This window comes from Rhinolophus sinicus, chromosome 4, assembly GCF_057876585.1.
Source record: "Rhinolophus sinicus isolate RSI-liver-muscle chromosome 4, RSI-T2T, whole genome shotgun sequence".
NCBI classification, from domain to species: Eukaryota; Metazoa; Chordata; class Mammalia; order Chiroptera; family Rhinolophidae; genus Rhinolophus; species Rhinolophus sinicus.
Genome location: NC_142504.1, coordinates 110,888,070 through 110,960,158, shown reverse-complemented (window position 1 = coordinate 110,960,158; position 72,089 = coordinate 110,888,070).

The window sequence follows — 72,089 nt, the reverse complement described above, 5'->3', positions numbered from 1 at the left end:
CTGGGTATGTGTTCATTAAGCTATGTCTAACAGTTACTTGTTTATAGGCAAATCATGCCTAGAAATGTTATAATTTGTATAATGAATAAAGTTAAAATAATTAAAAAAAAATATTTAGAGATCCAGAAATGTTTCCCTGCTTAAGGTAATACCCCTTCAAGTGGAAAATCAATAGTATTAGTTTGAGATCTGAAATTTCTATTGATAAAAGTACAGAAAGTAACCTTGTAAGAAAAAGAAAAGAATCCTCTCCACAAATTTCTCTGTTATCTGGACTATATAAGCAGGTCACTTTGAATTAAATGTGTATGAGAAAGTAATACTAAAAAAAGATGTCATTATTTTCAGAATGATCTTTGATCCTTAATCTAATAATTTAAGATTTGCTGTGGTAATTTAACAAACGGGTTGACTTTTCTAATTCATGTACAGTTATTGTTTATGCAAAAATGGTTTCTTAACTGAGAAAAGCAAATCCAGCCTCACTCTCTGAGTTATCAACATTTCAGGACTTAAGGAAAAATCACTAAGGTCTATGTAGTATCTTGTTTGTTGTCACATGTTCTGAGGTTTCTGAACTGAGACCGGAAACAGGTGTAGAGAGCAGTACATTGTTCCTTCTGTCCTGATCAAACAGACTTCTAATATACACGAATAATCAGAAAAATAATATTAACAAATGTATCTAAAGGATAGCAGGCATGTGGGTGAGATGCAAAAGACAGAGAGGTTGCAACACGTGCAGCAGGAAAAGTGCAGGGGCCTGAATCCAAACAGATTGGGCGTGTCTATTCTTCCTGCTCGTGTGCAGCCCCAACACATCCGTGCCATGACGGGATCAAAAATGGAAGAAAATCTGATAGAGTCTGATAGAGACAATTAAAGAAATAGAGAGCGACTGAGAAAGAGTCTGGTGACATAAAAGTGTGTCTTTGAAAGGCAAGGGTACAATCAGGCTCAGTGGAAGATGGCTTAAAATGAGGAGCCCCTAGAGTGATGGGGGCAGTTAAGCTCTGCCCCATAACTTTAAGGATAAGACCAAGGTGTTTTTGCCTTTTCTCGAGGGAAGCACAGCGATGCTTCCTGGAATTAGAAAATGATAACGCCTCCCTAGAAATTGTGATCTTCCATGAAATCATGTAAAGGATGGACATGGTGAACATGGTGTTTTCTTACCTTATAGTTGCCAATTCCAAAAGTCACCTGAAAATACTTGGGATTACCATGTCCAAAGATATTGTCAACCTAAAATTACTAGAAATCGCTTGAATGAAATTCCATCCAGTTAAAAATAATGAACTTCTTTAAGAATCATAGCGAATCCTATCAACAGGGTAACCTAAATAAAATGATCCTATGTTCCTTTTCTGGGGTAATCATGCAAGCATGACAGAATGGGAATTAGGGGAGCATGATGAGTTTTGATTGATGCAAACGTGACTATTTCCAACAAACTTTCTATATCAGTGTCACTAGGGTCTGCATTTATTTTCTGTAAAAGTTAAAACGTCTGCAGAGGATAAATATCTGAAAACCACTTGTTAATACATTTAAAAATATCTAAACACAATTTAATTGAAACAAATTACATTAGTTAAAGTTTTTAGTAAATAAAAGTATCTTTTGGGAGTGGTCCTTTTGGAATTGAGAAAATGGTCTAAAAATAACTGACCTTCAATATTCTCTCCCCATACTCTTAGGTATTTTCCTAGTTTAGTTTTTTTTTTCCCCAACATCCAATGTTAATGAGCATGAGTATTGTAGGATGATTTTTTTTTCAAGATACGTAGAAGCCTATATCTTCGTTCTAGATGATAAAATTGAAGTTAGTAGGACACTTCTGAATGGCTTCATTCTCTGGTACAGATTGTGTATTTCTATTGTCAACGTCTAAAGAAATGTTTCCCTGTTTAAATAGCAAAACAAATCTATAAAATGTATTGTATGGCAGACAATCCGTTCAATCTTTTCCTATCCTTACAGTACTGGAGCAGTTAAGCAAATAAATAGGATTTTAAAGAACACAATAACTAGACTTTGTGTAGTAGGGTTCTCCAGAGACACAGAACCAATAGGCTGGATATATAGAAAGAGATTTATTATAAGGGATTTGCTCACACAATTATGGAGGCTGAGAAGTCCTACCATCTGCCTTCTCCACGTTAGAGACCCAGAAAAGCCTGCAGTATAATTCAGTCCAAATCTGAAAGGCTGCAAACCAGGAGCCTCAAGGACAATAGAAGATCCATATCCCAGCTCAAGTAGTCAGGGAAGAAAAAGGGCAAATTCCTCTTATACTTAGATCTTTGATCCATTTTGAGTTAATTTTTGTGTATGGTGACAAACAACCATACACAAAAATCTAGTTTCATCTTTTTTTAGTTTCATCCTGTTTTATGTGGCTTTCCAATTTTCCAAGCACTATATATTGAACAGGATTTCTTTTCTCCATTGTATGTTTCTGGCTCTTTTATTGATAAGTATTTGTCCATATACATATTGATTTATTTCTGGGTTCTCAATTCTGTTTCATTAATCTGTGTGTCTGTTTTTCTGCCAATACTATGCTGTTTTGATTATTGTTACTTTATAGTACAATTTGAAGTCAGGGAGTGATACCAGCTTTGTTCTTTATTCTCAAGATCCCTTTGGCTAGTCAGGATCTTTTGTGGTTCCATACAAATCTGAAAAAAAATTTCCATTTTGTTTTTTTAATGACATTGGGGTTTTGCTAGAGATTGCATTAAATCTGTATATTGCTTTGGGTAAAAGGCTATTTTAATTATTGATTCTTCCCATCCATGAACACTGAATTTCTTTTCCTTTTAATTAAAAAATGGGCAGAGGACCTGAACAGATACTTCTGCCAAGAAAACATACAAACGGCCAACAGATACATGAAAAAAGTCTCAACTTTACCAGCTATTATGGGAATCATAATAAGTCAAAACCACAATGGGACACCACCTCATACTTGTCAGAATGACTATTATCAACAGGACAAGTAATAACAAGTGTTGGGGAGGCTGTGGAGAAAAAAGGAACCCTCATACACTGCTGGTGGGAGTGTAAATTGGTACAGTCACTATGGAAAATAATAGGAGGTTCCTCAAAAAATTAAGAATAGACTTACCATACTATTTAGCAATCCCTCTTTTGAGCATCTACCCCCCAAATTTAAAAACATTCATTTGTAACGATACATGTACCCCTATATTCACTGCAGCACTATTCACTGTAGCCAAGACACGGGACCAACCAAAGTGTCCTTCGATAAACGATTGGATAAAGAAGGTATGCTACATATATACAATGGAATACTACTCAGCCATAAGAAAAGATGAAATACTACCATTTGTCACAACATGGATAGGTCTTGAGACTATCATGCTAAGCTAAATAAGTCAGATGACAGAAGAAGTCAAGAACCATATGATTTCATTCATATGTGGGATGTAAAACTGAAAACAAACAAGACAAACAAAAGCTCATTGACACAGACAACAGTTTAGTGGTTACCAGAGCGTAAGGGGTGAAAAGCCATAGAAATGGGTACAGGAGGTCAAATATATGGTGACAGAAGAACTGACTTTGGATGGTGAACACATAATGTGATATACAGATGATGCATTATAGGAACATTCACTTGAAAATTAGATATCTATATTAACCAATGTCATCCCAATAAATTCAATATAGTAATAATAATAATAAAAACCTTCATCTTAGTAGGATACTTTTAAAGACTGTGCAAATTATAAACGGTACCCTCTTGTGGACCCCAAGAAAAAAGATTCACTTGATGTGAACCTCAAGCAGGAATTTATCTGCTGAGATGGATTCCCATGCAGATGATCAACTGAGGGCCCAAATTTTATGAATAGTAAGAGTCTAGCGGCCGCTTGCTGACTGGGGCTCCTTATGTACTGGCTTCCCACATGATACACAGGTTTCATCTTTCTACCAGTGGACTGAGACCTGCATTGTTCAATAAGAACTACACAATTTGGACTTCACAATTTGGAATCCTTATTTGCCTAAAATTGTGAATTTGGGCGGAAACTTTCTCTACAAGAGACGGCCTCCCCTTTGCCTCAGCGGAACACAATTTAGGTTGCTCCCTGAAACTGTGTCTCCCAGGCCGGAACTCCTCTGGCTCTAATGAATGCTTTTTATTCTTCATTACATCCTAAAATTCATTTTGGTTTACACTCTGCTAGATCAATGAAAGAGGTAGCTGGGCATGGTGAGCGAGAACCATAAATAACCTCCATCCACTTGCTCATGTTCTAGAAAACACCTAAGCTCCATAAACTGTTTTGGGCAAGGGGAACAGATGGGAGACCAAAGGGAATTCTTAAGGTTAAAATAATAATAGATGACTTTCAATATATGAAAGATAAGCTTGCATTTGAAGAAATTCATCCATGAGAGTAAATAGGGCCTCTTTGAAGAATGCACGTGACAAGTTCCTTCACACTAACACACAGCTTCTTTGCTCAGGTATCAGATCCATCTGATTTACACACAACCACATGCATGTACATGCATGTACACACACGTGCATATATAACAGAAATATTCAGCCATAGGGACCTAAATTGAGTCCTGATACTTAGTCCCAGAGCAAACTATACGATCTTCTGCATTTTGTTATCACACCTGTAAAACGCAACATTAGGAAATATCTTACATGGTTGTGGTGAAATTAAGTGAAATACTGGATAGAAAATGCTGACTAAGCACTATGAAATAATGTAAGGAAGATTTATAGTAGGAGACTAGCAAATATTAAAGCATATTAAATGAATTCTCCTTTTGCTGCCATTTTTATTGACGTATAAGAGAGGCTAATTTGTCTCACTCTTTAGTGCCTCTCTACACTCAGAAATCTGGATCCAGAGAAAGAAAAAAATACAAAATTTTTCAGCAGTGATATATTCTTAATTTTTTAAATTCAGTTTATGAAGAAGAAATGTTGACATATTGCATATATATACATAATGTATATATGTATTTATATATAATATTCATAAACATCATGTAAATTGCTTTGTATGAGTCCACAAACCTCCAAATCTTAATTATTTCATGGACATTTTTGTGACAAGTAGAACATAAAGAAAGAATTTTTTGTGAATTAAAAAGTATGCCCTGCATTATTATCACAATAAAAGACTCATTTTCGCTGTAAAGTTATTTAGTTTCTGAGAGGATTACAGAAGAAAGAAATTTAAAGAATCTGTAAAACATGGTTCAACTTCTGAAACTTTTGATGCTGAGCTATTATTTTCACTTAAACTAAGAGATAACAGAGGACATTTCGATATGATATACATAGACTTCAACATTCTAATGAACCTGAAATTATTCTCATTGCTTCAATGTCATCTGTCAGACTGGTTGCAGGAAAATGGAGAGATCGATTGCTTCAAGTTTATCACTCTGGCAAACCTTTGTGTTTCAAAGGAAACAACACAGAGAAACAGAAATTACTTAATGTAGTATTAACATAATATAATGCTTTATTTTATCGACTACTTTTAATTACACGTAGACCAATGTCCTAAAAGACCAGGAGAGCCATTGGTACAAGATATTTGACTTAATTTCTTTGTTGACTGCTATTTTTGTCATTAACTTTGTTTTATGTCAAAAATCCATAATCTTGTGCCCAATTAAACCTTATTATTTCCATGGTAGCATTTCCACAGCTGTTTGCAAAGGTTATTCTTAATATCAGTATGTATTTCTAAGGCAAATATTTAAAAATAGAAGACATAAATTCATGCCACAGAATAATTTAGCATTTCCTAGCCATGCCATAAAATTATTTGTACTGAATACATAAAACAATTTTTTCACAATGCAATATGGGATAAACATATTTCTAATAAAATATTGAAAATCCAAACCCATATATAGCAAGGAAAAATAACTTTTAAAAAAAATCCCTCAAACCACACATGTAACATTTTAAAACTTCTGAAATTTGAATACATCTTTAAAACACATATCTAGGTCTTTTGGTGGTAATGTCTCCTCCTCCCCCCAAAAAGCTAATATATAATCGATAAATGACATGATCAGAAACACAATTATTACACAAACTGAGGGGTGTCATTTTAGTAGTGTCCATTATGACACCCCCGGATGGATATCAGAATTCCGGGGGTACCCTTACCTATAATATCCCAAGAGACTAGCCTGAACCCTAACTTTGCATGCTACGGAGATTTCGGATAACCAGGGTTTATTCACAGAACAGATGGGAAGTAAGTTTAGGAGTTAATATTTTCATAACCGTCAAGGCGACAAGTTGTTCTTCCTGCTTTACCTGCCCTGATTTGCTGATTTGGGCTTTTTGTCTCAGTTGCTACTTTTCTTGTTCCCTCAAGCCATCTCTTTTTCAAGTCCCCCAAGATTTAATTGTGTATAATATATTGAAATTTATGAGTATAATTGGAGTGTAATCTTATTCCATACAAGACACAATTTCAAATTTAATGTAACCTCTAAACTTGACTTGCTATTTTTTGATACATAGTGTTTCTCTCTCTTGTTCCTCAATATTTTCTAGAATGTTGGCATACTTGTGGGTGCATAGTATCTTCCTTCTTCTGTTTGTTACCGGGCTCCTCATACTCGCTTTCTCTTATACTTTCCCCAGTATTTAAGATTACTCTGACATTAATTTATCCTTAATCATGCCCTCCCGACACATAATTCAGGCAGGATGAAAAAGCACATTCCTATATACTGTCTACCTAAGAAACTCTTTAAGTTCAAAGACACAAATAGGCTGAAGACAAAGAGATGGAAAAATAGATACCATGCAAATAGGACACTTTGGACTCAAAGAGCTAGATTAATATTACACGAAATAGACTGTAGGGCAAGAAATATAACTAGAAACAAAGATATATTTCATAATGATAAAAGAGCCTAGGTGCTAGACAAATCCATACATTATAAATGTATATGCATTTTTAATAGAGCTTTAAAATATATGAAGCTAATACTGATCTAATTAAAAGGAGACTTATACAATTTCACAGTAATGCTCAGACATTTCGATATGCCAATCTGAATAATTGAAAAAAAAGATAGAAAATCAGTAATTTTATAGGCACTTATTGAACTGGCACTTATTTAACACTTTATCCAACTATAGCCAAGTGCACGCTCTTTTCACATAAACATTGAGCAGTCTACAAGATAGAACTTATGCTAGGCCATAAACAAAGCTCAATGAGTGTTGAAAGGATTGAAATCATACAGAGTATATATTGCCTAATCACAAGGGAATTTAATTAGGTATCGATGCATAAATACATTTAGGAAATCCTCAAATATTTGAAAAGTAAATATGGAATACACATATATTCAAATAGCCTATGGGTCAAAGAAAAAAATCTCAAGGAAAATTAGAAAATATCATGATTAAGTTCCATGTATTTGAACTTCTGTGACGCGGCCAGAGCAGTTGAGGAAATTTTATAGTTTTAGATGTTAATCATAGAAAGGAAGTAAGAAGAGCCCTTTTCAAGATGGAAAGCCAGAATCTACAATGAAAATATAATACATATCCATATACCAATTAATATAATATACATATACCAATTAACAAAGCCGCCACTTTTATTAATAAAAGCTACAAAAAAATGCAAGTAAAATAGATAGAAAGCCCCTACTAACAAGATATTTTAATACAACATTCTCAGTGCAAGACAGATCACGTGGACAGACAATAAATAAGGAGACATAAGATTTAAACACACAATCAATAAGGTTGATCTCACTTGTTTATTGTATATGAAATACTCTACTTGCTTATAGAGAATGTACATTCTTATCAAGGGCCTATAAAATATTCAAAAATAGAGATATATGCCTCACATGAGATTCAACAGATATCTGGAAACCTTTCAAATAAAGTCTATGTACAGCCAAGAAAAGAGTATAATAGTTCCAATGAAGTAAACAGGCACAGGCTTTTGCTTTTCCTGAAATACCCTCCTCTCTCCTCTCCAACCAAAAGCAGCTGAATGGATAAGGAAGAAAGAGTAAAAAAGCAATCATGCCTCTACTCCCCACTGGCAAGTTTTTCAAGTTACAAATTAAACCTTAGCTAAAGGCAGGTTAAAGGAATTCATTGAAATAGTAAACTAAAGTTAGATTGAGATAGTTTTCTTTATTTTTTAAGCTATTCTTCTTAAATAAATATTGGAATTTTATAGAATATGCATGAAGTAATTTCTAAAAATTTAAGACACAGGAGAAATAAATTTCTAGTAACGTCTTTGAAAACAGTGGAGGAAAAAGAGAAATTTAATTTATATATCTCACTGAGTTTAGAATGTTTCACGCATTTTTACACATTAAAGTATTTCATGCAAGGAGGTAGGAAGATGAGTTTACTTTTAGTCAGAAAACTCCTAGCTGCATCTTCGCAAATGGTGGTAACGTAAGAGTTGAGAATGAAAACTAATTAGGCGTCTACGGCTACAGCACATATATACTAGAGACGATTGAGATGGGAACCAAATAATCAAAGGAATGTATGAAAAGAGGACAGACATTTAAGAAGAAAAGTTGACTACAAATTGAAAATGTTCACAATAAATGAGAAATTTGTAGAAGTCCCTTGTGATTTAGGTGACTGGGTGCTAGCTGGTACAACTAGTTTTGTACATGTTAGTTCAAGATAACCAACCAGGTCTCATCAAATAGGAGATATTAAGGGTTTGAATACACATGTCTGGATGCTGAGGAAAATGTAGAGTAAACATAAAGGTGAAGCACTCACTATTTCATAGATCATAATTAATATTCAGGGCCTTGATTAATTCATACAGGGATAGTGTATGGAAGTAGAAGAAAAGAGGTCCAGGGAGAAACTCAAATTGTACTGTGCGTGTTCAATGCTCCTAAAATTTCCTCCATAATGTATCAGCATACTGTTCCACACATTAATTACTATTTTGTTTTCTCCTTTTGGTGTTTATTCTGGCAGCATCTTTTTTAACCTCTGAAGTTACTTTAAATAACTTTTGCACATTTGAAATGAAATCTGTTTTCCATATAATATTTGTTTGCTTTTTTTTTAAAGTAGCTCAAGCTTTACTCTTTCAAACTATAATAAAATGTTAACTTTTGTACTTTTTTCCTTCCTCTTCTCTAGAAAATATAGGTACTTATCTTGGGACCTAGTAAAATACACACTGGCCAAGGTATTCACATTTTGAGAAGCAAGAAGACAATGTAGCAGCCAAACCATTTTTCATGGAATAATTTATTAGGGTTATGATTATCCAAACTTAAGAGTGTCTAATCGAGTCTTTTGTCTTATGTTGTATTGAGAAGTCCAGTAACAAATTTTATACATCATAGAGAAAACAAAAAACTTTTAATCCTCAGTTTGTTTGTTTGTTTTTTTCCTTGGGTGGAGCGTGACAAAGTGGTGCTGTGGGGGTGGGGGCAGTGTAAAACATTTAGGGGAGATTTTTCAACACAGATAAAATGTGTGCTAATTTTTGATAGGTGTACAGTTGTCCCTGCAGATGTTAAATATGACTGGGAGTGAGAGAATACAAGCATCCTAGAAAGAAGTCACTCTTGATTCCCGCTGGCAGTACTTACAACGATTCAGAGACAATGATCTCTGGAGTATTAGAGACTAAGACATACTTGTGTTAATATACTTATTCCAGCAAAGCTAAAGGGAACAGTCGGGTGAGGCACCTGGGCTGTCCACACTTCATGGTTCCATGGATTATTTATAACCTGAACTATTTCCATGATCTCCCAAAGTTGTGGATTATCAGAATTTAGAAGGCAGAATACTGCCCCCCCAGTTCTGTTCATAAAGTTCTCCATGAATTCAACTTCTTCCAACAAACAGGGAGAAATGCAGATGGAGGTGCGGGGTCTGCCTTGTCTTTGTTCCCTTTATTTCTTCAAGACCAAATTGCAATTGCAATATATAGTAAATAGATAGACAAACAGACAGAGTATATATATATATATATATATATATATATATATATATATATATATATGTATATATATACACACACACATATATATATACACACACACATATATATGTATATATATACATATATACACACACACATATATATATATAATTTTCTTTCTCTCTCTTTCTTTCTCTTTCTTTCTTTCTTTCTTTCTTTCTTTCTTTCTTTCTTTCTTTCTTTCTTTCTTTCTTTCTTTCTTTCATTAGTCTATCGATCGATCTATCCTCTATCTAGCCACACACTACAGACCATCCTTTGACTTTAGTTTCTCTTTTCAATATCTTCTCTTTCTAATAATCACCAACAGAGACAGCAAACACCAGTAAGCTACAACGAATCAAGTCACTAAGCATCAGTCAAAACCCAAAAGACCTGGGAAATGGTAGGAAGACAGAGCAGGGAATGAAGCTGAGGCACGTGTCAGGAGCTGTGTTTGAGAAGCATGGAGCTTGTTCTCAATCCTGCAAGCTGTTGAAAACTCCTAAGTAGATTTGCATGTTATTAATTTCATTTTGTGGGAAGTTCGATGATATATTAAGAATGTGATTGGAAAAAAAAAACTATTTCTCTTTTTTTAAAATTAAAGTTATTGGGGTGACAATGGTTAATAAGTTACACAGATTTCAGATGTACTATTCTATAATACATTATTTATATATATCACATTGTGTGCTGACCACCCAGAGTCAGTTCTCATTCCATCACCATATATTTGATCCCCTTTACCCTCATCTACCACCTCCTGAAAAAAAAAAAAAAAAGCGAACTATTTCTTTGTACAAATTAACATCTCAAGTCTAGGCGATTCAAATATAAGAAAATCAAGATTATATATGATCAAGAGAAGTGTGCATTATTTTTATAAACAGAAGAAACTATCAGTACTGTAAAAACTGAAATAAAGAACAACACTTCAAGAATTGTTTGCTTTCTCCTTTTCACATCATAAGTAAACATTTAAGTCTAGCAAGGTTTGTTACTATTTAAGCTTTAATTTAAATAGAAAGTTATTATCTTAATCAACACAAATACAAACCAGCCTCAGAAATCCAAATGCTATACCTACTTGGTCAAATTTTTGCCAGGGGGTCCAAATTACCCTGGATTTCAAAGAAGAAAAAGCGGCATACTTCACAATTTATTATTAATAAGCACAGGAATTTACAATGACATATAAAAGAACCTATAAAAAATAATGGGGCATTAACTATGAGCCCCATACTATCTACTTCCAATAGCTTTCCCTTCAAATAGGCAATGACATCACACTGGGTTTCTAATGCAGGTGAAATATTGTCAATTCTTCAGCTCCGAATCAACCACCTCCATCACTTAGACTAGTGAGAAAAGCTACTTGAAAGTAAGTCCTGCTTAGAATTTTCATCTGACATATAGTTTTCTATATAGTGGATTTTGGATTAGCTGATTTACTGTCTTTAATTTTCAGCTACATTACCTACCAAAGAAATATTTTCAACTGAGTATTTTAAATGAAGCCAGAAAAAGACTGTGTATACTTTCATTACTGAGTCTGCGTAATTTTGATTCTCCTCAAACATCCTTCAAAGAGTTACCAAGCTGACAATATCCTAATCATTGGCTAAATATTACTCTTTTTAGGGGGTTTAAGGTGTAATGGGGAGAATCTTTCCACCACTTATTCACCCCTATAAAGGAACCCTACTTGTAGGTTAGAGAAGATTGATTTATTGTTAAAAATGTAGGCTTGTTTTCATCATCGATTGATTCAGGGGTAAGTAGCTCCTAAGTCTTCCTCTCCTGCACAGAGGAAACATTAGACTTACTGGGTAAATACCCCAAGTTGACAATTTAGCACAGTCCACTTCTTTGTTAAGTGACCTATGGCCTATATTTCATCATCTGAACAACAGCAATGACAACATTATACCTCAACCGAACAGAGCAATGTTCAGATAATTGAAGACTGGTCCTGTTCACCCCCCAAACATAAGACAGGATCACATGCGATTGTATAATTTGGTGGAGGTTATTCAGATGTAATAGCTTAGTCACAACTCCTCTTCCACATTCTGAAACGAAATACTAAATTTTATTGCAATTTAGTATTTCATTATAATTCTACAAGTGTTCTATAATTTATAAATAATTCTGCAATTTATAACTACTTTTAACACATCGTGCATTAGACAGGATGGTATAGAAAAAGGAAAAGCACAGTTAACATGTATTATTGTATCCATTCACACCTGGTAAATATGCAAAGCCTCTCATTTTCTCATTTTTGTAGCCGGTCACATGGTATTTACAAACGGCTTCTCCACAAAACATGCCAGGCTCGCTTTGCTCTTACCCAGCACTTCAGCGTATGTTGGTTATTTACATAGACACATGCCCCATTATGTTATTCACAAAAGATCTGTGCCATCAGTGTGTCTCATCTGACCTGTGCTGTTATAGACATATACTGACTGTTACCACTGGACATGGAACTACTGAGAGTCACTCAGGTACCTGGGATTTCAGAGGCACGGCCTCACCCTTGTGTGTAGCAATATACATACTATTTTCCCTACGTAAATGGAGCTCTCAACCCAGCCAGTAAGGCTTTCTCTGACAAGTGAGTCATTGGCATGAAGATCCCACAGTAGAATGATGATTATTTAATTTTCCAACTCAGTGGAAGTTCATTATATGTATATGTGATGATATATGCTCAGAACAGGTGATCAATATATGGCTGGAATACATGTGTCTGGGAAGCAAGTGATTGATGTACAGAAATTTAACTTTCCATTCCAACAACTTTGGCTTCCCTGTCTTAGCTGTCTTCTTACTGCCCAAAGAACCACCTGATAGGTATGTTGCATGTAGCAGTCTTTCTAGGATGAGTGTGCAAACTTCATTGTCAGACCTCATGTAAAAGCACCTCAACCTACAAGGTGTTGTCACATGGCTAAGGCCATAATTGCTTTCTGCATAAGCTGTCCCACATTTTATCAGGACAGGTACTTCAGGGTGATGGAAGACAGGATGAGATCAGTGAATCTCATGAGTGTGAGATCATTCTTCCTCACTTCTTTTGCTGTGAAAACAGTGCCTAGTTAGAAGCAATGTTGCATGGGATATCATAAAAGAGACTGATATATTTTATGTGTTCACAGGTGGCACTGGCAGAAGGAAATTAATCTAAAGAGTGAACGCTCATTCCTGTGATGAAGATAATCACTGCTCCTGCCAGAAAGGACCCATAAAAATCAACATGCCACCAGGTGCTTGGCTATTCCTCTGGGAAGCGTGCCATTTGGAGAGCTGAGGGTTTGTTATCACCGCTGTCAAGCTGGGAGCTCGGCACGGGTCACAGACCAGCCTCAGGGAAGGTAAGTCCATTCTCTAGAGCCCACGCAGCACTGGCATCCTGCAGCCATGACTTTTTTCTCCATTAGCCACTGAATGTTACTGGGGAGCTGGCAAAGCTGACTGACATTTCACAAACCAAATCGACCTACTTATTTCGATTGTTCTATACAGATGTCGTTTGTGAGCATCCTCATGACACTCACCTTTTGCCCACCTGTGCCCAGAGTCTTTGTAACTCTTGACTGATAATTCCTGCAGCTCTTTCCAGATCACTTCCCTCCTGTAATCCCTCCACCTCTTTTCATTAGAAGAGCCTCAGCACTCTGTGGCTATTCTTCCTTGCATATATAATTTTAAAAAAAATTATCAAGTACCTTGGGAAAACTCAGGAATTTTCTCTCTTAAGAGCCATCGTAGGAAATCTTTATTTTTATTTATTTGTATTTACTCTCAGATACTGATATGCTTTGCTACAATTGTGAAGTGTATCCACTTTTGTTAGCTTTGAGCGCCTACAAAATCCCTTCTTATTTCCTGGCAACTCACTCACCTTTGTAGTTATTTTTTTAAAAAAAGTAAACCCTCTTTAAATTTTATAAATTTGTATGTGTGATCTGTTTTCTGTTGGGTCCGTGACAAACACATATACAATATATGACTATACACACACAGACACAGACACACATACACACACACACACACAGACACGGTGCCAAAAAATGTATACATATTTTAAGAAAGGAAACCTGTATTAAGATTATAATATTCAATATATACCAATAACAAAAAATGAATGCAAGTCATGTCTGACTTCTGCAATTACAAGAGGTGCTCAACGTGGATACCATCAGCATCCAGACACTTCTGATTACGGTGAACTACTGCTTGAGCAACGTTGACCAAAGTGTCCACTTGTATACATTTTTTGGGCACCCCAGTATATATATATATAAAGGTTTTCCCTTTAGTAAAATTATCCATATATTTATAGTTAGATATTAATCATTCTATTCTGGGCATAAAATTATTTTGTTATACTATTTCCCATATATGCTATTATATTTAATTTGTTAATATTTTATTTAGGATTTTGCATCTATACTTATGAATATAATGGCCCTGAAATTTTCCTCTTTTTTTTTTTTCTGTACAATTCCCTGCTTGTATTGTTATGATTATGCTGACCTTATGGAATAAAATATTTCTTCTTTCTCAAGAGAGTGGAGAACACTACTTCCTTTAAATTTCATAGAACTTGTCTGTAGAATTATCTGGGCTTTAAATTTTGGAAGATAATTTATTTAATCACTGCTTCAATTTCCTTAAGAGTACTATTACATTTTTAAATGTTTCCTGGAGTCATTCTCTTGGGAAAAACAAAAAAAAAAAATCCTGTATTATTTTTTGGGTTAGGTTTCCATTTTCAATTTGCAAGTGTAGTTAGTGGTAGTGTTTTAACTTTGTATCTCTCTTTTTATCTGTCTGCATTTTGTCATTTTCATTCAGATATTGTTTATTTATGTCTTCTCTCTTGATTCTTAACCACTCTTTCCAAACTATTATCTCTTTTGTTGATATTTTCCAAGACCAATATTTGGTTTTGCTGATATCTCCATTAATACCTGTCATATTAATCCCATTAACTTCTGCCCCAAATTATCTCTTTTCTTAATTTATATGAGATTTCTCTGTTGTACTTTCCTAATTTGAAAAGAGGAGCATTTAACTTATTATTTGGGAACATTTATTTTTTTCTAATATTCTAAATTAAAGCTAGAAATTGCTCTTGAAGTACTAATTTTGCTTTATTACACAAATTTTATACATATAGTGTTCATTATCATTCATTTCTTTTTGTAATACAGTTTAAATTTTATTTTATATCAATAGAATTTTAAAATTTATATTTTATTTTTCAACATTTCCTGTGTACTTAAGAATCAGTATTCTCATTTTGATGAAGGGAGATTTCTGAAAAATTTATTTAGGGTAATACTTTTAAATATGCCTTTCCTATATCATTCATCCTCCTTGGCTTTCTAGAGTTTTGATCATCAATAATGAAGAGAATGTCTTAAATACACATAAATTATAATTTTATTCATGAAGGTATAACAATGAAATTGTTTAAAATGGCTATAATTTGTAATGATTGTCTAGATCTGTATGATAGTATATAGACAATCTATATAGTTTAAATCTATATTTTATTTGTTATAAATCTAGCTACTCCATAAATAGTACTGTTGCTTTAATGGAGACATTCATTTTTGGTCAAAAATCAAGGGTAAGGGGTTGATCATTCTAAATAAATCAGGAGCTAGTTCTGTTCGAAGCAGGGTGTAGATTTAGTTTTCATTCAACTCCCAAGGAAAAATGTTGTCTCACGTATTACTGGTTTCTCTCCTCTGGGTATCTACCCCAAAATTCTGAAAACATTTATCTGTAAAGATATATACAATGTACCCCTAGGTTCATTGCAGCATTATCCACGGTGGCCAACAGATGAAAACAACCAAAGTGCCCTTCGATAGATGATGGGATAAAGAAGATGTGGTATGTATATACAATGAAATATTAGCCATAAGAAAAGATGAAATACTGCCATTTGTGACAACATGGATGGGTCTTGAGCTTATCGTGCTAAGAGAAATAAATCAGACAGCAAAAGTCGAGAACCACACAACTTCACTGATATGTGGGATATAAAACTGAAAGCAACAAAAGAACAAGACAAACAAACAAAAACTCATAGTCTGGGACAACAGTTTAGTGGTTATTAGAGGGTAAAGAGGACAGGGGATGGTAGAAGAGGGAAAAGGGGGTCAAATATATGGTGATGGAAGGAGAACTGACTCTGGGTGGTGCAATATATAGATGACACATTACAGAACTTGGAACTTATATAATTTTACTAACCAATGTGGTCACCCCAGTACATTTAATAAAATAAAAAGAAGTATTATTTGTTTATACCATTTGCAAGACTTTGGACCAGGGGATTTTTTAAAAGAAAGTTTCTATTCTCCTAAGAAAAAGCTGATTTTTCTGTAGCCATGGTAACAATTAACCACCAGTTTGGGATTTATTTAATTGATTAATGTCAGCATCTCAATAGCACCATTTTCTCACAAGTACATAGTACAACCAGTGACAGACCTGTACTTCTGAAAGTCAGCCCATGGGCAAGAGTCTCACTTCAGAGTCTAAGCTTCTGAAATTCAGCCATTAAGCATCAGCCACAAACTAATGACCTTTCTACAACCAAGGGCCAACCAATCTGTGAAACATTCCATCTTCAAAAATCCCTCAAATTCCCCAAACTCCGTTTCCTCCGAACTCCATTTTGCTGTATTTAACAATAGCACAGGCTTGTTTAAGAAATAAATTCAACCTTTGTTTACAAGTCTCTTCCTACAATGTTTGTTAATGTCTCTCTTCCAATATTTTTACTAAGCATGGGAGTACACAGGGTCTCTTTGCAGATGAGTCCCCAACTTCCGTGCTGCCATGCACTCTGCAAAGGCCCTTTGAGAAAATTTTCATGGCTAGGAATATCTCTCCAGATGGGACTTGTACAGAAGCACAGAAGAATAGCCAGTACAGCTATTAAAAGCTCTCTGTTTCCTTGTTACTTCCTCAGAAGCCTTCTGGGTGTGACAGATGTAAGAATCTGTCCTCCTGTGCCCAGATTTAACAATTTGGCTACAGGGAGGAAAGCAAGCATCGGTCTCTGCTCCCCTAAGAGGGACTCTTGTCTTTTTAAAATTTAATTCTCTTACCTTTCTTTGACTCTTCAGACACAAAATGGTTTACTCATTTTGTCTATTTATTCCTGCTGGAGCAGTGGTCTGCATTCCAAGTGTAAGGTACATCTTTTTCTTTTAACTAGTGAGTTAGGAAATTGAATTTTTCAAAATTATTGCTAGTTTGAACTTATTTTCATAAATAAACGTATTATTTCAGTGTGACCTACTATAATACATTTATAACTCTTTATGTTTTATTTTAAATCTTTTCCCTAATTTGAAAATAATTTTAGCATGTCCTCAGGTCTTTTATTCCCCAATCACAATTCCACCATTAGCTAGACTTCTCCTAAATATTAAGTGGACTTTCATTTTGGGTTTTTTTGGCTATGTTTCCCCCTTTTTCTGTCATCTTAGGTATTCTTTTAAATATAGCAAATCATTTACCAAGATACTGACATCTTCATTTGATATGTGTGTTGCAGCATGTTCTGACTTTGCCTGCCCTTATCTTTAAGGATGTCTTCCCAAACAAATTTCAATGTGGTTATGTTTGTGGTAATTTTCTGGAGACTTTTATACTACAGAATATTTTTAACATGACCTCATAGTTGAATGACAGTTTGGCTGAATATTCAATGGTAAAGCAGAAGACTTTTGGGTTTTTCTGTTTTTCTTTAAAACATTCTGACAACTTTCCTATCTCTCTATAGCATATACTTGCTCCTTCCTCATTACTCAGCCTTAGAGTGCAAGTTTTACATGTTAAAAGAGTCTGTGCCACAGTGCTTTGGAGGAATTTGAGCATATGGAAAAACAAACGGGCAATACACAGATTTTAATCTTTTTATAATTCTATTTGCAAAGTTGAACATAGTAATAACAATTATTATTTTTGTGATGAGCTATAAAGTGGCTAAACAGTTAAACTTTTAGTGCAATAATGTACATTTTCTCGAACGCAGATTCTGTATGGAATGCACAAACCTGTGTTCAGAAATGTACTAATGCAAGCACACATTTACTGTGGTCAAATTTTGGTAGGACTTGATCAAATGAACTGCCTCTGACATTACTTTTGTTTAATTTTATTGTCCATGAGATACCTATTTTTGTGAGCCATAGCATATTTCCAATCCAGTTACAGAGATAAAAAGGGAGTAGAAAAACAAAACCATAACAGAAAACATCTACCATTCTAATATAAGACACAGGAAAGAAAGCAAAACTTGAAACTTCATAACTGAGATATAAAAAGAGTATGCAGATATTGTAGAGATAAGTTAAAAATTAATTGGTTACATGTAAATAAATCATTTTTTCAGTTAAAAGGTGTAAATGATAAGAAATGTACTGTTCGATAAAGCCATACCTAAAACATAAGCATAAGACAGGAATATATGTTAAGTGATGGAAAAAAAATGATCAAGCAAGTAATGACCTGAAAGTTCTTACAGTTGTGTATTTTATAAACTAAATAAACATTAAAGAAGCTATTTGATGTTGAGTAATGAATATGGCTATAGAAACAGCAGAGACGCATGATATGGCGACTTCAGAAAAGTCAATCTTGTCTAAGTTGTTGGAAGTGATATGTATGTAACGTTGAGAGCTTGGATTCTCTGCCATACCGTCCATGTTAGAATCCCACTTCCTTCACTTTGCAAGACACTTACATTCTCTGATACTCAGTTTCCTCTTTGGTTAAATATGTGTGTGTGTGTGTGCGTGTGTGTGTGTGTGTGTGTGTGTGTGTATTCTTGAACATAAAAGTCCTCAATAAGTATTAACGATTATTATTTATTTAATGCACTACTCAAGGTCCAAACAGAGATAAAAACCAAGCAGTGAACTGAACAGAGATGGTTTAAGGAGCATTATTACTATAATAGGGGAGAAACCACACCTGGCTAAAGAGAACATGGCCGATTGCTCTAGTGTTGAGGGAGCTCTAGTTAGTGCCCCAGCAAGGGATCCACTTTGTCACAGGCTCCCTTCTCAGTGCTGGGATTCAGACCTCACTGGAGAAGTTGTAGCTGTGGCCCTCTGGATGGTGATGCAGTTTCCTAGCTCTCCCAGGCCCAAGTTGGTCCACAGTTGTTGGACAGGAAAGCCAAGGCTGGTGAGAGAGCACACAGAGCATCAGAAAGCCTGGCGCCCACTTGCAAGCCATGGGTTTGGGGCCTTGATGCACAGCTTCTGCAGGGAAGGAGCTGCAGTCCAGGCTGGCGGTGGCTGCTAGATGTGTGAGGAGGGAGTGGAGGTGTTGGAAGCCTGCTCGTTGCCACTCGAGGCCTAGGATGCATGATAATCGGTGTCGCAGGTTTACGGTAAGGTGGACCCCCGAGAGGTCGCTTTCAGTTTCCCCATGGTGCAGACTCTGTAGGGTGAATATAGCCCCACCTCCCTAGCCACAATCCTTATTAGAATCTTTCCGAACAGGAACCACATCACTCTCTCACCCTCTATTTGTTTTCTATGGAAAGTCCTTGTTTACAACTTGGTACTCTACACTGCCAGAGATCACAGATTTTACTCACACCTTTCATGTTAGAGTTTAATGGTGGCAACTCACTTTTCTATTGTGTTGTCAAAACTAACCTGACTATTATAAATGTGCCGTCAGGATCTCTCATATTTAGTCCTAAACAGAAAAACTCTTGACATAAGATGCTACCTGGTAACATCCTGCCAATGTCTTCTCTGATTGCACTTTTAGAATAGAAGTGACGAGTGCTATTGTGGCTGTGTGAAGAAGAGGCCAAAGTACACTCCTGCCTTTTTCAAACATCAGGAGTGTGGCACTACATCTAAAAGGGCGGGGAAAAGACCCGGGGCATATTAATATTCTGTGTTTGTGACATCTGCATTCCTGAAACCATTAATGATAACAGTACTATTAGATTGTCCATAGAATCAGCTACTTAAGGCAGATCTTGAGAAAGTAAAACACTATGACCCTAAAAGATGAACTAGAAAGTTCCACATCAAGAGTTTTACTCAAGACTTGAGAGCCAAATCTTAAAGAAGAGTTACATAGGGATTTAAGACATCTGGGTGAATTTTGCTTCAAATGTTTGACTTTGAATTAGTCACTTAACCACTCTGGGAACTAATTTTCTCACCCCTAAATTGGGATTGATGATTTCTAAAGCCTGCATAATACAAATTTGAATAACCCTATGAAACATTTTATATAAATATTCATAGGACAAAGAAGGCAGGAGATTTAAGAAATAAAGATTCCCTACCATGGGTATATAAGTTCAATATCTTCTATTTCCTAGAAATGAACACTTAAACATTATTAAGATTTAGGTATAAATTCATAGTCTCTTTTAACTATGATCAACCAATTAGTAGGAGAAAAAGTAAGTTCAGCTAAATTGCTAACAGTGAAGTTAAGAGAACAGAGAAACATTGAACATTCAAGTAATTCAATGAGTTCAAGGTCAACTGCCCGTCAGTTTTTGGTGAATCTGTGAGTTCTGGTTGTCATCCTCTAGAGCTATTCTGGCCTTTGCTGAAAAATGTTCTGAACTGTGAAATGCATTTGTGTTTTAATAATAACATTTTTACTGGTACGGTGATGGAGTTTATAAAATATATTCATATTTATGTTTTTGTTTTCTTAACTCTGAATATCCCAGTCTTCATGACTACCTTTTCCCTTTTATAAGCAGGTTGGGGAATTATGCTCACTTAATAAAAAAGATACAATGAATACAAAAATGTTAAATAACTTGACCAAAATTATGCAACTAAATAGCTAAAAAAAAAAAAAAAAAGACACTATTGCATATGAGGTATTAGGAGCTTAGGCCTTGAGGTGAGATAAGGAGAGTGAACTCTGTACTCTGCATACACTGTGAAATAGTTACTTAAATTTAAGTCTCAGTAATCACATTGGGAAAAAAAATAAGTATAATAATAGAATCGATGTCATAAGGTTTTTGTAGCTATCAAATTATGGATTGGATTGGATTGGAATGCCATTTGAAGTATCAATACATGTCTGGATCTATTTCTACTCACATTCTTTTAAAAATTACTATTTATGTATCTGTCTGTTTAGAAATTTCCCAGGTACTCCACCATACTACAAGAACCCAGTCTGGAACACCTACCTCAAGGGGAAGTGGGAGCCTGAGACCAAATGAGCTAATATATATCAGGTGCCTGGCAGTTGGCAGCTCATGGGACCCATTGATCCCACCCCTGCCATTTTGGACTATACAACCCCATGCTTTCCTGTGAAATGAATGAATAACTTCAAGGGGGGAAAAATAAAAGTCCAGTCTGTTTTGCAGTGAAAGATTGGGTCATTGGTAATTTAAGTAGGAAGAAGCAGCATAGAAGTTGATCTGATGGATACTCCTCCAGCTAGATGATCTGATGGATCTTGAAGGATTTTCCTCTAGCTAGATGAATGCATAGTAGAGGGAGAAACAGAGATACCTTAATGCACAGGATTAGCTATAGGATTCTGACAAGTCAATAACTTCCTTGAACTGCAGATTTGTATAATTTAATGGGATAATAATGCTTGAGTCCCATTAGCATTATAAATATTAAAGGAAAAATATATTTGCTGGCTCTTTGAAAATGTGAAGGTGGGTTGATGGTGACCTTACAGATACAGAGAAAAGACAATAAATATTGAAGATTTAATCAGATATTCTCTTAGATGTTCATAAAATATTGTTTTCACACAATGGAGCTTATTTGTATAGTAATTGAATCACAGCATGGAGCCAGGGCAATGCAAGCATTAGGATGAAGGTGGCAGAGCAATTTCATTAGTTTACATAAATGTTGGGTAAATTTATCTATTTATTAGCAATACTTAAATTAATCTTCATATTTATTAGACTAGAAATAACTGATTTATCTTATTACCCTGTTTATTTCCTTCTTTATCCTTATCCAAACTATAACTATCTGGTCTCTCAATTTGTTTACTTATTTGTTGTCATGGAACTAAAGTCTTATCAAAGTCTTATGAGGGCAGAGACCTTTTTCCCCCTTTGGTTTGATATATAGATATATAGATACACACACACACACACACACACACACACACACACACACACAAAGAAGTCAGGAGATTTAAGAAATAAAGATTCTCTACCATGAGTGTATAAGTTCAATGTCTTTTATTTCCTAGAAATGTACACTAAAACATTGTTAAGATATAGGTATATATATATGTATATATTTAACAAATTTGTGTGTTAAACTTTGTAGGCACTTAGCAGCTATTTATGAAAGAAAGAAATAAGTGAAGGAAGGAATGAAGGAAGGGAAGGGAAGGAGGGAGATATGACGCTGACATTAAAATTATATTTTAGAGGAATATTTAAGGACCAAAAAAGGTATTAACAGAATGCTTGATGCAAAAGTAAAACTCAAATCTATACACAAATATATAATAGTTTCATTTTACCAAACATGTATGAGCTCCCATGCCTAGGTGTGTATATATGTGTAGAACAAAATTGAAGTTTAATACTACCATCAGGAATTAATTTGTCATTTATTTTGCAGAAGTGATTAAATTATACATATTTCTTTTTGTTTTTGCAGATTTTCTAAATTTTCTATAAATAAAAATTGGAGGCAATCTAAATCTGTGTTAGTATAGAGCCAATTTTACCTAAAATTCATCATGGTTCTAATTTCATGTAATTGAGATTATTGCCATCACAGTTCATAGCATTTAAATTAATATTAAATGCCAATATTAAAATAATTTTAAAAGAATAATATAAAAGAATATTAAAATAAATCAGAATCCTTTTGTTTTTGTTTGCTGATCTGTTTTTCTTCTTTTCTTTAGTGAGGCCGCACAGAACAGTATTTAGAGCACAGATTCTGGTGCCCGATTTTTCAAATTTGTAAACGAGTTCTTTCATTTCCTAGTATGTACACAGGGAATTATGAAAGCTTTCTGTGCTTGCGTTTCCTCCACCGCCCTCATTGTGTCATTGGGAGCGTATCTGAGCTAATAGACAGAAAGTGCTGAGAGCTGCACCTGTCCCTCAATGAGCGCTAAGCAAGTGAAGCCAAAGCGACAGAATCATTCTTTTGCACAGGAATGAATACATCCAAATCTCAAAAAAAAAAAAAAAAGTATTCTTTTTCCTTATTTCTATTTCCAATGTAAATATTTCTCAATCCAGAAGGTTTGTATCAGCTGTCCACTGTGTATAATCCAACTGAAAGTTCCTGTGAGAAATGCAGCCTGTTAGACTATAACGTGCCCTTCCTAAAAGTCATCGCAGCTGTCTCAGTGACAGACTTCTGCAGGGCATTTGAATCTCTTAAAATCTGGATTAAAATATTATATAATTTATTTGTAATATGTATTTTCTTATATATTCTTGAAATTGATGCTGACATGACACACTTTCACGGTCAACACATTCTGGTTTTGGTATTACCTCCTCTTGCAATTGGGAGATGTCCTCTCATATGAATTTGGCACTTCTGTTGGTGTTTCATGTTTTCTCCAATGAGAGTAAATGTTTTTCATCTCTACCTCATTTACACATTGTTTGCCATAGCATGATAATACATAGCTTTCATTTTACATGGTATTATACTCATTTTTTTAATTAAAGTTTATTGGGGTGACAATTGTTAGTACAGTTACGTAGGTTTCAGGTGTACAATTCTGGAATACATCATCTATACAACACCTTGTATTTTCACCACCCAGAGTCAGTTCTCCTTCCATCACCATATATTTGATTTTTATTACCCTTAGCTATCATCTCCCTCCCCCTCACTCTCTGGTAACCGCTAAACTATTGTCTGTGTTTATTAGTTTTTGTTTCTTCATTTGTTTGTCTTATTCCTTTGTTGGTTTCAGTTTTATTTACCACAGTGTCCTTTAATAGATGATTGGATAAAGAAGATGTGGTATGTATACACAATGGAATACTATTGTGCCATAAGAAAGATGAAATAATGCCATTTGCGACAACATGGATGGGTCTTGAGATTACTATGCTAAGAGAAATTAAGTCAGACAGAAAAAGTAGAAAATCATATGATTTCACTGATATATAGTTACTTGTTTTTAAGGGTTTCACCTCTATTAGATTATAGGTTACTATAGAGACTGCATCATACTCACATTTTCATTTAGCACAATAATTAGAACTTCGTTTTATATGAAGTGTTGGTGCTTCATTAATGTGGTTGAATAATTGAATGGCTAAACAAACACAGGATCATAAATACTAACTCTCAATCTAAGGATTAGAGTTACTTCTACTCATATTTTAAAATATATCAATGGCTCAATTTCCTAGATCTCTTGTGAGTATGACCTTTAGAATTTCTGTCAGTCGTGATAGAGATTAGGTAAGCAAGATAACAGGAAAGATTGAATGTAAAATGAAGGAATGGGAAAAATAGCCATATTAAGGGAAATAACTAGGACATCAACCTTACTGAAATAACCAGTCTGTGTGCATGAGATTGTGGCATAGACATCATCCAGTAATTAATTAAACACAGTTGCTAATTTAAAACTGACAACACAAAAATAATATATTATAAATAATTATAATACTTTCCCTATTATAGTTATTTACATCATAATGAGCCAGTTATTTTTTGCTATATAAATTTACTGAATCTCAATGGCAAGCGACCAGAGAGGACAATTAAAATTATAGTTACAGTGAAACTAGCATGATATTTTCCCTTTGTAATATTTCATAATTCATTTTGTAAATTATTCAGATTTTTATACAGCCAAGGCCATAATAATATTAATGGTTTACAATTATATTTTATAATGTTAATAAAATGCAATATATAAAATGAGTATAACCGCACATTAGTGTAGCAGTTAAGACCAGGACTCTGAAGTAATTCCATATAGTTTTACAACTTAGTTGTACAACTTAACTGTTCTGTGACTTAGAATGTAATGTATCATTAATATAATGGTCGCCACCCACTTCTATCTAGTGCTTTAGTTTTTCTATCTGTAAAATGAGGAACCAGTTCCAGTTCCCTGATGAGACCCTTGTGAGGACTAAAACCTATAACATGCAGTTTTTACCACATTGACTGACACTAATACGCATTAAATAAATATAAATTATTATTAAAACTATTATTGTTTATAAACGCATTGTCACTCAAGAGAAAATAAGCACAATAAAATATGGAATATCCAATTTCAAGATGGTAATATGGAATTATACATTTATTCCTCTATTTCCAATAGATCTCATTAAAAAACAAAGAAACAAATATGTAAAATTAAAAGAATAAAAAGGGAAGGTACTTTAAAGAAATCAGAAACTTTGAGAAATTTTCATAAGTGTTGAAGACAAAGAAAATAAATTATGGGAAGAGATCATTATTGTAGAACACTCAACAAAGTGGGAAAAAAAGTACACCTTATAATTAAGTGAAGGGACATCTTAAGAAAGCAAAAGAAAATCCACCTGGACCCAGAGTTTCAGGGGCTGGTAGAGTGTATGGATCATGACAGAGGTAGTGAGTAGCACATTGGGTTATTTTCTTTTGGAATATATTTCAGGTTCTACACATAGAGTCTCGTGGTGATGGGTCCCAAGTCTCTACTTTGCTTATCTTTTGTTGGTCACTAAATGTGGTATTAAGCATAGGTAAAGCACTAGATAGAAGAAAGTCTACACCTATGTGATTTTTCTCAACATAAACATGGCAAATAATTCTGGTTTTAATTACATGACTGGAGTAAAATCCCGTAAAAAAATCTATTTTTCTATTGTATCTTCTTTCCTAGATTTTATTGGCAACCAAGTTCTAACCAGATACCAACATCATAGCAATGTCTCTACACCTTAAAAAAGATAAAATAATAAGTGCAGGATTTGGGTTTTTTTTCCAATGTACAGTGGTACCTTGGTTTTCTAACATAATCCGTTCCAGAAGACTGTTCAATTTCTGAAATGTTCGAAAACTGAGGCACGGTTTCCCCATAGAAAATAATGCAAAATGGATTAATCCTTTCCAGACCTTTAAAATCAACCCTTAAAACTGCAAATTTATCATGAATTTTACCATCTAATGATACCATGGATCCATAAAATTTAGGGCGTCCGTAAGCCGACATGTTCGTCAATGGAGGTGTTCGAAAACGCAGGTACTACTATATTCCTGAAGCTCATGCTAAGTGTGGCTGAGTCTTTGCTTCTCTAACAATTCTAAATGTATGCACAGAACTGTTGTTCTGTGAATACTGCAAGAAACTCTATCGCCCGACATTTTCTTCTCCAAGTTCCCAGCACAGTCTTACCATATGCACCTGTAACAATATGTCTCATTCCCTAAGTTTGCTGGATGGGGTGGGGGGAGGGAAAGAAAGACAGAGAAAGTGAGATTAGAGAGAGACAGATGAGAAGCTTGTTAGGTAAATGGAATAAGTGCCTGTATAATGGTTCATGGAATCTTAGGGATTATTCGTCAGCCTTGTATAGGGTCTCCTAATTCCAGACTACAGGAAGCCTTTGAGATCCAACAGAAATAAAAGGATATTTCAATAAATATTATTAAAACTAATAACACAGAGGATAGGAGTTCTAATTTGGACGGGTTTGTGTTGAATTCACATGTGAAAACAACTATTACATAAAATTACTTTTCCCTTTTGTAACTTTTTGTAAATTGAGATTTCCTATATTAAACGTCCATACATATACTTTGAAAGAGCACAATATATATCAATTTTTTTTAAGTTTCAATTGTGGCAATTTTACCAGCTCTTTCCTTATTAATCTGCCTCATCTCCATTGGATTGGTGACATTAATCCAAGGGAATACAGTATAATGGACATACTCCTTCCTCTGTTTTGTTTCTAGAACACTCACAAAGAAAGTATTCTCACAGAGGTCTGTGGTGGAAATGGAAGAACCTACTTTACAGCAATTTCAGCAAACTCAGATACTAACCTTTCACCTTTATTTCAAGTGAAGTCAAAGGTCTGGTATTATCAAAGTTCATCTTCAAATTTTCACCAGTAGTGAGGTCCAACACTGTTTCTTTAAAAGTATAGTTACACTTGAATTATCTTTTGAAGAACAAAATAAACATACTGGATTCATGATATTTCTATGCATGCCTTTTTTAAATTGAAGATATTGTTAATATGATTATAGACTCACTTGAAGATTTAAGAAACAATACAGAGAAATCCCATGAACCCTTTATCCAGTTTCCTCCAATGGTGACATCTTCAAAACTATGACAATCAGGATACTGACATGGATACAAACGGAGAGGTCTTATTCACATGCCCTCCGTTTACTTGTACAAATATGTGTGTTTCGTGTGTGTATGATTAGTTCTACACAGTTTTGTCACATTCAAGTGTGTGTATCCATCATCACAGTCAAAATACAAAGAAGTCCCATCATCACAAAGTTCCAAGAGTTTCTCTCTTATAATTACACTCACCTCCTCCCTGCACTCAACCCGTCTTGTCCCTCTTCCCTTGCAACCACTCAAGTTTTCTCCATATCTACAACTTTGTAATTTACAAAATGTTACATAAATAGAATCATGAAATATGGAACCTATTGGTATTGACTTTTTTTTCATTCAGGAAAATTTTGTGGAGATACATCCAAATTGTTATTTATATCAATAGTCAAATCCTTTTTGTTGCTGAGCAGTATTCCAAGGATGTGTGTATCAAAGATTGCTTAAGGATTCACCAATGAAGGGTCATTATCAATCTGAGGCTATTATGAATGTGACAGGATTATAATAATGGTCACCACCCACTAATGTATAACTCTTAGTTCCTGGAAAATGTGAATGTTATCTTACATGGGAAAGACTTTGAAGATGTGATTAAATTAAGCATTTTGAAATGGAATCATCTAGTTGGACCATAAATGCAATCACAGATGTTCTTAAAAGAGAGAGACTAAGGGAGATTACACACAGAGGGGGAGAAAAATAGCCAGGATATTACCACAAAAGGAGGAGAGGTTGTATGGATCTGGATACAAGACAAGGAAGAACATTGACAGCCTAGTGGAAGCTGGAAGAAGCAAAGGACAGATTCTCTCTCCCCTAGAGGCCATGGGGGCATGTGGCCCTGCTGATACCTTGATTTTGGCCAAGTGATACCAAATAGGACTTCTGGCTTCTAGAACTGTGATAGAACAGATATCTGTTTTTTAAAGCTACTAAGTCTGTGACCATTTGTTACAGCAGCAACAAGAAACTAATACAATAAATTAATCTGCTCTCAACATTCCTATACAAAACATTTTGGGAACATGAATTTCAATTTGGGAACATGAATTTCAATTTCTCTGGGACAAATGCCCAGGCGTATCAATGCTAGGTTATATGAAAATTGCATATTTAGTCTTATAAGTAACTGCCAAAGTTTTCCAAATGGCTATACCATTTTACATTCTCATCAGCAATGCATGTGTGATCCAGCTTCTCTGCATCTTGCCAGTATGCAAGGCTGTCACTATTTTTAGAATTTTATCTTATGTGATAAGTATGTACTATCTCATTGTAGTTTTAATTTGCATTTTCCTAACTGGTAGTAATACAGAAAATGTAATTTACCCTCTGCAGATCCTCTTCATTGAAATGTTTATGTGGTTTGCTCATATTCTAATTGCACCATTATTTACTGTTAAGTTTTCAGAGTTCTTGAGACATTCTGGATATTGGTGCTTTTTCAGGTATGTGGCTTACGGATATTTTCTCCTAGTCTGTAAGTTATCTTTCCCTTCTCTTAATGATGATTGCCACAGAGTATAGTTTTCTTTTTGATAAAGCCCAACTTATCATCTTTTTCTTTTATTGATATGTTGTTTTGTTGTCGTCTACAAATTATTTTTTTTAATCTTTCCTCCATTGAATTGCTTTTTCACCTTTTTCAGAAATCAGTTGAATATATACATATACATATATATTATATATATATAATAAATATCATATACATAATATATATATGTGTATATATACACACACACACACACACACACACACATATATATATATATATATATATATTTCTGGGTTATCTACCCTGCTCTATTAACCTGGTGTCGGTGTCTGTGCCAGCACCTGCTGCCTTGATTATCTCATTAGCTACATAATAATGACGACCATCAGGTTGAGTGACTCCTTCCTCTTTATCTTTCTTTTTCAGGATTGTTCTAGCAATTCTACAGCTTGCTCCTTCCGATAGAAATTTTAGAATAATCTTGTCTACATATACAAATATCCTTTCTGGGATTTTGCTAGTAATTACACTAAACCTGTAGGTAATTTTTACTATGTCGAGGCTTCTATTCCATGAATAACAGTGTCTCTTCATTTTCTAGTGTTTGTTTTATTCTTTTCCTCAGCATATTGTAATTTTCAGTGCACAGATCCTATACCGGCTGTAAGTTTCTACTTAACTATTGTTCCATCAGTTGTGACAACAGGACCTCACTAACGCAGGATGTTAGTAAGAGGAAACCGAGGGAGAAGGATGGAGATGGGGCACAGGACCTCTGTATCCTTGCTCTTCAATTTTTCTGTAAACCCAAAACTTCTTTAAGAACTGAAATCTATGAATAATAAATACGAGGAAGAGAATATTAGTATGAGTATACTTAGGAATCCCAAATCAGAAAGTGGCACAAAATAAAATAAAATATATCACCAGTATCATCATCCTAGTATTTTATTTCTGCAAGGATATGTATTACAGCCAGAATACTATTAGCAAGATCTATGATCTTAGATGTCTATGTACAGGCAATTATCATGTGTGTGTGTGAGGGAAAAAGAGAGATTCTCAGACATAGAAGAAACCTTGCCCATGTCTCTTTTGTGAGGGAACAGTAACCTTGAAATAATAAAACTGCCCAAATATACTTGGAGGTGGGGGTGGGGAGAGAAGAGAGAGAGAGAGCGAGAGAGAGAGAGAGAGAGAGAGAGAGAGAGAGAGAGAGAGAGAGAGAGAATTTCAGTTTAAAGTTTCACACAATATGATTTAGGTAAAATCAAATAATTGAATCTTAAACATCTGTTTAAATGTTTGTTGATCACCAGTTGTAAAGTTTAATAACATTTCTAGGTTTTCTGAAAATGGAAAATATATACAGTAATATAAACAGTAATAATATTTGGAACTTAAGCTCTATAATTTTCTTTTAACAAGTCCTTGAATGTTAGGCTAAGAGAAAAAACATGCTAGTTGAGATAATCTAATTCTAATCCTTTTCTGGGGTATTATGACAGAGAAAATTTGATAATTTCACTTTTTCATACTGTTTTTCCATTGATCTATTTCCTCTTTTTTGAAATTAAAGTTTATTGGGGTGACAATGGTTAGTAAAGTTATATAGGTTTCAAGTGTGCAATGTTTAAAATGCTCAAATGTGTTTGATCTTTATATATATATATATATATATATATATATATATATACACATATATACATATATATACATATATACACACATATATATACATATATATATATACATATATACATATATATATATATATATATATATATATGTATATATGCAGGATAAACCACTCCTGGGAAGCCACTAACATGTAGGTTTTTAAACAAATAGAGAATAAGCTGAACAAAACCGTGTAGTTCCCCAGATTTTTCAGGGAATGGTGAGGTTAATGTTCTCCCGTATCTTCATAACTGATTCTTTTCAGCTTCCTCTCCTCTTTTAAAACCAGCTACTACACTTGTGTTTGCTTTCTGTTACCCCCAGATCATGACTCCCTCTCTAGTTCATTTGTCCTTGGATATTAAAGCCATTCGTTTAATTGTATTATTTGTTCTCATTTTATATATCAAAGTTGAAACCCAATGTAATTAAATGGGATAGATAGGAAAATTACTGACACAATAACTGCTGCAAGAGGCCATCAATTCTCTCTAATTAATAAAGTTTTGGAAATATTTCTATCCATAGCTTGATAAGCCAGAATATAGTAGTGTGTTTACATAATATCAGAGAAAAAATAAGTAAGTATTAAAACTTTGATGGGAACCCCTGAACCCAGACCTCTTCCAGTGGTTGAGGCTAATGAACGAGCCTCCTAAAAGTGTCAAGCACACAGAATGAATCTGCAATCCACAACCCACATGGCCAGAGGAGGAAGCCCTGTTCTGAAGCATAAGTTCCCTATAATAAGGTATTAATAGAAATAAAATTTTAAATGAAAAACTATTAGACTGAGGTAAGAAATATATCTCTCTTATAAATATGGTAGTAAAACTGCTGCCTGGCTAACTCTGACAGGTTATTGAAATCATTTTCTTCATGGAGCTTTTATGCAATATTCTGAAAGTTTAACACAATAAAGGGAACACAGGCATTCCACAAAATGGGAAAACAAGAATTCAACTTATGTGAGAAACATGATACACATATATCATTCTTAAAGTCACAGTAGGAAAACTAACAACAACAATAATAATTAACTTACATAATAACAATAATGCCATACATTTAGTGTGTACTTGTTATCTACTAAGCAATGTTCTAAGGAATATACACAAGCATACATATAAACACGCATATGCATTAGTTTAATCCTCACAGCACCCCATGGAGATTTTGTCTTTGACTCATTTGTCACTTCCTTTCTTTTTCCAACTTGTAGTGTAGCAATAATTTATGAAACTATATTTTAAAGCATCATTCAAACTAATAGCGAAGACGGGAAGTTACTAAGTTAATCATATTTACTCTGCACTATATTTCACAATTATTTTAGATGTCTTGTTAAAATTCATAATCCATAAATCCATAAATATATTGTAAGAAGATTAAAATCAGTCAAATAGCACACATATAAAGCAGGAACCATGTCTACTTACTTGTCAATTTTGCTTACTTCAATGACTAAAAAAAGTAAAAAATGATCCAATGGAGGCTGAATGCATTCATATTTATTGATTAACTCTAATAATAATATGCTCAAAAAATGATAGTTGATATGCTCATTTGGTAAACTAAGTCTCACTATATTGGTGTAATTTCTTTGTATTATATCACCCATACAGTTATAATTATTTCCAAATAAGTTCTGAGATAATTGAATATTGGCATTAAATAAAGGTTGTTTGCATTTGGGGAGAAGTGTACTTTGGCAATTGTGATTTTCTTCTCCAATTCAGCTAGTCAAATACAAACACTCAAAGGAATATTGTATGTTGTCAGATTATTAGACATTAGTGGCTTTTGGTGGGAAAAATCCCTATTTCTTCAGCACTCGTATATGTTTTTAAAACTAGAAAAACACTTTATTATATCCTTAAACCCACTGCAACTCAGTGGAATAGAGGTCCTGCCTCATATCTGAAATACCTAAGTATCGCTCTGAGAGCAACATCAATCTTCTCCATGTAATTCTTACCAAGGCTTTTATTTCGTGCACCCCATTTCCATTTTCCCTTCTGGCTCCATGGTTTTTTTTGTTGTTTTTCACCTGATTCTCAAAGCCCTTTTGATTATCAAATCACTAAACACCATTCGTTCATTGCACTTCTGGGGACCAGATCTGTCACTGGCTTACATACTTTCTTGCTCAGCACTAATTTTGATTCATGCCTTAGAATGTCAGAGCCTAAAAGGGCAATTCCACTCTCACTTTTCAGAGCCAGTTTCAATATCCACTTTAATTGAGTAGGTAGTATTTAATATAGCTCTCCTCTAGCAGGCAATAATCTTTTACCCCAAGGTTCTGTGTCTTATATTGAACCAAGAATGCTGACTCAGAGGTTTTTGTTTTGTTTTCTTTTTACACCCATTACCACTTTAACTTGTTTGAATAAAAGAGTTTCACAAGTTGAAATCCCCATAATAGCAAAAAATACAGACTTAAAAACAAAAAAACAAAAAACATGCTTTTTAGTGTTTTAAAGGTAATTGAGTTTAGTTTTTAAAATACTATATTTTTAAAGCCACGGGGATATAAGTGGTATCAGTTACAGAACAATGGCCTAAATGTTTGTTTCCCCGAAATTCAGATGTTGAAATCTAATCCTCAGCATCACAATATTAGGAGGTGGGACCTTTGGGAGGTGGTTAGGTCATGAGGGTGGAGCCCTCATGTATGGGATGAATACCCTTAGAAAAACACACTAGAGAGCTCCCCATGTCCTTTCTGCCATGTGAGGAGAAAGGCACCTCTCACCAGACACCTTGATCTTGGATTCTCCAGCCTGCAGAGCTGACCAAAATAAATTTCTATTGTTTAAAAGCCATGGAATAAACACATTTCTTCACTCTCATTTCAACTTTGCCTTACAAGTAAGAGTCAGTATTTGGTGATTTAATTAGCATAATCCCCACTCAAAACTTCTGCAAATGTATTACTGCAAATTGGCAACAAAAACAAACAAACAAACAAAAACATACCCTGAGTTTCTCTTCAACTTCTCCAACTTACTCCCGCCTCATCAAGTTTGTGCACGTATTTTCATATGCAATAGTAAAGTGAGGCTAAGATTTAGGGAGAAAAATATTATTAAAACTAGAGTCAAGACTTCAGTTTATGGTTCCTAAGTAAGAAGCTTGGAAGTCATCACTATGTCCTAACAAGTATAAAGCTGAACAGTTATTGAAAAATCAATAACTCGCCTTAAATCCATAAGAGAAGAAGGACATGGGGCAAATCCCTACTGACAAGACCAATGAGACAGACAGGCAAATACCGGGACCACAGCTTTCCAGAGCGGACTCATGAGCAAACACAGCTGCAGGCACCAGTGCTGGGTAAGAAAAACTGAACTATATTGACAAATTGTTGGAGGATCCGTGTGGACTAATCTGAGAGCTGAAAGCTCCAGGGGGACTAGTCATAGGGAGATCACCACAATATTGTGAGATTTACCTCCAGGAGCTCACCCAGGTTCCCACAGTAAGTATCAGAGGAAAATCACCTGGGGCTTCCAGCAGAAGAAAGGGAAAAGGAACTCTTTTGAAAAATGTCAGGGCACTCTGTCCTTCCAAACAAGGCCTGACTTCATGGGAAATTCATTAAGCAGAACCTTACCTGTTGGGTTGTTATGAGAGTTTAACTGTTCTGGGCGAAGGGACATACCCAACTTCAGCCTACCCTAGCCTTCCACTTAAAAGAAGGGCAAACTCAACTCCAGCCAACTCTGTCTCGCCTGAGGGGAGGGGGACCGATAAACACTCCTGAGATTCATAGTCCAAAGGCATAAGCTCACTAAAAGACGGACACCAATCATAAGAGTATACAATGCTTCCCTCCTCCCATAGCTCATCACCACATTACTATAGGGCTATTTTAGAACCATACAAAATACTCAATTAAAACCACAAAAGGCAAAAAAGAAGAAAAAATAGGAACAAACTAGAGCAACAAATAGAAAACAGTAACAAAATGATAGATATTAATACAACTATATCAATAATCATTAATGTCAATGGTCTAAATACATCAATTAAAACACAGAGATTGTCAGAATGAATAAAAAAACAAGACTCAAGCATAGGTGCAAAAATCCTCAACGAAATATTAGCAAATAGAACCCAACAATGTATAAAAAGAGTCATATACCACGACAAACTGGGGTTGTTTGCAGGTATGCAAGGCTGTTTTCAATATTTAAACATGAATCTGTATTATAATCATAATCTTAAGAGAAAAATCATATGGTCATATCAAGAGATGTAGAAAAAACTTATAACAAAATCCAACCCCCATTTATAGTAAAAACTCTCTGCGAACTAGAAGTAGAGGAGAAATTCCTCAATTTGATGAAGACTATATACACAAATCCTCCATCTAGCATCATACTTAATGGTGAGAAATCAAAACTTTCCCACTAAGATCAAGTATAAGCAAGGATATCCCCTCTCAACATTACTTTTCAGTATCATACTGTAAGTTTCTAGCTAATGCAAGAAGACAAGAGAAGGAAATTAAAGGTATGTGCATTGGAAAGAATGACATAAAACTTTCTTGGTTTATAATTGGTATAACTATGCAGAAAATTATTTCAAAAACTGACTAAAATACTCCCAGAACTAACAAGTGGTAATAACAAGGTTGCAGGATACAAGGTTATTATATAAAAGTCCATTGCTTTTTTATATACCAGCAATGAACAAAAGGAGTTTAAAATTAAAAATACAATACCATTTATATTAGTATCTAATTAAATGAAATATTTAGGTACAAATCTAACAAAATATATATATAAGACCTACATGAGGAAACCAATGAAATTTTGAGGAATGAAATCAATGAAGAAGTAAGTAATGGAGAGATAGTTCATGTTCCTGAATAGGAAGATTCAATGTTATCAAGATATCCATTGTTCTCATCGTGATCTATACCTTCAGTGTAATCTCAGTTAAGATTGTAGCAAGTTATTTTGTGGGCATCAACAGTGCAATTATATAATGTTTATGTGGAGAGGCCAAAGACCCAGAAGAGCACAATATTGAAGAACAAAGTTGGAAGACTGATGTTACTCAAACTCAAGGTTTACTCTGAAGCTACAGTAATCAGGACAGTGTGGTACTGGTGAAAACAGAGAGAAAAAAATCAATGGAACAGAATAGAGAGCCTAGGAATACACCGACAGGACTATAGTCAACTGACTTCTGAAAAAGGATCAAAGGCAATACAATGGAGCAAAGATGGTGTTTTCAACAAATGGTGCTGGAACAACTGGATATCCTCATGTAAAACAAACCAAACAAGATGAATGTAGATGTAAACCTTACACCTTTCACAAAAATTAACTCAAAATGGATCCTGGACCTAAAGTAAAACACAAAAATATAAAACTCCTGGAACATAGCATTGCAGGAATCCTGGATGACATGGGTATGGTCACGACTTTTTAGATACAACACGAAGACACAATCCATAAAGAAATAATTGATAAGGTGACTTCACTAAAATTTAAAATGTCTGCTTTGCAAAAATATGGTGTCAAGAGAATTAGAAGATATGTCACAGACTGGAAGGAAATATTTGCAAAAGACACATCTACTGAGCAATATACTGTTGTATGGATGTATGATAATTGTTTATCCATTTACCCAGAGATGGATATTTCGGTTATTTTTTTCATTTGGGATTGTACAAATGAAAGTGTTATAAAAATTATATACGGACTGTAAATGAACATATGCTTTCATTTCTTTTGAGTAACAGGAGAAGAGTGGCTGAATCATATAATAGGATATGTTTAACTTTTTAAAAGAAATTGCCACATTGTTTTCTAAAGTAGTTGTACCCCTTGACAGTCCCATAGTCAATGAAAATTTCCCTCCTGAGGCATTCTTATCAAGACATGGTATACTCAGCTGTTTTCAACAGTTCCAATTTTCAGCCTTTGTAATAGTTATATAGAGGTATCTTCCTGCGGTGTTAATCTGGATTTCTCTAATGACTATTAATTCTGACATTCCCTCAGTGTGCCTATTCTCATCCTTTATCCATGTCTTTATTTATTGGGTTACTTTTTTTCATTATTGAGCAAGTGAAGTTTTTCAGAAGAATTTGTCTGTCATTTCTCCAGAATCAGTATGTCAAACTTCTAAAGAGTGAATTGGTAAAAAAAAAAAAAAACAAAAAAAAAAAAACTCTCAAGTTATAAAATACCCTTAAGAAAAATGTTGAGAGGAATATGCACATCCCACAAATGTCAATGGTTTAAGCCTTGCTGGAATGGGAAGGTCAGCTGGTTCTTCATTTGAAACTTAATACTTATTAAATGGCTTTGCCCTGATTATATGTCAATTGTGCCTGTATTAGATAGTGTCATATTTAATTATCTTGCGGTACCTTAGTAAAAATCACGCACCAGTTATAACATGTTGGGCTATCCTGTACTCAGAATAAAAGGTGAAAATGTTTCTAATCTGCATATTTTCCTAAATACTGGCACATAACTGTTTAGTTTTTTGTGTTCCATATAAATTATGCATTTTCATTTATTTCTCATCAGTCATCTCTTCTTTCTTTTCCGTCTACTCACTATGAACCCTAATGTAACATTTTTTAATAATATGTTAAATTATCCATAAGTCCGTGGTTTTAAATTTGGACACAAAATTATAAATATTGAAATAAATTATAATCATATCTATCATTTTTGAAATGATTGGAAAACACTGAACATGATATATATTATTTTATTAACCATTATCAGTTGTCATCCCGAGAGTGGCTTTTCATAGAATAAGCATCTGGCATATTTTTGGATGAATAAAAATATGATACAACTTTTGGCAGTATTTTCATAGAAGTATGTGGTTACGAAAAAAAGAAAGGAAAAAAAAAGATTATTACCTAAATCAATAGAACAGAGACACTGGTCAGTTGGAAGATTTACAATTGGAAGAAAAGTTTTGGGTTGCCTGAGGAATATTTAATAATAAATTAAACTGTTAGTAAAATATAAAATAAGTTCAATTGAGATTTTTTTCTCTATGCTCTACTGAAAATTATGATATTGAAACATGTTATCTAGGACACATGAATATTCAAATATTTTCTTTAGAAAATACACATTTTCCCCATGCACTACATAAAGGGAGTGGAGTAAGAATCGTACTATTGTCATCATCTTTTCTTATGATTAGAAACAAAAGAGGAAAGAGGAAATAGAAACAACCTGGAAATGGCTTCTATTTCAGTCTTTCTTTGGAAGACACTGCATTTCAACTGAGAAAAGGTAAACACTTGCTTTTTGTCTTTACACTGGAAGTGACCCTGCCAAAGCAACAATGTATATATTGACAAAACCGTCCTTCTACCAGGATGCCTTTCTGCAGTGAAAGCACTTTGCTCCTGTGGAGACAAAAGCAGTATTTTTCGTTGTCTAAAATATCATAATATATAATGATAATAGTGATGTTTCTATGAGTGAACTGCACTATTTCAATAGTGTGTGACGTATGGAGTTCTAGTTCGATAAATTGCACTCCTGTCCTATTTTATGAAATACAAAATACATTAGCCATGAGAGAAAGGGCTTCTGAGTTACTGATAATGTGAATTAAAACAGGACTTTTGGCAGCACTGCATGCATCTAAAATTTTTATTATTTTCTTTCTTTCCAGAGAGCAGTTCTCACGGAAGGTTAATCCTTAGTTTCAAAGGCTATGGTGTGATATTTCAGTATAGTTATATCTTACTAAAAAGTTCAGTCACATCGTTTTTATTCTGTGTGATTTTAATAACTATCCCTACATGTAAAACTTGGGTTTAAATCTTCATATTTTGCATAAGCCCTGGGTAATATGCATACATCAAGCCAACTAAACATTATTATATTTTACCTAGATTTATCAAAACTGGATTCTGACTGATTTTTCTATGGTAAATAATTCAATTTTGAGACTTTTTATTAGAATATTACATTTGCGTATATTGTCAGTGTAGCTGGGAACAAATCAAAATAACAAGACTACAGTTTTGTATCCACTTCTTCTAGATTCAAATTCCCAGTTTTAACAAATGACATTATTGGTCTTGTCATTCGTATTCACAGAAGACATATTTCAAACGTGATAAATGCCCTGATAGTTGCATGATTTACAATGTAATAATACAAAAACACCACGATTCATCGCTATAATCTTTACAACATAATTCTCATTATAAGCAAGTGGGCCACTGTGTTACACTCACAACTACACACAGATGGCATTATCCGCACAAAGCTTTGGGGATTCAAGGATCCAAGCAGAGTAGCTAATATTTTATAAGAAATTTTCATAGAACCTACTGAAAATGCTAAAGGTCTTGTAATTTTTTGAAGTTAGTTTGCACAAGCAAATTCAGACAAGTTTATGTTACCAGTTAAAATTACTGTAAATTAGTGGCATTTGTTTCTGTATAATATAGTAACACCAGCGGACAACAATACAGCCTTTGGATTTGTTGAAGATATTTGCAGTAAAATCGTTAACTTTTCTTTTACCAATGTTCATATTACCTGGCAAAGGACTATAAGGGGTCATATTTATGAAACAATCTAGTGGAAAACTTGGCTTGAATGGATACTTCTCTGGGTGACAAATTAAACTCCGATATAGGCCGTACACACCACTTAGGCTGGGAAAATATTTAATACTTTTATGATATACCTATTTTAAGTTATTTTGATTATGCGTAGTTTACTTATCACTGTATAACAATATCCTAACACAAATTTTTGGCACACACACAAAAATGCAAAAATGGAGAAGATAGAAAGGTTAAGGAAGCTTGATATTGCTGTTAATTTTGATAATGTAATAGCTCCCTGGTTAAATCTCGTTAAGGAAATTTTTTCAAGACCAAGTAGAAGTATTGTGCAGATATCTATTTTTCTGAAAGTGGATTGGAGAACTATGTTTCATAACACAAGTAATTAATTCTCTCTTATGTAGATAGAAGAGAATTGACAAAGAATGTAAGTGATATCTTGAAACCAGTTTGACATGGGTTAGTGAGTGATTAAGTATAATTTCAAAGTTAACAGGTTTATTTCACTTAGCATTATAATCTCCAGATGCATCCAAGTTGTCGCAAATGGCACTATATCATGTTTTCTTATGGCAAGAATAGTATTCCATTGTGTATATACACCACAACTTCTTTATCCAATCATCTATGAAAGGACACTTTGGTTGTTTCCATGTCTTGGCCACCATAGTGAACACACAACGTGATATAGAAATGATGTATTACAGAATTGTACACCTGAAACCTATGTAACTTTACTAACAGTTGTCACCCCAATAAACTGTATTGAAAAAAAAAAGTTAACAAACATTACTCTGAATCATTCACATCATCCACTTTTATTTACATAAAAATCAATGGCTGCTCCCAGTTGGCTCAGGTTTTTGTAATTATGAATTCTAACAATCACTGATGTGAATGCTATTAGAATTATTTTTGAGTGCCTGACATAAGGGAAAACATAATTTCCAAATCAGTAATATATTCTAGAAAACAATGATGCGTATTTGACTTTCAGCAGAAAGTCTGCAAAGCGATACTCAATACCAAGCAAACTAAAGAGTAGGTAGAGATCAACACAGTAGCACTACAGTTAAAGGTTGGTTTTATGAAAGCCTCCCACAAAGAACATAATGTTGACCGCTGTAATGGGAGTTAAAAAATATATCCCTCAAATACTGCCATCAGCCATCCAGAAAAATGACAACACAAAACGCATGTATCAAAGAACAGATAAAATTTCACATAAACTTCAGTTTTCTTCTCTCTGAGTGATATTAATCATTTTCTTTTCTCCTCTTACAGTGAGATTACAGTGATTGCAGATGTCTAAATGTGTGTTTACAGTAACGACCCAATAAAAATAAACTGCTGTAGGGCCAAACTAATAATTCAATAATTTGACCTACTTCTGTTAAAAAAGCTATATTTTTTTTAAGGATTCATTACTGATTAGCCCATGATTTCAAACATACACAGTATTTTAACTCTCCCCTTCCTTGGAATATTTTTCTCTTAAATTTTTAGTCAGTTCCTGTTTCTCTAGGACATTGTTGGGCAAAATAAAAGCTTTATTGACTCAACTAATAAAGACTTTTGCTTTTGTTATTACAAATTCTCATTCATTTAAATGCTTTATTACGACATGGGATATTTTCTAAAATGTGGAAAAACATGAGAACTTTCTACCATGTTAGATTTTATTTTTCAATTTTAAACATGCTAAATGTATAACACGATTCAGAAGTACGTTTCATGTAGGTTCTTGCAATGCCCTTAGAATAGCAAAACAATGAGTAGAATTTCACAGAGCATAAACACTCTCACAATCTGCATATGTTTTTAAATTAGCTTTACTCAAAGATAATCAAATGTTCATCAAACATGTAATAAAACCTGCCTTCATGATAACTAGATATGAGTGGTAACATTTCTAACATCTGAAAGGCCATAGCTTACAATATTTAAAATGTGTTTTTATGTCATTGGTGTCATAGCTAATTAATTGTATATTACTCTAAGCTTTAATTCAGATATCATCTCCTCCAAGACACGCTGTGCAGGTTTGGCTAACTGCCTGAACTCTCTGTTTCTTTAGAACCGAATGCCAAATGCTAGTAAAATCTCGCTGCTTTAGATGGAAAAATATCAGTTAATGAGTATGTCTGTCTAACAGATGTAGGCATTTGAAAGATGTTTTTTTCCAATTATCTATTCCCCACACATACCAAGGAGTTTGGCACAGAGCAGACAATAAATGTTTGCTGACTGAAGTTATCCTTGAAGTGTACTCTATCTGATTTCTGCCTTCCAGGTCTGAGGGAGGTTAAGAAGGTAGCATCAAATTTCTTAGTTTGCCTTATGTTTTCAGTCATAATAGAAACATGTATCATACTAATAGGATATTATATAACTATTTATTTTATTTGTTTTTACACTAGACTGTCAACTACTGAAAGATAGAAATTGTTTCTTCTTTGAAAGTGCCTGCCACATATTGGTGCCAAATAAACATTTCTTGAGTGAAGGTGTGTATCTATTAATGAGATGAGTTAACAATGTCTATCTTAATGAACTGTAGACACTTTTAGAGCAATGCTGCTCATCTTTGTGTTTTTCATGAGAGCTACAATTTGAAATTTGCAAATTTTAAATAACTATTGAAATAATACATTCATTTTCTGATTATATGTTGCTATAAGGGTGATGCAACATTCAAATATCAACATTTGGGGGGTGAGGGCAGGAAATGAACGTTTAAGGGAACTCAATGTTTGGGCTAAGTTGTGAAGATTTCCACCTAAAAGAAAAGGGAAAAAAACCCCAAAAACATGAAGAGGAGAAATCCTGAACTAAAACGAATAAAATATGAAATTTGTGTGTCCTCCATGTCTCTAACTTCTTCCTAACTGGCATTATTTATAATGCACACATAATTTATCCAATTCTTTATTAATTTACTCATAAAAGAATATCCTTAATATCCTTCAACTCATAGTTCTTCCTTGGCATTTTTAACAAAATAAAAGCTCAAATCCATTTGTTTTGAAAACAGAATGTGAGTCCAGTCGAGTGAGTTTAGCCATGTAGTAACAGTAAGTGAACCACAAACATCAATCTACCTAAACATAAATAAGCACCTGTCTACTCCAATATGTTACATGTGTTGAATATTGACTACAGTCGCTGGGTGGGAGGTTTTTACAAAACATCAAATAACTCAAATAACTATGAAAATGGTCTTCCACGCTGTCCAAAGAAGGTCTGACTCCTCTCAGAGTGCTTTCCTATTGTGTTTTCCAATCTCATCATAAGAAGCAAAGTGAAATGAGACACTGACATCTTTATAACGGTACGATGAAGACAATTCATGGTGAATGGATTCGAACATTTTGGGGAATCAGAGCTCTTTTTAAAATGACCATATGTCTGGCAGCAAATGCATAACACTGACATTTTTGTGTCACTGTTGTGGCTTCTTGACTTTTAATTTCCAATATTACCACATGTGGATCAATAAATCTTAGCAATGCCCTCAATTAAAATTGCAATGTCCTTATTATGCTTCCAAGAGAACTATCACAAAGAGTTTTCTGTGAAAGTAGTCAGAATGAACGGAAGCATAACTTGCATAACTTGGTCAGTTATGCCGGAAGTTATTGGAAGTCTGTTTAACATCTCAGACTAAATTAGAAAATAGATACTTTATACAAAGATGCAAACTTACAGGATTCCAGATCATTTCCTTTACCAAGACATACAGTGAAATTTTATTTAGCTTTTCATAGATTATTGTTTCACAGTAAATATACATGCAATCAGATAAATAATCCATGCATTTATGGAATAATAACCTAAAAAATTTTTGATATTCTTTTAAGGTGAGTCCATTTCGTCAACAAATATATAATTCATTCCAATTATTTGACCAGCAATATATTAGGTCAGTATGGATAAAGATGAATAAACCAGTATCACCACCTATAAAATTCATGGAATCCTAAACTAACCTTTTTATCAAATAACCATGATGATACAGTGTAACATGAGTTGTATAGAAATATGTTTCAAGACACTATAGGACCACAAAGAAAGAAAGGACTTTGTAAGTTTGTAGAAGTCCAATAAAGTTGTATGTAGGAAATGACTTAAAGAAGACACTTGAAGATAAATAATACTTCACATTACTCAGGATGGAGGGAATATGAAAAAGATTTATAAGGCAGAAAATCATCCAGGATATGATATGTTCCTTGGACTTTTAGTAGTATTGAAGATTATGAAAATTGAGAATAGAACTACTATATAACCTAGCAATCCCTCTTCTGGGTATCTATCCCATAAAAAATACATATAATCTGTGCAGATATATGTATATACACGTAGGTTCACTGCAGCTTTATTCACAGTGGCCAAGACATGGAAACAACCGAAGCGCCCTTTGATGCATGATTGGATAAAGAAGACGTAGCTCGTGTACACAAAGGCATAATACTCAGCCGTAAGAAAAGATGAAATTCTGCCATTTTCAACATGGATGCATCTTGAGCTTATCATGCTAAGCGAAATAAGTCAGACAGAAAGTCGAGAACCATATGATTTCACTCATATGTGGGATAGAAAACTTAAAGCAACAAATGAACAAGACAAACAAACAAACAATAACTCATTGGCATAGACAACAGTTTAGTGGTCACCAGAGGGTAAGAGAATATAAAAGGATAAAGGGGGTCAAATATAGGAGTGTGATACTAATAGGGGGTCAAATATACGAGTATAATACTAATAGATTTTATAGGAAACCATCTGCAGAGTCTAAAGTGTATAGACGTTGACATCAAACACTAGAAACTCTGCCTGTCATCCAAAGAAGCACGGCCTTGTGATTAAAATGAATAGCTTTGGAGTGAAAATCCCTGGGTTCAAATCTGGGCTCTACCATTTTCTAGAAGTGGGGTATTACCTAAGATAGTTAGGGATGATATATGCATCCCGAGCAAATATTACTTGTCCTTTCCCTGTCGAACAGAGATAATAATAAAAACCCTGTGGACGCCAGTATTATTATTTGTTCCCCACATTTCACTCCTGTTTCTTCGTGAGAAGATGAAACAGATTCTTGCCCACAGTCACAGAATCTTCAGGGTCAATGGGATGTGAACAAATGTGACGTTTATCACAACCAATCAGACGCTTTAGGAGCCATTGCTTATTTCCAGCTGCCTTATTCTCTTTGTCCTGACAATAGTAACTTCTTTTTTCCCCCTAAAATCTGCAATTTTAGGGGGAAAAAAGAGACTTGTAATTCAAAGGTAGAGATACTGCACTTTCTCACCAGATAGGTAACTCGAAGCGAAATGGTTGACACCAAAGTCAAGGAAAACTGAAGCCTTTCAGTTAAGAAGCTGTTCTTAATGATATTAGAGTTAATCAATAACCTTATGTTTTACTACTCTTCTCCCATCATAACTGTTGCCCTTAGATGAACTGACTTATAGCACCAGTGGTCATTTCATTTTCACTTTATTGAGGTCTGTTCAATATGAGGTCTGTTCAAACTCGTGTTTCAATAATTCATCTGTTTTCTCTTGGCTAAACTTCCTGTTTCTGCTTTTAGAATTACTAGAAAGACTTTGAGCCTTCCTCCTAATATTTTGGCAAGAAAAGTAGAGATTTTGGAAAATGTCTGAGAAATATTATTTATATGCAATATTAAATCCCAGATAAAGTCAGTGCTGTGTGTTGACAAATGCTAGTTAATGGGTAAAATGTAATGCTATTTGAACGTGTGTAAATGCTCCTAAATCATATAAAATGAATTAATATGTTAATACAAACTATCTCAGAAAGTCAAAGTATAATCATTTGTAAAAAATAAGCAAAAATATAATTACAACTATTTTAATCATATTATAATATGCACATGAGAAGACATGATGCATTTTACATTTCAGTTGAAAAGTATATACAGATAAGATTTGCATATTAAATTGTGTTATTGTGCTTATGCAAATCAAATACCATTTAAAACTTACTCAATATAATGAGGAGGCTAATGTTGCTTTGCTTTCTAAGTATATACTTAAATAATGAAATTATTTTAGTATCGCATTTTTTGACTCTTCTTCAAAATCTTTGATGTCTAGAATTCACTTTCTATTGAAAACGAAACGACTTCCCTGCCTGGTATCATGTGCTGAGTCTTCAGAGGCTTTTACTCATTAAAAGCAGTTGTGAAAATTCAAACTACAGTGATTACATTCGGGAGAAACACCCACTGGTCTATCCATACCTAACGAAATAGTCTTAAAATATAATCACAGAGTTATCTTACCAATATGGTGTCTAGTAGCACAAGGCAAGTTCAGTGGTCAGATTTCAAAGAACTGCATCTGTACAATAAGTGTTAAACTATATTTTTACTGGGGTTTTCCAAGAGTTTTCTGGAACAATACAAAAATTGCAAAACTAATAGAAGTATGCAGAAAAATCTATTTTCTAATGTGTGGGAAATATATTAAGTGAATCTTAACTTTTACTGAAACAAGCTTAAGCAACATGACTTGATTTCGTGTAAAATAATATGAAACAGTTCCTGTAGTCAATAATATTTGAGGATATCCCTATTGTTTCAATATGTACGTATTGCACAAAATTTATTTAAACATTATCTCTAATAATATAAAAAAGGTAAAGATCCTTAAAGGTTTATTCCTTGACTAAATGGAAGGAAATTAATTTACTATATCATGTTTTTTTTTTAATTTTAAAGGCATTTCATAGTATCAAAATATAATATATCAATACACATAGCACTGAAGATGATAAGCTGCCATACATGCTACTATGTTTTTCAAATAGTACTAAGAGGATTGAATTGTTTAAGCAATCAGTGTTGTCCTCAGGAGTTACGACTCCATCACTGGAAATCCTCCATAGTAGGACATGGGTTTGGAAATACAGTGAACTTTTTCTCTGCTTTTAGGATTATTAGGAATGCCATGCCAACAACTTTTTGTATGTGTGATCACACGAACCTATAGTTAATAGGCAATTATGAATTACTTAAATATGAATTATAAATAATAACGGTGGCTTCTACTTCTCAATAACTAAAACTCAAAACTCTTAATTTCAGAAAATATCAAGCTACCTTGACAGAAAATATCACCCATCTCTTAACACCTGGATAATGTCCAAAACAGCTTCACACATTGATTTGCCAGCAATAACTTCCCACCGTAATCTGACTATCGAAAGAGAGAAGAATTAAAATGAATGAAGGAAGAGGTGAACTATCTGTGTTTAATCTAGAGTTTCATCAGAAATCGATTAACTAGCTGACTTTGGGTCCAAAAGAATTAATTATACGCAGTCTCCAGTATAATTAACAACACTATGGCCGTCTCCCCAAATATTCATTAAACAGTCAGGAACAATATGAAATTCAAATTAAAATTGAAAAAGAGATTAAATAGAAGTAGTCATCTCTTAAAAGAATCATACTACATCTGAGATGAAATCATTTGAGCAATACAAAATATGGAAATACATTTTGTATTACATTTAATTATCATTAATTCCAGCACTGCAAGCTGGCAGCTATTTTAGGCTCATTACAAGGACTAAAATGGGCTAGAATGTTAATATGAATCCATCCTCATTGGAATAATGGGAATATGCTTCAAAGTTAAAAAGAGTTTAAAAATAAAGTTCTGAGTTTCAGTTCATTCCTTACATTTTCAATTAGAAATATGCATTATACATAAACTGCTAACAATACATTGATTAGAGTAGAGTAACAAAAAAAATCTAGCAATATTTTATTTCTAATAAAGAAATTATATGTGTGTGTGTGTATAGTGTTTTCTTTTTCAAATAATTTTTGCTTCTGTGTTTGTGGTTTTAAATTAAGTCTCATGATATAAAATGCTTCCTCTTTAGTTAGTGAATCAAATTTGAAAAGTAAGCATCCAAACTTCTGGAAAAACAGCATTTGAATATATTTTGTAAAATAGATTATTGTATCAAACTAATAGACTATTATGATATTTAGGTCTTATTGTTTATGATTTCCCTAACTGGATACAGGCATACATTTTTTTTTCAGGTAAATATTGCAACCATAAGGTTGACAAAAGAACACAAAAAATCATATGTGCATTAAGTGGCAAGATACTTCAATCCACAAACAGAGCCAGTCAGAAGAGTTTGTAGTTAAAGTATAAAATTTCAATGTATGAAAAATACAAGTGTTACATGTTTTAAAATTTGCTATAATATGTTTATTTGTTATCAGGAATCAGGTTCCAATTTTCCAAGTTGTTGGTATGGAACTGACTGTTCAATTCATTACACACACAAAAACAACCCTCATATAAATTATATATTTTATATGTAAATATATTTCATATATGTGAAAAGTATATATGGTATATTTTCAAATAAACTAAACATTTTAAGTATATTGTTTTATTTTTACAGTAAAAATTAACTCATGCTCTCTTCAAAGGCATAACCAAATTTGAAAGTTGCAGTTTTGAAATGTATGTGTGTGTGTAATTTGTGTAAACCTTGTGAAATCCTTTTCAACGTCCATTGTTAAATTCAAAACATGTATGAAGGATGCTCAAATAAGGAGATTACATTTTTAAAGTTTGCAAACAAAATCCTAAAACAACTGGTTTTTAAAACTGAGGCAAGGTGAAATCTTAGAAAGATGACTGATATTGTGCAATTAGTCCATATAATTGGTACTATTTACACAGAGCAAAAACATAATTAAATTCTTTGGGAAGAAGAAGACAAATGTAAAAATGCTTTGCTGGTACTTGAATACACCTGTGTCCTAAGCAGTGTAACTATAGTTTGGAGTTTAAACCCCCCAGGGTATCTATTCCTTGAACAATAAAGGAAAAGCTTAAACTTTTCTTCACCTCACCGGGAGCATGTGTTCAAGCACAGTTCAGACTTGAATTTTAGATAAATGTGAATTTTAGATAGCTAGATGAAATAAAGTTAGCTGAAAAATACCAGAAAAAAACTTAGGAATTTTGAAAATTGGGGGTTTCAAAGCAAAGCATAACAAAATCCAGAAAAAATAAAGTATCTTTGAAATATTAAGACATATGGGATAAATCTAAGAAGGCACCTAAGAAAATATACTACCTAGGAAAATTTACAATTAATAAACTAAACTGAATATAGGGTACAGACAATCTGTAAAAGAGAAGAAAATTAAATAAAAGTATATAGCTAACGAGATAAAAAGGCACTATAACTAATCCAATACTCTAAAAGGAAGAAAATGAGAGTCATGGTTTTAAACTTCAGTCCTTAAGTTGTATTGCATGTTGGATTCTAGAATGAGCTCAGCGATTCCATTAATTCTTCAAAGCAGAAGCTTACTTTTTTTTTTCTATCACAGTATTGATTAGACAGGCTTAAGAATATCAAACCCTGTTTCAAACAGGGCAGACGGAGCATTTGTGTACTTTCCAGACACCACCCTAAAAATATTGTCTTATTTATATATTTTCCTTTTGATCTTTTTCAGTTATAAAAACATTAGTTTGCTTTGCTTTTTTGAAAGTAATGCTGCCCTACCCTCACCCCAAAAGCAACCTAACTTAAAGTATTTCTTACAGATATATGGAAAAATATATGGAAATTATGTCATTTTTCTATTTCCATTTTCTATATGCTAAGGTTCAGTTATCATACCAATCCAAGGAAACTGAGCATATATGATCCTATTTTTAAAAATAAACCATATGTTACAGAGATGTAATGAAGAATGCGTATTTTCATCTAGTAGTTGGTGGCTAAATGCATCTGCTAGCACCAGCTACTGTTGCCAGAGAAATTGTTAAAATTTTAATTTAAGAATTGATTTCTACACTGAGACAAAATTATTATGCTGTTGAGTTGCCTGAATTCTCAATTTTTTAAAATTTTAACCAGAGTTATGTTAAGTTTTTAAGTCACATAGCAGCTGAAGACATAGAAAGTATAAAATATGTAAATGCAGTTCATTTATGTAATGATACTTTAACTTTTGAATCATACATATGTACACATGTGTACTTCACTGTGCATTGTAACGGGAAGAAATGTTGTAAGATGTGGTCAGTATACAAGAGGGTCATTCTTTACTATGGCCTAGTTTCTGAATGAATATGCTTTAGATCAAACCTAGAATTAGCAAATGATAGCCAAGTGAGAATAAACATGATTTTGACGGCATAAAATCAGTGAACGATACGTTCTGGGAAATAAGGTAGATTGTATGCAACCCTCTCCACAACTTTATCCTCTGCAGATTTATAAGACCTGGTACCCAAAATGGAAAAAAAAAAAATGTCCAAAGGGGAAAAAGATAGGTGGAAAGAAACCCACTGAAATGTAAGCTTAGATATACAAGTTCAGTACTAAAAGGAAGATTTGAACAGTATATTGTATTTACTACAGTCCATGTCTTCTTCATGTCCTCATACATTTGTAGACTTGCTCTTCATCTCCGTTCTATACGATGCATTCGTAGAATCTCCACACCCTTAACAAGCACCTCTCCTGGGCTAAGTGGCTTCACTGGTGGTGTGACTCTGACCCTCCTGACAGAGCATTCCCATGTCAGGATTACTCGTAATTTACCATCAAAGTGGGACAATTGAGAATCAAGAATGCCCAACTGGACTAAAACGGTCCCAAACATACTCTTAACAGCAGTCCTATGTGTAGCTAGTGATCAGTTTCAGTTAACCCTTGCAAGATGATACTTCACCCTCCTTTCAAGTTTCCTTGACATGAGTTATCCAAAATGTTGATGGTTACCTATAGATTATGGTGAAAATTAGCTAGTAAAGAAGTTGGACTTTCAGAACTCTTCTGTGTTTCCATTTCCTTGTAACATATTTGTCCTTGCCACAAGCACTTTCTACAGAGATGCTCCCCTGACCCCAGTTTCAGCCCCAGATCACACATATGTGGAGTAGATTTGAGCCCAGACTCAGAGGACAGTTAAGTCCAGAAGGATCTATAGCTTGAAGCACAGCTTCCAAACTGAGCTCATCCTGGACTATCTGACCCCGGCAATCCAAACTTTCATGAGCGATAAACGATGTGTTCAAAGTAACAGAATTTTGACGTGGTTTGTTACACTGAGAAAGTTAATACAAAAAAAAAAAAAAAAAAAAAATCAGTGTCTGGAAGTAGGATGCTGATGCAACAGAAATCTAAAATGGTCAAAGCCATCGGTTAAGTCCAAGCAAATGAGCCCTTTGCTCAGAGAGTCACCCCACAATAACAGATATTCTCCTAAACCTCTGAATTTTTGGGTGTTTGTTATTCAGCCAAAGCTGCACCTTATTTCAGGAAAAACAAGACAGCTGAACCTATTCTAAATGTCCTCTTGCTGTTTTTTAAATGATGTTTTATGTGAAAAATCATTATTGTGTAGAACTATAAGAAAGGGTTGAGAATCAACTAAAAAAAAAAACAAACAAAAAAAAAAGGAAACTAGAAAATTAGGAAACAATGGCTGAAATATAAGGAACTGATGGTTTAAGGTAAATGGTATGTAGGAATGTGAAGGTCATTTGATGAGAGAAAGAAGAATGAACAACAGAAAAAGAAAATGTGGGAAAAAAAGAAAGTGTAACATAAAAGGTGGAGAACAATGATTAATATTAGTCAACATACTGTGATTTGGGCTTGAATAAATTCATTTAATGATATTCTAAAGTATATGAAAATTATGTTGAAACAAGGTTGATAAAAGTAAATTTTCAGAGCACTTAGATTTTTGTAAAATCCTATGTTCACCCCTGAAAATGCCAAATTTTACTTCGTTTAAGTGTAAAATATAAATTCAGAAGGTATGTCACAAATATTAAGTTAATGCAAACAACAGACTGGTCAGTTGCATACAAAATAAATATATATTTTCTCAAGGTTGTTCTTATTTCAAAATATTTTATTTTTTTCTGACATAGTAACGTCAATAATTACACAATTTCTACTATACATGGGAGGAAAAAAGTACAACTCAATTTTCCTATCCTGTATTAGATAGTTCTCTCTCTCTCTCTCTCTCTCTCTCTCTCTCTCTCTCTCTCTCTCTTTCTCTCTCTCTCTCTCTCTCTCTCTGTTCTTCCTTCCCCTCCAAACTTGAAGAAACCTGACATCAAATGCATTTTAAAAGTATTTAGATTAAACACTGGTATGCCGCCTTGCTTGTTCATTTTTTTCTTTTTTTAAGTTATTTAAATGATCAGTTATAGATGTGCTACCAGCATCTTTCTTTCCATGAATTGTGATGTTTTTCAATGAAGTCTAAAAGTAAATAAGTAACAAGGAAAATTTTTAAAATGCTTTGTCCTATTGCTCTGGGATTTGGAGTAATCACAGTGAAAATGCTTTGTTGGCTGATTTTGTGTTATGCACTGTGCTCTTTCCTTCAAGCACAGTCCTAAGATTGCTTTGCCTTTTTTTTTTTTTTTTCAACTTCCAATAAAAACTGTCAAAAGCCATGCTCAAAAGTGAGCTGTCTTGTTGCAGTCAGCTCTTTTATTTATATTTAGTGGACCCATAGTACCTCTATCACTTAATATTCCAACCTAGATGTAAGTATCCAAACAACGATCTATTACCCTAATGCCACATGATTCTTTATATATTTCTATTCACCTGATGCCAACATAATCCATTTAGACAATTCTAAAAGGAGAAATACAAGTCATTTTCAATCATAGATGCTATTCTAGGGAAAATACTGTGATGCAATGAATCACCATAATATCTGAAGCCCAGGATATCATGTGAGCATTTATCAGTCCAACAAAACTGTGTTTATTAAGACACTTAAAAGGCTTTTGGGTTGGTTCAGTGGAGTAAAGTAGGGTATGAACTGCTGCATTAGATAATATAAAGGCTTTGTAATGACAACCGTGAGCATATGTAACATCCGTTCTCAATCATTAGCGTCTGTAGCAAAAAGGTTGTCACCATGACTTGCAGCATTTTCAGCATCAAATAATGGTATATTTGCAAAGACAGGGAAGGACAGTGCTACATAAGACAATCATTCTATACAGGAAGGAAGAAAAATCTGGTGATACACCATTCAAAGAATTAAAGGGTTCAAGTGATGATGGCCAGAACCTAAATGATTTGTGCACTGAAAGAGCAAATTTTGAAATGCACCGAACAGCATCCTTGTCCGTTCAGCATGCATCTGAACTGTACCAGGTTGGGAAATATTGTCCTTTGCTTCCCTGTGAATTTCAAAGAATTATAGATGCCTAGACAAAGGAAGAGTATTGACACCAATTCAATCTCCATTTTTGAATACACAGAGGCAAAATAATATCCTTCATTACAGCATCACTCTTACTCATTTTTATGTGACCTGTGATTATACGAAAGCTGGAAAATTCAAGAAGCCTATAATACGTAGTGTAAAATCCATTGAAAAGCAAGGGCGGGCTTCCATTGCTGTGATTAATTGTGTCTCCATCTGTACTCTGCACAATGAAACTTTTGTGCACCATCCATACAAATCAAGGAGCATACAGTGGTTCAGTGAAGGTATAGAGGCTTTGGAACAAAGCAGACCAAAGTGCAAATCACGGGCTATTGTCAAGCTGTGAAAGTTTTTCTCCATCAGTAGGAGAAAAAAAAAAGCTAACGACACATATTTTACAGGATTCTTGGGTGAAAGGAAAGCAATAATGCCATCCAGTCTGTGGTATTTTGTTATAGCAGCATGGATAGGCTAAGACAAATCCCCTATGCCTGTTTTGGACAGGCTGTTACCCAGGAGGTAATATCTCCCTGATTGGCCCGAGACTGTGTCAGGGGAAATCAATAATCAATTGAAAATTATAAAAAAATCTACAATTGAATTTGAAAATGATTAGTTAGTTAACAGAAAGTTTCCCTTAGTGAAACCATTTGAGTCCAAAAGAATATTAATTAAAAATATCTGTCTTAAGATTAATTATATCACATTTTTAGTTATCACTCTTCGCAGATATTTATTTATCAAGAAGTTATAGGTTAAAGTCAGCAGTCTAATCACTACATTTGAAGATGTATAAAAGACTCTGAAAATTAAACTTTGGGGAAATCATTTAATCCATACCACCAAGAATACTAACAGTACATTTTGCTTCTCTTACAGGTTACAGTGAGTCACCCTGAATATATTAAGCCAATTCTGTATTGTGTGTGAGAGAGACAAAGAGGGGGAGACAGAGAAAGAACATAAACATACAAATAAAACTTTCTGAGAAATAAATCTAGTGGAATTTCATGTCTGCTGAATTTATTTTGTTTTTCTTCAGAGGGTGTACATTTATTAAATGGCTTATTGTAAATTTTACTAATGTAAAGAAGGTATACCATAAAATTTGCAAATGATAGTAAAACACTTATTAAGATTTATTATAAATCAATAAGTCATTTGAATACTTTCATTGACATTTGCTGAACACTTGTGCCCAAGTCCAAGCAAGTGTTACAATTGATGAACGCAGTACTGACACCAATATTGTTTGGTAGTTTCCTAATACTAAGGAGTAACACGAAAATGAAAAATAAATATAGGTCTTGAAATTTATCTCATTTGTTAATGATGTGAGCAACTTTCAAATACTGGGATACTATTTCCTTAACTGTTTGCATTATTCATAATATAACAGCTACAGATACACACATTTTGAAGTTTAAGCTTAATTCAACACAGCTTCTTAACATTTTATGCATCATATTTTCAGGGTAGATACTTAGCAAAACAGTAATCAAGTATGATTTATGGTATTTGTCAGTTTTGGGGTGTATGTGCTAACACTGTTGTGGATTTCCAGATACCCAGCTGGTGGTACTCAATGCAAAGTTGAGAAGAAACGCGCACTAGCACAAACTTTTCTAAGTGGTCTGCCATGCAGACTCAAAAGATGAATGTAACCTCAAGAGCATCAATAATGTTAAAATACAGCAAAACTAAGAAGGGATGAGCATTTATGATCCTTTAACATAATTTATTCAATTTTAAATCTATATTATTTAATTTTCAATATTGGCTGTGTTTAACCACCAGGTCACAAAAATTCCCGAAAATGTAATGAGCAGCTCTCCCAAACTGGTACACGTCAGAGCCTGACTTGTACAGAGCCTTCCATACAGGACTGAATGGAAGGCAAACAAACAGAAACGTGCAACATGAACAGCTGTAGGAATAGGAACTGGTGTGGTGTAGTGTGGGGACGACTGGGGAGAAAACGTTATCTTTAAATATTTGAAAGAGTTCATGTGGAAAAGGAACTGTCCTGATTCTGAGTCTAGGGATTTATAATTCAATCAATGATGCCACTTGCAATTTAAGAGAGATTATCTTCAATTTAATAGAAGAGCCAACTGAGAACATTTAATCCTTACAAATGTACTGTGGACAACTCCTTTGAGCCGTGAAATGCAGAAAGCTGAGAAGTTGTCACTCCCATACTTACAACATGACCAAAAAAAAAAGTCTGAACAAATTTAAAATCAATCCCTTTTCCTCGATACATCAGAGAAGCAAGTTTACACCAGAAGCCACCATGACAAAATCGGCAAGACAGAGGAATCCAGAGAATCACAGTGAGATGTGCTTACCTGGGGCAGAAATCAGTGGAGCTCTAAACTGGTCGGATGCTTACATGGTGATACGGTGGTTAAGAATAACAGCAAGAAACTACTGAAGGCTGAAGGCTAAGAAGGATTCTTATGCTTTTGCGGGGTTTTCCTCCATGAACCCACCAGGTTCTCACAAAAAAAAAGAAAAGAAAATCCCCTACATCTCTGGGCAGCGGACAAGAAGAGTGCTCTTGTGAAATAAGCCCAGAGCTTCCTCCATAACAAAAGCCTGCTCTCCAAGGAAAAGACCAAAACTTTATTCCAGCTGTAGGAAATGCATCCTGACAGGCAGCATAGTCTAGTTTTCCTACCTCACCTGTGGTGGGGTGGAATGGAGAAGGTACATAACTGGGGGAAAAACAGCAACAACAACAACAACAACAACAAAAATTTATGACGGTAACAGCCCAGAGACACAGATCCATTAAGAGGCTGAGTTTTCATCGTAAGATTATAAATCATACCCCTCTCCACAATTTACCATGTTATCAACAGGGCTTCATATAACAGGACTTGAATAACTGCTGAATGGAACAGCCTGTTTTTGAGGAAGAATAGTTAGAGAAGCCCAAAGTCAAGAGGGGAGATAAAAACAAGAACACTAATGAAATGTGAAGCCTATGGTAACTACAGCTACAGCAAACAGTAAGAAATTCAAACACCGAGCCAGATTAACAGGAAACCTCACACTAAAGGCCAATTTAATTCACTCCCTATTACCTAATACATGTCTAGCTTTCAACCAAAAATTAGAAAGCACGCTAAAAATTAAAAAAACACTCTGAATAAACAAAGCCAGCATATATGTTAGAAGTATCAAACAGGGAATTTAAAATAACTGTCATTGATATGTTAAGGTATCCAATGCATGTTGACCACATGGAATGACAAATGGGTAATATAAGCACAGGCAAGTAAATAAGCAAAAAAAAGAAAACAGAAAAAATAAGCTAGAAACCCGAAACTGTAAAAGAATGAAAAATGCCTTTGATAAACTACTTACCACCACTGCACATGGTCAATGAAAAAATCCATAAGCTTGATGATCAGACAGTAGAAATTCCCAAACTGAAAGGCAAAGAGAAAAAAAAAAAAAAAAGCATTAAAAACACAGCATATCCATAAACTGTGGGACTATATCCAAAGGTGTAACATACACTTCAAGTCTGACAATATATGCAGAGAATTTTACACCTTGACCAAATGGGATTTATTCCAGGAATGCAAAGCTGGTTCAACATTCAGAATTTGAGCAATGTTATCCACCATATTAACAAGCAAAAGTTGAAAATTCATATGATAAGATCAATTGATACAAAAAAAGCATTTGACAAAATCTGTACTGTCCCTTCAAAACAAAGTCTCTCAGGTAACTATAAACAGGTGGTAATCTCCAAAATTTGATAAATGAATTTCCAAAATCTACTTTTAACATCATGCCTAATGAATAGAAACTGGAAGTTGCCCCCCTAAGATAGACAAAAAGGATGCCCCTCTCACCAGGCTTGTTCAGCATAATACCATAAGTCCTTTCTAGTGCAAGAAAAAGAAAGAAGGGATACAGATTGAAAGAAAGATATAAAACTTAAAAAAAAAAATTACATGTAACATTATTGTCTATATAGAAAAATTTAAAGAATTGACAAAAAAAAAAAAAAAATGCTGGAGTTAATATCAGGGTCATACGAAACAAGGTTAATATAAGCCATCAACTGATTTCGTAAACATGAACAATGAACAATGGGGATTAGAATTGTTAAAAAACAATGTCATTTTGAAGAGCACCAACAAAATGCCATATTTAAGTATAAATCTAACAAATATATACAAACTATACGTATACATGTATATATGCTAAAAGACAAAATTATGATAAAAAACTTAAAATTATTTAAACAACTAGAAAGGTCTTCCATGATTATGGATTGAAAGATTCATTATTGTCAGGAAGTCATTTCCTTTGAACTTGATCTATAGAGTCAATGCAATTCCAATCAAAATGGAAGCATTTTTCAGCTTTGTAGATATTAATTGATTTCAGTTTTATAGATATTGATAAGTTGATGCTACAGTTTATAAGGAAAGTCAAAAGACCTAGAATAGCCAACACAATACCAAAGAAGAACAATACTGGAGGACTTACATTACCTGATGTCAAGACTTACTCTAAAACTGCTGTGATCAACAAATAATTTTATTGGAGAAAGAATAGACACATTTTTCAATACCAGCCCAGAAAGAGCACCAAATAAATATCGGCAACTGAGCTTCGATGAAAGATTAAAGGCAATTGGATGGATACGTGGTATCCTTTCCAAAAAACGTTGGTGCAAAAAGTGGATGTCTATATGTGAAAATAAAAAAGAATCTAGACACAGATATTACACTTTCACACACAAAAAAAAAAAAAAAAAAAAAAAGAAAAGAAAAAAAAAAGATCAAGTACCTAATTGTAAAATGCAAAATTATAAAGCTTCCAGGAGAAAACACAGGACAAAATTTGTACGACTTTGGGGGGTTTGGTGATACATCATCAAGTGAGTAAGCCACAAAAACAAATGAATCAATATTTTTTAAGCATCAACAGTAATAGATAATGCCAACAGAACACATCCTTGATGTGATGTGATGAAAATAACATTTGTCTTCATAGTCTTCCCTCAAAAATCACATAATCCCTTTCTAATAATAACAAAAATGTCAAGCAATTAAGGGTCACCCTAAAAAAAAAAAAAATTTTGTCAGTACTCCTCAAATTGTCAAGGTTATCAAACATAAAGAACGTTTGAGGAACTGTTATAGTCAAGAGGAAACTAAGGACACATGACAACTAAGTGTGATGTAGTAGTCTACATGGGTTCCTGGGACAGGAAAATGGCAGTAGGGTATAATCAAAGGAGGATGGTATAAACTACTGATTTGTTAATACAATAACATGGCACCATCATTGCCTCATTAATTATAACAATTGTACCATACTAATGAATGATGTTAAGATGGGGAAATTTGAGTGAAGGCTATATGAGACTTCCACATACTAGCTTTACAATGTTTCTGTAAATCTAAAATGGTTCCAAATAAAACATAAAAACAAAAACAAAAACACCACACTGTACTATATTCTTAAGTTCCCCAATGCTGAAAATTTTCAAGTAGAGGCTGTATGTTTGTAGGTTGGACAATTTCCTGAAACCAATGCAAACTTGGACTAATTTCCTCATATAAAATTGCATTGTGTTAAAAAGTAAAGTCTGCCTTTCATACATCTGGGGCTCAGCATACTTTATTTGCCATTGTGCGTAAAACTCCTACAAACTCTCTACCCTTGCCTTCTAGGATCTCACAATACAGACAAATAAGATAAGACATTTAAAGAAATTCATTAGAACTTTAGGACCCATGAGAGGTGTTATGCTAAAGTTGCCATAGAAGCAGAGAATGGAAACTAAGCCCAGCTTCCGGGGGTCAGAGGGACTTTCTGCAAAAGGTGGTTCCTGATTTGACTTTGGGAAATATGTAGTAACTTTTCAGACTAAGAAGGAAGGAGAAGACGCTCCAGAAAAGAAATCAGGAGGACACAAATAGTGGTGAGAGAGCATTCCAGCCACTAGAAGCCATGGTGTTGAGAGGACTACCATATTCACAGATGGTTCCAGAGGAATCTGGAAGGGTTGGTCTATGATGAGCTCTGTCTGTCGTGTTAAATAACCTGCATTTCACCTCTGAGTTCAAACTGATCTGCTCTTTAAGTATGCGAGTTAACATGTGCTGTCCCCAAGTACAACTTTTATTCTAAAAGTTGTCATAATAGTCAAAATAAGTATTTTTCCTGTTCTGATTTGATACAATTGTGTAGCATGAACATTTTAGGGTAAAGTGTGACTAATATCTACATATTATTGCAAATTTGACTTCAGGGATGTATTTCAGAATGGCTGATATGGGTACAAACATAAATTTTCTCATTTGAAAGAACAAATGAGATTTTATTTTATTTTATTTTATTTTATTTTGCCAAATAGAGAAAAAAAATCAGGGCACAGTGGATTTAGGCAGATGTCACTCATTCATTAAATAGTCTCAACCACTTCCTCTAAGAACAAAGATATGTGGAAAGCTGTTGTTTTATACATATTTCATATGCTTTAAAATGCTTAAAGTGACAGTGCATTTATGTAATGATTTAAAAAAAAAATCTTCCAGGCATTGATTTCTGTTTATGAGCACAGAATGCAAAAGACGGTAAGAGAGTCCTTGAACAATAATTAAAATACTAGCTACTGATTTCATAATCCAGAAAGGTTTACATAGACAATAGGTTCTCATCACACATACTTGCTTCCCGTTACTTTCTCCATGTGTTCAAATAAACATTGGATGCATAGCTCTTCTTCTAATTGTAATTTCTTAATTAACTGAATAAAGACAAGCACTGTGAATGTGCATCTCATGGTGTGAAGAAAATATCACCCACTAAGTAACACATCCCCTACTGAGGTGATTAAATCAACAGAACAGTAATTACATGAACAGGAACTGTTGGTTTCAGAAGCTTTCTCCTGCACAGTATTTCATAAAGTGATTAAAGGGCCTCGGAAGCAGAGACCATGAACTGCATTGGTATTGAATAAACTCTACCATAAAAGTTACTTTGTAAACATTTATTTACATAATGGTAACTGTCAATAGAAACCTCTGTTAGAAAACATCTAACATATATACTCAGAAATAAGCGATACTCACTGATGTCAAAGCAGAACCACATTTATATCATCTGACCACTATAGTTGCACTATAATCTGTGCAAAATATGTCAAGCTTCTTTAATATTTGAGAATAAATATATTCTCCAAAATAACTGATAACACCGTTCTTTGAGGGCAAGTTATAGAGTTGCATAGCTGTGAGTTCACACAGTTTATGAAACAGATTGTCATAGCCATGCTAGTAGAAAGAATGAAGAAGTTTATAGATTGAGAGCACAGATTATTATCAGAAATATCTGGGTTCAAATAATGGAATATATGGAAGACTCAGTCTCTGCTTACTTATATCCTTTTCCTGTTCTTATTTTTTTTTTACAAGTAGTATTTACTTTCTAAAAAAAATATAATATTCTTATAATATTTTGCAACTTTTTAATATACTGAATGGAAATTATTTAGACATGTTTACTGGGAATTTATTTGAAATAATTAGGAAACAAAATTTATACATATATATGTAAAATATAGCAAAATAAGAAAATGATTACAAATTTTAGAAGTGTTTCAGAGTTAATAAATGAGACTCCATTACTTGTACATATTTGTTTCAGTGTTTTACTTTTTATGCTTTATTGTATTTTCTTATTTATGGATTTTTTAATGTTTATTGATATATGACTTATACAAAACAAAAGATTCAAACTTAAATTATGTAACTTGATGGATTTGTATTTCATATCCATGTTAACCCAACTGAGTGAAATAGAAAATATTTCTCTTGTATTTTTTTATATTTTTTTAAAATTATGGACATATTAAAATTATTGCATAGTGATACAAACATTATGTTTTCAACTCTCAATGATTCTAATGACATCTTAATAATTTAGAAAATTTATCCAGAGTTTATGCTCCAGATTGATTTTTCATGTTACACTGTCATTTAATTTTAACCTGATTTTAACTATTACGAGTCATTTGCTAATTTTGTATTATGTGTTTCCTTTCAAATTCCAGAAATACGAAAGCCCCTTTGCAAAACTATTTTCACTGAAAATAATGTTAAATTTTGATACCAATACTAAGGTCTTTATTATGCACATTTGTTCATACACACAACAAGTAAGTTAATTATTTAAGATAGAGATGTTTGTGTTTATTGATCAGGCAATTTTAAATATTCTTTTTTCTGCAGAATCTATTAGAAATAATTTCTTACTACATAACGCCATATCTTGCTAGCTTCCATACACGATGATCTTTCTAAAAATCCAGTCTAATCTAATATTTAACACTTAAAAACTTGTATTGCTACCTCATAGCCCACAGAAAAAGTCCATTCTTGGCATTGTCTACAAGATAACTTTTTGTCTGGACCTCAAACTAGGCTTCCTGCTGTTTCAAATCTTAGACTAATAAATCCATCTAAATTCCCTACTAAAATAAATATATTTTCAGTTTTTAGCATATCCTATGTTTTCATTTCATTTGCTGCTCCTTTAGCTAAAACTCAGTCTCTCTCTCTCTCTCTCTCTCTCTCTCTCTCTGTCTCTCTCTCTGTCTCTCTCTCTGTCTCTCTCTGTCTCTCTCTGTCTCTTGCTCTCTCTCTCTCTGTCTCTCTCTCTGTCTCTCTCTCTCTCTGTCTCTCTCTCTCTCTCTCTCTCTGTCTCTCTCTCTCTCTCTCTCTCTCTCTGTCTCTCTCTCTGTCTCTCTCTCTGTCTCTCTCTGTCTCTCTCTCTGTCTCTCTCTCTCTCTGTCTCTCTCTCTCTCTCTCTCTCTCTGTCTCTCTCTCTCTCTCTCTCTCTCTCTCTCTCTGTCTCTCTCTCTGTCTCTCTCTCTGTCTCTCTCTGTCTCTCTCTCTGTCTCTCTCTCTCTGTCTCTCTCTCTCTCTCTCTGCCTGAATGTAAGATCCAAAAGGTTAAATTATCTGCAAAACCATCTTTAGACAATTCAGTCTGCCACTTTTGTCTGAGCACTCATGTCATACATACACTACCTTTCTAATATAAATTTGCAACAATGCATTTATGTGACTGTCATTTCTAAAAGAACATGCGATAACTAAGGGAGGTATGGCGTCCTATTTACCAGCATTTGAGGTGTTGGAATGCAGCATGTTGGCTGAGTCAAAGAACAAATGGATACTTCCCTGGGGATTAGTGAGTGAGGCTGATGTTTCCCAGGGTTATTTTGGGGAGAATTTTCCACATGGAATGTGCGTTTCCTTCTTGGTTTTCCATGTAATTTTGAACAAAATGTGTATCTAACCATGAAATTGTGTGTGACAAAAACACACACACAGCAAACAAACAAACAATTCCTCATCTAAAGTGGGTCATAATAAAACTCAGTATTTTAAGAATGAAAGAAGCAGATTGAAGCTGCAGCGTATCTTGCATAACATTCACTTATGGACTTGTTTTCTAAGAATCTGAATTAATACAAAATGTTCCAAATGATAGGCGGATTAGGTTCTCTACGTTAGCTAATCCTTTGTGAAGAAACAGCACGCCCAACTGTCTTTTAGTTCAAATCACAGACCTCAGACATTGGGTGGAATGCAGTCAAAGGAAAGCTGCTTTGATATGCTAATGATTCAATGTGTTATTCATGAAGTGTCACTCACCCTGGACACTGATATCAACTGGAGTAAACAGTTATCATACTTTGTTTCTTTTAATTTCCATACACTATTTGAAAAGTGAATATGAATGAAGAGAATGCTAATCTTTGTTTTTGAAAAACCAAATCTTCAGGGAAACGATAGATCTTGTTTTCTTAGAGCTCTTTCTGATTTCTAAAGGATATATCACTGTTCATAGAAGTGTGTGTTTCTATTCCTAGCACGATCCTTTGCCCCCACACTGTAGCCAGTTTTACTGGATGAATGACTTTGATGCTGTAACTTTAGACTGATTTCTACTAATAATAGATACAATTTATTGAATGCCTTCTCTATGAGGTGGCTTGTATGCATTGTCTCTAATAATAAGAACAATTACTGGAGAACTGAGACTCAGAGAGTGTACGCAATTTTCTACAGTCACACACAGGAAAAGATGTGAAGAGCTTAAACTCATGTTGACCTTGTGCCAAAAGCCATGTTCTCTCAACACCATTGCATTAAGTGGGATGGGCTACCTCTTCCTGTAGAATTAAATACCTGCCTGATCTCAGTAACATAGCAAGAACTAAACTTATCTCCTGCTAATGTTATGTGTCCGATGTGGGTTAACAAACAGATTCTAAGTAGTATGACAGATTTCCTGTGTCACCACACTGGGGCAAAAGCCGCTCTGGTTCTTCAGTTTTGGGCATGTAAGGAGCACATTTTTGTTTATGTGACATTGACCAAAGCAATTCCCCTGCTCACCACAAACTTGGAACAGTGCTGGAGAGTTCAATTTTTCCATTAGCCTGGAAAAACAGAGCTGTAAATATTTGTTAAACAATATTGATGACTGCTGCACTGTGTTATATCCACAGGCACTTAGAAACCTTGTCCTGTTGGTAGCATAAATAGTTCTATAGCCAAATATATTTCTTATAAACTTGACAGAAATAAAATATCTCATAAGGAACAGTGTGTGTAAGAAAAACTATGTGTGATACACATTTCCAACTCTTCCTAGTAGTGGTCTTTGAATATTCTGTTCCAGTTTCTCTATTTTATCCCCCTGTTTCTGTTCCCCCCTTTTAAAAGTGACAATTGTTTCTTATTCTATGTTTTTCATGTTCCAAATAATGCTGACAATATATGCTGCCCCATTAACTGCCCTGAGTTTTGTCATTCATTTCACTCCTATGTACACAACCTTCCAAGGTGTTTCATGCATAATATGATGGGTCTGAGTGGGGAATACAAACCAGACACGTACTTAATACTTCCTGGTATTGGTCAGCATGACACTGGCACTCCTGTATACGGCTGGTAAAGATGTTTTCCAAAATCCTATCCCGCTGTCATTTGCCAGTGAGAGAAGCTCACATGACATTTGCAAGGCAGAAGTGAAGATGATTCTTGAGAGGTCTTGATAATCATGCACGGGGTACTTAGCCACGGTCATCTCCACTCACTGCTGCATAAACTCCTGTCACCTTTAAGGCAGGTTTCACAAAACCTCCCCAGGTTCCAATGTGCTGTCCCAGTTTGGTTGCCAGATGGTTCCATCTTCTCAGGTTCTCCCGTACTTTCTAGCTTTTCCACCTGTGCTGGTCTTTGTGGCTAGGATATTCAATGATGGTTTCTCTGGTAACTCTACCAACTCCTACCACATTCCAGGGGATCCCTTATCAGGCATGTGAAATATGAGTTTTCTGGGCGAATTACAACTTGGCTCTACAGCCACAACCCTTTAGCCTAGCCTGCAGGCTCTCCCACACTCAGGCAGAACCATATTCTATCCTTTTTTTTTCCTTGCATCTCTCCTTGAACAGGTTATATTCAAAATGGAATAGTTACTGTACAAACACTGCATCTTCTACTTTACATCACAATTCTGCTCATTGGTTCCTTCCCTGGTGATGATTTTCCTCACTTCCATTTCTATCTATAGCAATCTTACTGGTTTTTCATGAGCTATTTTAAATGCTACTCCATTCTTTATATTTCTATAATCAGTTTATATACCCTGCTTCTCCGAAAATAAGATCTAGCTGGACCGTCAGCTCTAATGCATCTTTTGGAGCAAAAATTAATATAAGGCCTGGTATTATATTATATTATATTATATTATATTATATTATATTATATTATATTAATTATATTATATTATATTATTATATAATACCGGGTCTTATATTATAGTAAAATAAGACTAGGCTAAGTCTTATTTTCGGGGAAATACAGTAGAGGTAATGGCTCTCTTCAGATATTAATAATGCATCTCACATACCTTCTTTATATATGGATTATCACATTAATCTCATCCTTAAAATAATCATATGCATATTTAGTAACAATAAAAATGGGGACTGGGATTCAATATTTCTTGTTTTAATTATTTTGCTTTTCTAGTTTTGTTCTTGTTGTTCTGAGATTTTAGTAATTGTTGTTATAGTGACTTAGAGTTTTGATAAGAAAACTTTTTGAGATAATAATATAATTTTTAGACTTCTTGTCACTTGCATGCTTTGTGTCTAAACAAGAAATACTCATATATTTTGGTGTCAATAATACCCATTAAATGTAAAAGTGGAAGAAACAAAGATTAAACACATTCAGCCTTTTCACAAGATCTGGAGTAAATTAAAATTATGTCTCTGAGCACACTAGGTCCTTACTATCTTTTATCTGAAGTGACACTTTACACATCTTAATTTAGTGCTCTCACAGTAGTATTTGACACGTGATCATATAATCTTTCTCAAAAGGCTCTTCGTTACTTCAAAAACAAGTTGTTGACCAGTCGTTTTCAATACCCTTTGCTAGAATCCATATTAGGCCTGCAAATTTCAGTCTACCGTTTTCTATTCTCTTCGTCCCTCATCAACACTGCTTTAATGTTTATTTATCCATACCTGGATGGTACTAGGCTATGCTTTGCATCTGCTCTTCTAACATATGCACTTTGGTGATTTAACTCTGAGGAACATCATGCAAACACTTTAAACTCACAAAGTCCACGTGGTGGCCCCAGATGTCGTTTTACTCTAGCATTTCTTATGCTATTAAGGAGCATCAAAATTCACAGTTGTAAAATCCAGTTCTACAAAGGAATCTTCCTCGGTACCTTGTTTCCTCTCACTCTCCATTCCCCCGCAAATAGCTAATGACTTCCAAAATCTTATAAACTTGAACTTGAAACTGTCCATTTTCCTCTACCTATAAGTAGAATTGACTGGGTTTCTCCTGGAATACAACAGTCTCATTTATTTTTATTTTTATTCCTGTATCTCCTTCCAATGCATTCTTCAACAAGTGAGACCTTATGGAAATGCAAATTAAACAGACCTAAGATCTGTCGATTTTTCAGTTACTTTAAGGGAAAATCTGAATTGGTCCCATAACCTTCCAGTTTCTTTATGATGTTTTTGTTTATTTTTTATTTTATTTTATTAAATTTATTGGGGTGACAATTGTTAGTAAAATTACATTGCTTTCCATAATTTACCTGATCCCTTACCAGATCCACATGACTACCCTTCTCTCACTGCACTGCAATATATTGCTTCAAGACAACACCTTGTTTGCTTCAGCATCTAAGCATTTTGTTTGCTAAGTTCTGAACTTCTACAGATCTTCAATACCAACTTTATCCGTCTTCCCCAGCTAAAATCCCATTTTACTCTGATGTGGTCTTCACTGCATGGTTTCGGGAAAGCCATCCTCTACAACCTCTTTCCTATGAGACTTCTGACGCATGTCCACATGAAGCCTTCTGTAGATTTGTATTCATAGCAATATCATTGGATTAGTGTATATTTTATAATAATCCACATCCTGCATGCACCATACTGTGAAGAGAGGAATCTTGGAAGGCTCCATTATTACTCCATTATGAGCACGCTGTCTTACACGTGGTGGGTGGGTGGTCTTATATGTGTGCTGAGCACATGTTGAAAGTCTGTGCATCTGGTATTAGAATATGTAAATATTCATTCCAATTTCCAGACATTTCCAATACAGACAGAAATTTGAAGCTCAATCACCTGTACAGAGAAATCTTGATATGAGCTACCATTCAAAATTAATTGAAATTAAGTTATTTTAACAACCTTCAATAACTGGCCAGAGAAGACTTTATTTTTCACATGATGGCAAATTTTGGGGGAAAGTTCTGAATTTCTAAGATGGGCATATTGATTGTTATTAGATTTATAATCACTTAATTTTGGTGCTATTGTTTTTTATTTTATTTCAGATTCCAAATGTTTATTAGTGGCTTATAAGAATACAACTGAATTATTTATATCAATCTTTTATCCTATGACCTAATTAAACTCATTTCTGTGTTCCAGGAGTTTGTGTTGTTATTCTGCAGATTCTTTTGCATTTCCTATATAGGTAATCATGTCATTTTTCAAATAAGGACAGTTTTATTTATTCCTTTCCAATCTGTAGTAAACTTATTTGTTCATGCTTTGCATTACGGTGTTGCATAGAAATAGTGAGAGAGGACATTCTTATTCCAGATTTCAAGTGGAAACTAATTAGTCTCTCACAATTAAGTGTGATGTTAGCTGTAGATATTTTGTAGGTACACTTTGTAAGACTGAGGACATTTCTTTCTATTACTACCCTGAAAATAAGACTGGGTCTTATACCATATTTCCACCAAAATAAGACCAGGTCTTATATTAATTTTTGCTCCAAAAGATGCATTTGGGCATATTTTTCAGGGGATGTCATATGCTTTTCTTGTACAACAATCTACATTTATTCAAATACAGTCATATCATCTTCCTCTGGAACATCATCATAACATACTAAATGCGTCTGTCTGGCTGACGATCTTAACTGGGACTTATTTTGGGGGTAGGTCTTATTTTCGAAGAAACACAGTATGTTGCTGAGAGTTCTTTTTTTTTAAATGAATGTATATTCAGTTTTGTATAAAGCTTACTAGATAATCAAGTGTAAAGTGTGGTCTTTGGGTATAAAAAGGGGTAAATATATATTTTGAGGATAATCAAGGACATTCAAATATTCACTGAGCCCTGAATAATGTTTGGAAATTATTTTTAAATTGTTAAGTGTGATTTTGACAATGTTATTTTCTGGTGATCCATGCTCATACATTTTACAATGAATATTATTGTGATCTAAAAATGATTCAGTGAAAATTATAGCAAAATATTAAAAATGGGTTATCAAATCAGTGTGTATATGGGTGTTGTACTTTTATTTTTGCTTTTGTGAATATTTGGTGAGTTTCAATGGAAAAAGTGGCTAAATATGTGTACTTGTCAGATAATTACAATTGTACCCCCCACTATCTTGGACTTAGATTGTTAGCAATCCCTTAACACGCTAATGGAACATTTTATTGAGTTAGCTCTATTTATGCTATTTGAATTGCTGCATATTGTATCATTCAGTTCTTCTTCACAACTACATTTCAAAGACAATTTTGTGGAAATCCTTGCTGAAGAATGTTTGTACTTTTAAATATAAACAGTGAATTCTAAACAAATTATTTATTTATTTTTTTAAGGTGGACGCATCTCACCGTGGCCCATGTGGGGCTCGAACCGGCAACCTTTGTGTTATTAGCATACTCTCTAACCAACTGAGCTAACCGGCCACCTCCCAAAACATAAATTACTTTTAACTTTTACATTTTGCTATATATGTATGTATATCAATGTGTGAGTGTGTGTGTGTGTGTGTGTGTGTGTGTGTGTGTGTGTGTGTATACCGGAGGTGCCAAAATAATGTATACACATGACTTGTATTCATCTTTTGTTATTGGTATATATTGACTAATACAATTTTAATAGAGTTTTTTACTTTCTTAAAATGTGTATACTTTTTTTTTTTGGCACCTTCAGTATATTATGTATGTGTATGTGTATGTGTGTGTAATCTATTTAACTTCTTCATGTGTAAAACAGGGACAATAAAAGCTACTTTTCTGAGGTGAGATCAAATCATGGGGTTTGAAATTACAAGTCAGGAAATTAGAACTGATATTTGCTGAGAAGAAACTCTGAAGACAACAAATGGAGTTCCGTCAGATCATGGTGATGTGAGGTGAAATCAGAGCAGCAGCAGGAAATCAGTGTTTGTCATACCAAGAATCATTTTCTATCACTAAATACGTTTTCTATCACAAAAATCATTTTCTATCACAATGACATCAAAAATAGGGCTTGGAGTTTGTTTTGGAGATTGCTATGTGGTTAAAAACTTCTAGGCAGAGGAACCTGTATTTACACAACCAACAGGCCTCCTTCTACAACCTGTATTTATTGTCTAGTTCCTTTCATCCTGAAGTGTTTCACAAATTGATTTACAAACTCTGTGGACTGCAATCATTTTCATTTTTGCAATGCACTTCATCTGTTATGCATACGTATACAGCATTTTATGAATTTCAGAATATGGCATAGTAATCCCCAAACATCACTTTGAGTCTGAAACACTATTTTATGGCTCCATGAAAATAACGTGACAAATTGCTTACTCTGGTTTCTGTGACAAATATGTCTTTTCAGTAAGTGGAGCTCTAATTGAAATGTACACTTCAACTCCTACGCAGCATAAGACACACACAAAAAAAATGTCAACTGGGGTCTCATGAATGTGTTAGTATGAAATTTATTGGGTTACCACTGTGTATAGAAAACCCATTTAGGTGTGATATGGGGGAAATAAAAGTGCAGCCTATGGCCCGATGGTCACACAAATTAATTTGCACAGACAAAACATATCCGTATCTAGCTTTCAGCATTTTTTTTTTTTTTTAAGTAGCATACTAGCACAAGTGTGCACGTTCAAGCTCAATTCACAAGTGCTGACTTTGAGCAGTGAGAGTAGAATAATTACAACAGGGCTAACTTACATTCCTGAAGGAAATAAATTCGAACCAGATTGAAAGGTTAAAATACTCCTAACACTTATTGGCAGATTTATTAATATTCACATAAGTACACTTATTGGTACATTATAATAGCACTATGAAATTAGCAGAATTTCAGTATTTTCCATTTGTTTTCTTATGTGACCATTCATTCACTCATTCATCTGTGTAGCCTAACACTCAGCCGTACATTCAACCAACATTTACTGAACACTTACCTTATATGTCGGAAAAACTGAAATGAAATCAATGTCTTTGAGACATGATTACTATTATTAAGATAATATGGTTTCACTACCTGAAAAAAACTCACAGATTTAAACACGTAATATATATTTAAAAAGTAGCTAAAGTCTGTCAATACCTGTTTGTATTTACCAATGTAGATACAGCCTTAACTGTGCCCTCCCCTGCCCACTGCCACCAAAATTCATATATTGAAGTCCTCATCCTATATGACTATCTTTATAAGAAGAGGAGCTTGGAAAACACATGGAAAATTTGAGGACATAATGAGAAGGGAGCCATCTGCAAGCCAAGAAGAAACCAAACCTGCAGACGTCTTGATCTTGGACTTCTAGCTTCCAGAATAGTGAAAATATAAATTCCTGTTGTTTAAGCCACTGAGTCTGTAGTATTTGCTTTTGGCAGCCCTAGCAAACTAGTATAGTAGATTATATCAAAATGTAAGCAAAGTCCAGTATGATCATTTTTTTCCTAATCCCTGTGCATTAGATTGTTTATTCAGCAGTTGACAAATATTACAGAATGATTAAATTACTAAAATTGCATTTCAGAAAAGTGTAATAACACTCTTTCAGTGTCATGAAAATATTAGTAAAAATACTGTTCAAAAACTATGAAGGAAATTTTAACATAGTGTGTTATATTTTCAAGTTGATTTTCATTATGGAACTGGAGGTATATCATTACAGAAAAAATTTGCCCTCAATATACAATCAATCACATTTTAAAATGTAGGAAAAGGAAGAAAGGAAGTCCATAACCAGGTAAGAAATGGGAGGAATCAGGGATATAAACTGTGAGAAAAAAACTGCTATAAAATAAATACCCAAAGAAAACATAAATATATTTCTTACCATGTTTATGATTATTCTAAAATAACTTTAGAGGACTAGACATAAGGACAACAACAAAAAATAATTTTCCTAAATATATTTCATTTCCTAAATGAATTATTTTATTCTTTCCCTAACTGTAAGCATATGTCTATCTTAAAAACCCATCTTTTTTTCTGTACAATTTCCTGAGTATACACAGAACTTGTTAATTCCACATGAATGCAAATAAGATTTCAGGTATTATGGGAAAATTGCTATATCTGCCATCAAATTTATGAAAGAAAGTCAGTGTATTGTTTTGTAATAAATATGCTTATGAGCAAATTGTGTTTATGTAATATAAACATATTTATAAGTGCACTTGTATGAATTTGCACATTATAAAGCTAAATACATGGAGTATGTCATTCCGGGTTATTCAGTAATTACATTTTCCACGTCACAAATTAAAATGCAAAATTTAACATGAGATTTTGTATTTCTGAGTTATTTCTACCATTAAGAAATTGTATTCAAGTAACATTAGAAGTAAGTACTGATTTAAGAGATGAAAAGCCAGGAAAATTTAAACTTGACAGCATTATATATATCAATGTATCCAAATAAAACAATGCTAGGTACAATTAGCTTCTCTGAAAAAAATTCCCACCCCCAATAAATGCTTGTATTCCCAGAACACATTCCCCCAAACAAATCAAGGTAATATATGCTTTATTGATATTTTGTATCTTTGGAAAAATGATTTTTTTTGAAAACTACTGTTCGTAAATTGTTTTTCTTTTCCTAAAGATTTTAGGGAGAGCATATAAGTAAAACAATGTTTTCTATCTCATTCTTGAAACAGATTTATTAACAGAAACAGTATTGTTTCCCAGAGGTATTTCCTTATTAAATATATCTTAAAAATTTATGTAGTAATACTGAATATAATGTCAAATCCATAGTTAGAAATTATAATGCTAAAATAATGAAAGAAGAGCAATTCAATTTTTAAGTTTATTAAAGTCATTCAATAAGACCAAACATCTATGCTCAAATATGGAGTCATATGTCAGTAATTATACTCATGTTAAAATACATACTTCTATTGAGTGATTCTAATTACTGGGTTCCATTCCTTGTACTCAGCCATTTATAGATTGTTCACGGAATCTTTGTTATCATGCTATTATGAAGGTACTCTTACTGATCATTCGAAAATACTATTTTCAGAGGCCAGAAAATTTGCTGCAGGTCACAAAAATAGCACCAGAGTCCAAATTTAAATGCAAAATTTGATACATAAATTGACACAGAGATATGAATATATAGATGTACAGGCATATGCATCTTTATCTATCTATCTATCTATCTATCTAGATGTATAGATATCTACATACATCTTTCTAGATATATGTTTCTCTTGTACATTGAGTTCTTCTATCTTATCACTTTTTAGTGAAATCAAAGGATGATATACCCACATTTACAGACTATGAAACAATATCAGAAAGGATGTCTCCAGACAAAAGTTTAGTGGTTACCAGAGGTCAAGGGGGAAGGAGGTGGTAGAAGAGGGTAAAGGGGATCAAATATATGGTGATAGAAGGAGAACTGACTCTGTGTGGTGAACACACAGTGCAATATATAGATGATGTATTATAGAATTGTACACTTGAAACCTATATAATTGTACTAACCAATGTCACAGTAATAAATTTAATAAAATAAATTAATTAAATGGACCTCAAAAAATAAAAAAAGGATGTTTCTTATTTTCAAAAATTAATGCCATATATTTGGTCTCTTTTAATGAATAGCTACAAACTAGCATAAATTATACCTATAAAAGTAAATTTTATATTTAGAATGTTTTTAGAGTGTTTTCTAAACATTCTAAAACATTAGAATTTCTAGTGTTTTTTTTGTTATTGAGAATACATTGGAGATATATATATATATATATCTATATATATATATA